Below are 72,089 nucleotides of genomic sequence, written 5' to 3'. Positions count from 1 at the left end.
ACACCTCTCCTACCAGGAGACAGAGAGCTGGAACTGTTCAGCCTGGAGAAGAGAAAGGCTCAGGGAATCTCATTGATGTATATAGATACCTGAAAGGAGGGTGCAAAGAGGACTCTTTCCAGTCGGATGGAGTCAATGAGCACAAACCAAAACCACTCTGACCCTCAGAAAACACATTTTCAAACTGAGGATGACCAGGAACTGGCACAGGTTGCACAAGGAGATGGTGGAGTCTCCATCCTTAAAGATATTCCAAAGCCTTCTGGACACAGCACTGGGCAACTGGCTCCAAATGGTCCTGACTGAGCAGGGGGTAGGACCAGGTGACCTCCAGATGCCCCTTTCCACATAAGTCATTCTATGATTCTGTAAATGTTGACAGAATTATGGACCTTTGCAAGGATTTTCATCAATTTTTCACCTATTATGTAGTAAATTAATAATTTTCCCTTTAATTTATAGGTTGGAAAACAGTGATCTATAATGATAAAATACTAGTCATCTTGCAGCAAAGTTGGGAATAGCATCCATCTCCTCTGTGTCCAAGGGCTGGTGTGAATACCAGTCAGAGCAATGGAGGATGGTGCTTGCCAACCATGCCTATCTATAGCGTGGATGATGAAAAAAGCCTCAGCCTAACAAGAGGTGAAGCTCAGTCTAAGAAGAGCTGACCTGTTTTCAAAGAGGACATTGTGCTCCCTATGTGTTCAAAAAATGCCTGTGCTGATATTTATGCACTGTAAAGCCACAAGAGCATGACTGAAAAGTAGTTCGGTTTTCAATTTAAGGTCATGTCATTTAAATGTCCCATTCCATTCCTGTGGGATCTACCAATTTAAAACACCACAAAGTGAAGAAATGGAACAGAAATGTGTGTTAATCACAGTAATCTAAATGTGTTGATAAAGCAAAACCTGAAATGCCCTAAGGTTGAAATTTTATAAAATTTTTTTCAGGTAAATCACTTCCTAAAATGAAGCAGTTAACTATAAATAATTATAAATATGTAGAAGTCTATGACAGGTAGCAACATCATGTAGCAGAAAAAATGTAAATTATTAGAAATTCCATTAAGTTATTTACTTCGATGCTTCTCAAGAAAATCATGGGACACTTATGATCCATTCATTGTGAAGTTCTTTGTGCTGACTTCATGCAAAAGCTGTGTTACTAACTGGCATGTCAGCTCCTAGATTTGGTACACAACATACAGCTGGACTGTTTGTTCTGAATGTTCTTTGTAAATTTAGCTTAATTTCATAGAAAACCACTTCTGAATTGACATCGGCTTTCTCTGAAGGTATCTTCCTGGTTTCTGAATGGTTACAACTATAACTGAGACCCCCAGTCTTCTCACCAGGCCCCTATCAGAACCAGATTTTGGATAAGAACTTCTGGTCAAATGACCCATAATTCCTGACTGATAATTCCCCACTATAATCACTGAAAAAAATCTGTGCCTGCATCCAGCTGTCTGATCCTAGCAGCTTGCTTCCATCTGATATGGAAATTGTGCCTATATTACAAGAGGGGGCGGATGGCAGCATGGCCAGACATACCTGGTGCAGTTTAAATTTCACTAGTTCGGGTAACCTGGAAGCCAAGTTCAAGAAAATTGCGCTGCTCTGAGATTTATGGGCTCTCCTTAAGGATCTGAACTGCTGCACCTTTATTTCTGTTGGTGCTGGATTGGCTTGATCAAAAGTGGTTATCAGAAAACCCTCTGTGCTACATATCTGACCACAAAGTGTTCAGAGTTTCTTTACAAATACTATGGTAAGCAGAAGAGGTAACTCTAATTCATGAGAGGCCTAGTTCAGGCCTGTTTCTGGATTTAAGTGGTCAGGTCTGATTGTATGGCTTGCAGTCAGTACCTGATTTCTGCAGAGAAGAAGCAATAAGTTCTCGTTTAAGCCAATATGTCCTTTTTAAATCACCGTAGCAATTGAAATCTTTCACCAGGGAGAAAACAGGCAACAAATTGTCCCATTCTTTTTCCTGGTCCTTATGGAAAGTGAGTTGCCTGATCTTTAGCAGAGATGTTGCTGGAGTATATCACGGTGTGGAAAGGTGAAATGTGTCTAGCACAAGGCAGGGTAATCCATTCCAGACTCATGTGTAATGCAGGGGAAACAGGTGCAAACAATTGAGCTGGCTGTCAGTAAGCCACGGTGATCGCTTTTGATATCTTAATCGTTGGTTGATCCATGTGCAACATTGGCAACATCACTGTCATAGCTGACTGCCTTCTGCACATCTGTAAACCTTTTCTGGGTGCTTCTTGATGTGTGTGTGAGTCCATGAAGTCCTGACATCATGAGAAACTAAATTGGGCATGATTGCTGTCATTTCCGTTTTCCTGCTAGAAAACCAGGGAGTTGACAAATGTCAATAACTGCTAATAGCTCACTACTGTTTGTCAAATGCCACACAGGACAGGTGTGAAGAGAAAGCAGTGTGTTTCTCTGAGCACCATTCAGCAGCCAAGTCATTTGTGAGACTGCTATCTAATTGCTTTTGCAGATAAAGAAGTTGCTGTTTCTTCACTTCATGACCCCCCGGTAAACAGTCAGCATTAAACATGTTCCCACTATATCTACTGACCTGCAGCAAACCGTGCTGCAGATTTCCTTACAGGTAATAACAATCATTTGAAAATAAGTTTAGCCCATAGAATAGCTTTAGGTGTAATGCTATCAGCCAACAAATTAGCCACTTCCTCTCTATTTTCCTGCAGAAAACATTAACGCAACTATATATACCTAATTTATGATCTTCCCACAAAACATGACACTGAAACTACGGACACAGGCTGCTGTGGTGGGTCCTCCTGTTTCTACCTCCATGGGGTTATGCTACCTTGAGGACAGAAGGCTTTTACAGAGTTCAATAAGATCTATGTATTCTGCCTTTTTAAAAATTCAATTTAATTTTGAAACAATAAAATGAGGTTTGTATCTCTACACAGGGGTTTTTAATCTCTTGTTTGTGTTCACAGAAGGTTTTCACGTGAAAATTGTGTTGCCTCGGAAGGAAGGCTTGTTCATGCAAAAATATAGCCAATGCTGTATATTTTTCATTAATTTCATCAAGAATTGTTTTGGATTCCTATTTTACATTATGAGAGTGAATATTTTGCCTAGTTATGAGATATATTTCAGTCACCATTCAGTCAATTAGTTCTTAAATTATTTTAAAGCATTTCTTAAGAATAATACCATTTCAGGTCTGACATGCAATCTTTTATTTCATACTATTATATGACTGCAACATGTTTAGCCAAGCTTCTCCTACATTCACTGTATATTTCTTCTGACATACTTATTAACTCCTCCAAGAAACCAGACCAAAGAAGTCACTTGAAGCATTTGATTTTTCCCACTGTTTGATCCTCTGTGACTCACTGATTTACCTGAGGTAGACAATCCCAGCACCTATCTTCTAAACAACACCACAGTGAAGGCTTCCATGAAGATTCTGTATTTTCATAAAATGTCTAGAGAGTTTCTGTGTCCTGGAAATTATAACAAACTTATGGGGAATACGGTTGGTACATTAGATCAGATTTAAAAAAAAAAATTCCTTCTATATCTATTCACCAACAAAAGAAGCAGATGGGCAGATAAAATCTACGGTGATTTTCTCCTGTTATCAAAAGTAATCAGAAAATACAGAGAAATAGTCCAGTCCAATTCCTTGTTAAAACTGTCAAAAATCAAAAAAGAATTCATTCATGTTGCCAGGCCTTTGCTCATCTCAATACCCACTGCATCCTCATTTCAAAGGTGTCACACAAATTGGTTCTGTTTATGATTACATAGGATATTTAATTTCAGTTGTTTCAGGACCAATGTACAGTGATGATAAGGAACACGTTTGCTTCACATAGGAATTAATAACAGAACAAACTTAATTCTAATAATGTTGTGAGAAAGAGCCTCTGTCCATGTAATACCATAGCAAAGAATGACAAAAATTCCCATGGCCCTACATAACCTATCTATTGCATTCTCCATACTGTTACATCAGTTTTGGGGAAGAGCAGCCAGACTTTATGGAAGAATATCCAACAGAGTACTGGTGTTCTTCTTGTAGAGTTTGAAATCAGAGCTGAATATTACTATAAGCCATTATTTTGTCTGCCCTTTTTCTCCTGCTCTAGGGAGGATCATCTAAACAAGGTTTGAACCGTGTTTTCTAGATTGTCCTAAAACCTTCCCATAAGGAAAATGTTTCCCATTTCTTTTCCTGCCAGAGACTGATTAGAAAGAGATAGAATCAAGAGATTATATCTCTTCCCAACTTATAAAACCAGATGGGATACCTTTGAGTTTTAGAATTGATAACCCTTAGGATTTTAGGCTGAAAGAGGTGAGTATTTAAGTTTCCATTTTTGTTATAAGGCTTACTTTTATACATATGTATAAAACATAATATATAGACATAATACATATACTCATTTAATATATGGGTGTTTACAGGTATGTATAGTCAAATTAAGTTACATGTGATTGGAAGTAGCATCCAACACCTTTCTGAAGTCACTCTCCCTGCAAATACCTAGTTAGTGCTTCTATTTCTTCCATCTTACCTTAAATAGATAACTTATTAGGACTGAGGATGTATGTAGTGTTTATGATTGATAAGTGACTAGCTCCTTTCATATGCCAAAAACAAGCAAGTTATATCTCTGGGATAAGGAATTACAGCACCTTCTTCATCCAGCTTTCACCATCAACCAAACGTGGGAATGTTTTAGGAGAACATGGCTGCACCCTCATTAATACACACAGTGGTCAAATAATTTCAGTAATTAATTAAATTTTACTACTTTTCTTTGAAAATAAGCTCTTCCATTTCTAGTTTTTTCTATTTTCTATTCAGGAATTTTTCAGAGATCCTGTCTTGACTAGGAATCTGCAAAGTGACCTCTGTGGTTCCAGGAAGCTCAGAGCTTACAGTTTGAATGAAAAGCTTTAACTCTGGTTTTGTTTGACAGGTTTTCAAAGGCACAAAGCTCGACACACTCTCTCTTTTTGCAAGTTATATGTTTTTATGTACTGCTATTTTTTCCCTTTGGAAAGATTTAACTCCTAGTGGTAACCCTTTGGAGCACCTGGCTCAGGAGAGTAGAAGAAAGGAAAGCTTGATTTATAGAGGATGCCAGTGATTTTCATCTCACTGTGAAACTTGGCTCTGTCCATCTGATGCCTTTTAAAGCACAACCATGTGTGAAAAATAATGAATCTTTATAACTTCCTTTACCTTTTAAAACAAAAAGGTAATGTATTTCTTTCAAAAGCTGATTGCTTTTCTCAGTCTTATGTTTCCTTTTAAAATACATTGCTGTATACAGTATAAATCATTTAGGATGGATGTTGATAGGTAATCCAGTAGTACATCCTTCGTGGTTCTATAATATCATGATTAAATACTAAAGTATTAGAAAAACATATCTGGACAGCATGATTGACCTTCGAAAGTAAAGTCTTGTAAGACCAGAAAGAACTTATGTAATTATATGCAAAATTATGACCATGTAGTCAAGCCCAGCTGTTTGCAGTGACATAATGCCACGTGTGTATTCCACCTATCCGGTCACATCCGTCCTCTCCGAACCCTGCTGCAGTTTGCACCTAATCACATCTGCACTTTAGATTACCCACAGCTCCCAGCCTGCATCTGCCAGTAGCCCACTGGCTCTCACCAGACTCAGGAGGAGCCCCAAGGCAGCAGAGCTGAGGGAGCCCTGGCACAATAGGGGGCTTCTCCCCCTGGACACCTAGATAATGGATATTAATGGGTTTCTCCCAAGCATGTGGCCAGGGAAATGTTCCTGGAGCCTGTGCTCTCTGCCAGCCCAGGGGCCGCTAGGGCACAGCAGGAGAGAATTTGTATTCCACAGACAGGCAGTTGCAAAGTTCTGTTTGCTCATATTTTGGCTGAAAATGTGTGGCAGAGCGTATGAAGAAACTGCCAGCACAATGTGTATGACCATTAAGAGCCTGGTATAGAAGGAGCCAGCATGGGCTGCACTGCACTACTCTGCTGCTCTGGAGAAACTGGGAGCATTGCAGGCTTGAGGATGCACAGTCAGACCTACAAATCTGACCAATAAGTTTTTGGTTTGGCAGCCAGCTTTATCAGATAAACCAAATAATTCAAACTTACAGAGTAACATTTTTTGGCACATTCAGCTACATGTACCCATAATGAGACATAATGTCTATATTAGAAGTTGACATGGAAAGATGTAAATGATAGATCAGATGTCTTCAACATAGATTAAAATGCTTAGTCTGAAAAAGAGGCAATGAAGGCAGTAAAATAGCAATCTGCAAAATCTTGTGTGATATGGCATTGAATGGAAAGCAAATGTTTGCTGTTACACACGATAGTAAAATTCTGTGGCATCAATTAAAAATATCTGCAATTATACTCAAAATTAATAAAAGAAGCTTAGCCCTATCCCTAGTAAATCCCTAGAACATAATGGATGCTGAGAGGTTGCACAGGATTAAGCACTGACTGTACAACTTAGCAGAAAAAGCTCCATTGAGGGGTATCAGAAAGCCAAATAGTTTGTCTGAGAAACTCTGAGCTGCAAACAGGCACTGAACTATTTGCCCTATTCTTTTACATCTCTGTAAGCATCTACTGAAAACAGAAGAGTGGATTAAATTAGCCTCTGATCTCCTTGATACCTATATATCGATATATTATTTTAATTGCATTTCAGGGAAAATGGGGGGGACCAAGCAGTTTAGCAGTTAGGTGGCATTCCCACCATTCTAGATGATATCTGGCATGTACTCAGAACAAGAAAAGATTTTTCAACATAACCAAATGTGGAGAAATTAATTTCCAGTTCTTTCAGTCAAATCAAATCCTTTGGCTAACTTCTTGATCACAGCCTCAGCATTTGGCCTATTTATACAAAGAACTTCCTCTCTACTTTATCAGCTTGCTCAACCACAATTCTCCAGAAACTCCTGTGTAGACAGAAAATGCCAAATACTTCAAAATTAAGGAAGCTCCGCTGTTGAACCAATAGAAAGGGTACTCTTGAAATTTATATGCAGGCCGGGTTACCACAGCCAGCTAGGCTTCTGCAAGCACATGAGGAATAAGAAATTATCCAAAACCTGCAAAAAGGTTGTCCTTGACTGCTATAGCCAGGCTAGCTTTTACATCTGTAACTCACATCGAGGACTCTGGAAAGAATTAATTGTTCTGGAAGAAGCTGGATAAATCATGTTTTAAATTATTTTTGTGGGAAGGGAGCCCTTTAGTCTATTAACAAATGGCTTGCAAACTGACCCTGTATTCTATTTATGTATTAACTGAATAGTTTAATGCATTTCAGCTTTTTGTGAGTTGTTCCAAAACAGTCTGTCAATGGTTACATGAGTCATAGGTCATTGTCTCTGAGAGCTGATTGGATGACTGTAGATTTTAATAAGAAGACAAAATGTGAAAAACAGCACCCAGAGAATAAAGCACTTAAAAAGGTCTGTGCCAAAAGATTAATCAATTATGGTGAACTGCTTTAGTTTTGAGAGTTACAGCCTTTTATGCCATCTGAGCACTCAAAACACATGGGTGACATGACCTGCAAATAACAGCTAACTGGATTCATCACTTCAGCTTGGACTGTTTCATACTCGACAGACACATCTATTTTATGTGATTTGGGTCAACACAGAAAGCGTGTTTCTTACAAAACAAATTTTTCATTTGCTCTAAACTGTTAAAGGCAGACAGTAAATGCATGGCCTTGACCACAGTTGATGCAAGCTGTTTCTTCTTGCTTCTCATTCAATGAAGAGCAGCTGCACCAGCAGACTCAGTTTAAGAAACTCAGAAGTCCACTTGCAGAACCGCACTCCTGCATCCGCTGCCACGCCTCGGATTTCCCTCTGACGAGCCCCAGAGGTACTCACACACCACACAGCAGGTGACTTGGCTCGGGAATCTCCCTCCCAGGGCCTGCTTCATGACGTCAGTGCAACCCAAACTAGTCCTTTTCATCCCAGCAGGGACAAAATAGCTCTTCAGGAGCCTCATCTCCTTTGCATTACCACATCAAGCTTGTTGTTGCCATACTTTCCCCATTCTTGCCAGCTTTTGTTCTTCCTGCCCTTGATATAAGATACAGTTTTGCAATTTTAAAAGGGATTGCTCCTTGGAGCAGTTGGGATGTCATTCCAGGCAGTGAATTCCCTAGCCCATCTGCAAGCCCTGCCATGTGCTGCCCTCAGGACCACAGCCTCCCCAAACACACACACTTGCCACAGTTTGCCACCAGGACTCCCATGAGCCATGTGCCCACCTGGGTATTTGCAGTCCATGGTACCCAAGCCATTCTTCCTGTCAGCCCCTATTCCTTCAGCATCCCGCCTGAACTGCTTTCTGTCCTTGTGCCAGGGCTTCAGCTTGCAGGTGGCTGTTATGAATCTTTTCCTCTTGTACACGACGAGGACACTTTTCCAACAGGTCTTTGTCACCCTGCAGAAGGCTGCAGTCATTCAATAAGCATTCAGGTTGACAACTATAACAGGGACATCTATGTTACAAATAGACATCTATCTAATCACCAAAGTCAAATGAGATGAAACCCTTCTGAGTCTCCAAACTCTGGAGTAAAACTGTGTTTCCTGAAGGCCAAAGCAAGCACAGAGGATATACAGCCTCAGGGCCCAGGGCTTTGTTCAGCATGACCAAAGCAATCTTTCATAAATCATTATCTTAAAAGCAGCAGCAGTGGGGTTTAAATCATCATTCAAATGCTAAACATTCAGTTCCTTGGCTTAAATATTTGGTTCTTTGGCTTCTAAGCCATTAAAAAGCCTCTCTTTTAATGTTTCCTTCACAATTTTTGAGGACCTATAAATTTGTTGGGGTTCAGTTTAAATTTAAAGTAACTGGATTCTCATGAAACTCTCCCTGGGACTTTTAAGGAAAACACCAAACATCGCAACAGCAATCAGTCTTGAGAAGCAGTTGCTCTACCTTTCAGAGGCATTTAACTCTCACATAAATCATGGCATTTGAACTGATTCTTTGACTCACTATTAGTGATTCCAGAACAAAAACCAGAAATGTAGTTGAAATTTAGGCCAAATCCACCACAGACTGAAGGAAATGGTTGTGAGATCACTTGCACCACAGTGAGGATCCCTGGGGCAAGCAGTGGGAAGGATGCTTGTAAGTGCAGTTAGAAACCGCGTCAGTTACACTGACTGTCAAATTTATCACTTTATTTATAAGCATACCTAGACTAAATAGACTTTTTGTCTTTTAAGTTGATTTTTAGTACCTCTGTTGTCAGGAGTTTAATTTGAACACGGGGAAAGAAAATTGCCAGCACTTTCTGAAATAAGACTATTTTTTGTATAAAGGCATGAGTAAACAACCACATTGACCATTCATCTTGCACAAAATCCTAGATTCAGAGAACTATTGGGGTTGGAAGGGACCCTAAAGATCATCTAGTTCCAAACCCCCTGCCATGAGCAGTGACACTTTTCACTAGACCAGGCTGCCCAGAGTCCATACCACCTGGTGTTGAAGGGATGTGGCATCAATAAATTCTCTGGGCAACTTGTTCCAGTACCTCACCACCATCCCAATAAAGATTTTTTTCCTAATTTCTAATCTAAGCTACTCTCTTTTAGTCTGAATCCATTCCCTCTTGTCCTGTCACTACATGCTCTTGTAAAATGGCCCTCTCCATCTTTTCTTGCACACTACCCTTAGGTTCTAGAAGGCCACAATTAGGTCACACACAATTAGGTCACAATTAGGTCACACAATTAGGTCTAGGCTGAAAAATCCAGTTGTCTCAGCCTTTCCTCATGGGAGAGGTGATCCAACCCTGTAATAATTTTGGTGGCCCTCCTTTGGACTCCAACAGGTCAGTGTTCTTCCTGTGCTGGGAACCCCAGAATTGAACACTGAAAGATCCTGGGCTCTTGCCTGATTCTTGCCAGTTGTGCAAAAACCCTTAAGACTAACCTTACCTTATGATGTGGAAAAGAAAACAAACACTGAGGAGGACTCTCCTCCAATCTCTTCCCATTCTATTTCACACTGAAATACTTCATTTTGTTTACATAATCTGGGATGTGTGTGCGACAGATAATGCTGTGTGATTTTTTGTGTTCATTGCTTTCAGAATATTGAGTGAGTCTATGAAACACTGCAGCGAAGTGATTTTAACTTTTAAATGGCCTTTTTTTAACAGCCATTAAGTCACCCAGTGTCTGAATGAAAGAGCAGGCCACGTAGCCCTTCAAACAGTTGATATTTAGACAGTAGTTGTCCACATCCATTAGATTGAGGGACAATTTGTATCTCCATTTGTCCTGAAGGCATCTGATGGGTGCAAGAGCTGAAAGAGGGGCTGACCTGACTACGGTCTCTTCAGATCAAGAGTTACCAACAGGCCAAAAAGACAAAACTTCAGAGCAAGTTATTTGAAGGAAGCTGTAGCTGCTCCTTGGAGCAGTTTGCCAGTGGTTTTGCATTGGAAGAGAAAGATAAGGAAGCTACAGCTAACACCAGTGCAGATGCAATACTCAGATGAATAGGCATAGTAGACGTGCCTAAGGGTAATATCAGAGGGAAGTTATAGTACTCAGAGGATTCCTAGGCCAAATATATCATAGATCAGTGCTCCTTGAGATGGATGGGACACAGACCAAAAGAGCTGAGGATTATGCTTACAGCCACTTTGGACAACCAGAATGGCTTTACAAGGACTTGTGATCACATCACTGTCTACTTCACCTTTGCTCTATGCTTAAGTAGAAGAAATGTGTGGCTAAGTTTAGTGATCTTTGTAGGAATGCTTGGAAATTTCCACGTTTTCTCCTTAAATCTATTTTCCTATATTTCCTACCTTTGTACTCACTTTTATTTAGATTTTTGTTTTATTTTTTGAGTCAACAGATCATATCCCTGGAGGTAGATTGCATAATTGTGAAATCATAGAGACCAGAGAAACTATCCCATAAGTACTCCCCAGGGCATAACCAACATGGAAATGGAAAAAAATGTTCTCTCAAGGCTGGTGCCTCCCAGACAGTTATAGTCTTTAATGTTCTGTCAGCTTCTGTCTTGTACATAAACCATAAGACACATGGCCTCTTTGCATCATTATTTTGCAGCTGCTTTTATTGCTCCATCATTGACACTAGAACTCGAAAAGCAGGTTGGAAGTAAAAACATTCACAGTTGCTGGAAACATGGTTGACCTGCCTTTCTCAGGTTCATAATTTTTCTTTATTCTGTAACTGGTCTTCAAAATTGTAAAGAAGTAAAAACTTCTCTGCCATGACGCAAGGAGAGCAGCAACAACTTGAATCACGTGCCAAGGAGTTGGGTAATCTTTTGTTTTCATAGGGATTTCACCTTTTTTGCAGTGTGGTCCAAATACAGGCATGGAAAAGGGGAGCAGGTACCTGCCTAAAAAGATGGTTATACCTCACCTAAGTCTCTTTCTCCCCCTCAAGGCATTTTATTTATTATAAGAGTTTTCCACATACATAGCAGAAACCAGCAGAATGACTCTGTTGAGACTTCTTTGTCCTAAGCCTGTTGGTGGCAAACACACAGGGGGCAGTGAGAAGGCTGAGGTGATGCAGGACAAGTCAGGTCAGGTGAGCCATTAGAAATAAGTCTGTAGGTCAGGAGAGTCTCTCCAGGCCCAAACACTGCTGAGATCTTGCTGACTTTCTTCTCTGCAGCATCTTTCTGGCTGCTGTGTAAAAATCCTGAGACATAAACTCCTTTCTCCTAGCAGCAAAGCACCTTTCCAAATGAAGAAAAAGGAAAAAAAAAAGCCGTTTGCATAATTTTTGACAAGCTAATTTTTTTTAATAGTTCTACAAAGCATGATTTATTTCTTTTACTCCAGCTTTGGACTGAAATTGCACTTTTAGTTCATGTTTCTCTATGCTTCTAATGGCTTTTGGCCATGTACTCGGCAACTGAAGTTGTAATGGTGACTATAAATACTTTTACTAACAGAGAATAATTTGGCTTCTCATGCCAGAATCCAGAGTTTGCCCCTGAGGTACCTTTGCTAAGGTAAAACCCTTGTTCCCTTCCCACCCTGGGCTGATGGATTTCAAAACCTTCCCAAGCACAAGGAGGGGGAGTTCTTTGATACATCACATCTATTTGCCACAGTGATCTGTCTTGTGACAAAGTAAACACAAGAAGATGTCAAAATGTCCTGCTTTCTCTGGTTAACATTATTCACAGTAGATATAATGTTTATGTGAGGGGGTAATGAGACTTTAAAGCAAAAGGTAAAGTACAATCAAGGAAGGTTGGAAGGTTATTTAGATATATATCAGTTTAAGGCTTTTGATATAACATCATGATGTCAGCTTGGGTTAAACCCTTAAGATTGAGACTGAATATAAGAGGGATAGTCCATCATGGAGAATGGGGTTTCCAGAGATCTGTAAGGTTAATCTAAATTTTCCTGGAGATTAGCCCTGAGACAGCGAATGGTTCCACAAACATCACCACTGCTGTCCCAGGAAGCTATGTGATACCTTCAAACCTCAGTTAGCATTTTTAAGGAGACTAATCCGGAGCTCCCTAGTGAGGAGAGGACATAATTTTATAGGTGAGGCTGTCACTCTCTCCCGGGGTGAGTTATAGGGCTGGGCTGGCTGTGGAACAGGAGCATACAAGTTACAGGTCAAGCTCTTCAAAGGCTGTCAACTCGAGCAAATCCACTCTGCAAATTTAAAGCTCTTCATCCTGAATCATCAAGCAATTTACTCTATTTTAGAAGAGAAATAAGCTGTGACCCTCTTTCTTGTACTTCTAGCTACTATCTTTGACTTATTATAGTCATCATTCAATTACTTTGTGAGAGGTATGTAGCATCAGTAACATGGAAAAGTTCCCAGAAAGCTTTTGAGTACTTACTCTGCATGTTGAAGAGAAAGATGCTAAACTACCTGCACTTTTGACACCAGAAAGTGCAGATTGCTATCTGCAGAGATTTGCTACACAGATCTAATTCCAGGAGGCTTTCTTAAAATTAACTTCACGTGCAGCTGCTGAACACAGGTACCCAAGAAATGGCAGTGTCATGTCTATAAGTGACATCTGTGTATGTCATGGTCCCCCCAGCATGTGCCTACAATCCACCTGATACATATGGTTTTCTTAGTACAATATCAACATTGAGTTTTCACTTTTAATCCCTAACTTACTTCATAAATTACGTAAGGAAAACCTGCATAGACTTCGGATTCCAGTTGTGCAAATATTTACTTCAGTGCAATTTTAAGTGAACACAGTGGATTCCCATTGTTAAAAATAGATTTAAATGGAGCTGTGGACACAAATAGGCTTGTAATCAACTTAGAATACTTAGGACAACATGAAATCATACAATGACTACAGCTAGATTTTCATCAAACATTCAAATAATATCAGACTACCAGGTGCTTTCAAAATCATGTTTCATTGATTATGAGCACGATGATGGTAAGAAAAATAACAGAGTAAGAATTAAAGTAAAAATAACGTGTAGTTATGAAAGGATTATGAACATATGGACCTGTGCAGATGCTCTGATTATTTTTACTTAATTGTACTTTTATGTACAATTAGTTACAATTAATTATTATTAATTATGATTAATTACAATTTAGTTAAATGTACTTTTATGTGGTGGAAGAGGAATAAACTGCATTAAAAGTCAGGTAACTTTAAATAAATAAATAAAAACATTTAAAATGGCTCTGAAGTTCAAATGCCTAGAACAGCAGAAAACTAGAGGCACCTGTAACAGTTTTCTGTTTCATTTAACTTTCTTGTTCAAAATGGAAATTACGCGGGAATCAAGGAGTAGGAAAGTCTGTTTCTGACTGAAGCATCTATGGGGATGTGGTGTCTTAAGACTCTCTCCTCTAAAATATTTTTTCCTATAACAACATTTCACACTATTGGTATTCCGAGTCTAGGAAAGAAGGGAGGTGACAGCCATGCCCATTCAGGCAGGCTCACGTTTGCACCTCTTAATCCTTGTTACCAACCAACTCTAATTGTCAGCTGAAGTGCCCGAAGTTTTGAAACATGAAGATTTCATTTCTTGCTTCTGTTGAGAACTGAAATTGTCAAATACCACAATAGAGACAGTTGGTCACATTTTCAGCTCAGTTTTCCAGATTCAAAAAAACGTGGGCAAGTTGGACAATCTTCAAGTAAACACATAAACAGTTCAAAGCACAGAGGTAGATCCAAACCAAACTGAGAACCTGGATCTTAAAACTCCTGCATTTCATTGATGCTTGGATCCAGATCCAAAAATCTCAGTGGGCCCCATTGTGTACAAAGAGACGAACCAAACCCATGCCCAAATAACCTTTCTTTTCTTCCTCCTCAAGCTGTGGAGGTGTTTGACTCTGAAACCAAGCACTGAGCATCATTTCTCATGTTGCTCTCCAGTTGGGTGGTTGTTAACAGTTGAAGGTAAACACAGATCCTTTAGGGCTCAGCCAGTGAAAAACCAAAGGTTTGAATAAATACTGTTGACTTAGACACGATCTCATGAGACAGCAGATCTGTGTTTGCTCCAAAGACCAAAATATTTCAGATGGCAATATGAGCTACTTTATTTTTATCAGTGAATAGAGTGGCAGTAAGAGGTTCAGCATTTATAGGCTTAGTTTTTTAGAAGTAACCAGTAATTTGGGTTTCTCAGTATGAAACACCATATGCTTGATTTTTCAGAAAATGCTGAATATTTTAATTCTGAGAATTAGAATGTCTTAGAATTACCAAGCTTTTTTTTTTTTCTTTTCTTTAAAGTGTCAATTAACAACTTCCAGAAATATTAAAATGTTGCTGCTGTAGACGAGATTTCTGTAAAAAATAGGCACGGTGTCCTGCTTTCTCACGTCTGTGTAGTGAGCATTTTTGTAAGAGGCGTCTACACATCTCTTGAAAAACTCTTTGTTGATCAGTATTGCTAGATTCAGTCTGATGGGTGAGCATCTGCATCAAGTGCTAAAGTATAAAATATATTAATAAAAAATAATCTACTTCATAGGATCACAGACTTGTTTTGGTCGGAAGGGATGTTAAGGATCACCCCGTTCAAACCCTCTGCCTGGGCAGGGATACTTCCAGTAGAACACGTTGCCCAGAGTCCATCCAAGCTGGCCATGAACACTGCAAGGGATGGGGCATCCACAGCCGCTCTGGACAGCTCGTTCCCGTGTCTCCCCATGCTCAGAGTGCAGAATTTTCTCCCAATGTCCCGTTTCATCCCGGCCGGATTCCCCGGGAAGGGCGCGGGAAGGCGGCGGTTCCGCGGGGAGACAGCGCCATCTGCCGGCCGCGCTGGCCCGGGGCCTGAGGGGGAGCGCCCGGAGCCCGCGGTGAGCCCGTCCTTCCCTGGGGAATGTCCCCGTCCTTCCCTGGGGAATGTCCCCGTCCTTCCCTGGGGACTGTTCCTGTCCCTCCCTGGGGAGTGTCCCCGTCCCTCCCTGGGGAATGTCCCCGTCCCTCCCTGGGGACACGGCGGCCCCGGCATGCAGGGCACAGCGGGACTCTGCCCATTCCTGGCGCTGCCGCAGGGAATGCCAGCCGCCCCTTGTCGCTGGATCATGGAAACAAAGCCAGGGCAGCCCCTGGCCTCCGGGAGCAAATGTGTAAGAACAAATCGGCTGGACCAGGAGAAATTTAGGATAGTGCTGGTTTATGAACTCAGGGTCCCACTGACCAACAAGGTTTAATTTACAATTATAACCACAAAATGGGGTCAATACCTGGGTTTATAGGCTTTTGTCAATTATATGCTCTGCGTAATGTACTGAGGAGATATCTTTAACTTCAGTGTTGGTCAATTTACAGTTTTCATCTTCGTTATTTTATGCTCCCCTTATTTCAGTGCTGCCAGCAATTAGGCTGTCTTTTCTTATCAGTACTCCAAGAGGCCAGACAGTACCTTCAGAAATACAGAATAACCAAAAAAACAAGTGATTATTACACACTAAAAAGAAAAATATAAAAAGTTCCCCTATTTCTTCTGACATTATTCTCCAGCAAAAAGAATGCTGTGAGAAAGGCTTTCTGGTGCTTGAACAGGTGATTAACTAACTTGGATTCAGCATATAAGAATTGTAAACATTTGGGGTTAAAAGGGACCATAGAGATCATCTAGTTCCAAATCCCATGCTGTGGGCAGGAATACCTTCCACTAACAAGATGGCCAGGGCCCCATCCAACCTGGCCTTGAATACTTCCAGGGATGGGGCATCCACAACTTCTCTGGGCAACCTGAGCCAGTGCCTCACCATCTCGCAGTAAAGAAATTTTTTCTAACATCAGCCATTCTCCGTTTGTCCTGTCACTATATGCTCTTGCAAATGGTCTCTCTCAGAAATAAGAAGATACTTAGTGTAGACAATACTTAGTGATATTTAGAGCTAATGATCGCTGTATATTCATCAGAAAGCAATGCTGGGCCTCAACCACATATTTATCTGCAGTGGAGCCCTGTTGTTGTCTGTATCCATGTCACTCCTTTGGCAGCAGTGAACTACAGCTTTCTTCAGAAGGTGTTCATTTTCAAGTGTGGGAACAAACTGAATGCAGGGACTGACTCAGTCCTTGACGTTATGTGTGGGGATATTATAGATCTCAGTTAAACAGTTAACAAAGAATCAGATTTTGATGATTTTTTTTTTTTTTTTTTTTTTTTTTTTTTTTTTTTTTTTTTTTTGAGAGTTAACCATTGCAGCCTGCTCTTGGAATGCCTGCCTGGAATAAAGTCCTTCAGAAAAAAAAATAAGTGAATCTAGATAAGATTTTTAAATTATTTTTACCTTTCTTTTTCTTTTTTTCCACTCCATATTCTTAGCCTTAATTATCTGTGCTGGTTATCAATACATATGATAACCTATCCATGGACTAACCCAACCAGGAAATACTTTTGTGGATTCCTTGCAGCACCAGAAATGTACAGTATCATACCTGAAATAAATTCTGTGCAAAATACTTGGTTAAAAAGTTAGTTAGGGCTTTAAATATTATCTAGATTTGGCATAAAATCTAAACTGTTTTTTCCAGTTACAGCTGGTCTTACGGACTCTCCAGGGGATAACCAGTCACTGGGATCTGCTCTGCTAATAGTCATAGAAGGATGAGAAAAATGGTGTTTGTGTTTTCACTTGGCAGGATGGAATATAGCATTAATCTTTTTTGGTACTTCATATATTGTTGATATTGCACTGTCAGTCTATATTAAATAAGTCAGGCACAGTTTAAAGAGGGATGAATATTTTCATTGTTTGACTGGTTGGTAAAATTGTCAAGTGCACCAGGGCACTGGCAGGTAACGAGACTTTCCTTTTGTTCCTTTGCTGAAGAATAGCTTTTGGACACTGATCACAGAGAATTTCAGTAATAAAGTGATATTTGTTGTATTTTTCAGGTGAGAAAGGTTTTCCAGAAGTCCTTCTCCTTTCTTCCTTGCAGAACTTCATCTCTTCCCCTGTGAATTTCCTTGCTCCCTTGGACTCCTTCCAGCCAATTTAAGCCACCACCACCAAAACAGCTTTTTCCTGTGTGGCAGCACAAGCCATGACAGCAGATGCAGTGTCTGGGATATACTTACTCCTATTTGGCATGTTCCTCTTACCACCTCCTTGCTGTCTCTGCTAGACAACCTCCGATGCTGGTGTAAGGCAGAAACCTGAATTGTCCTCAGTCTATTATTCCCAGTTTCTCTGCCCAGCCCAACTCGTCCTGCTGGGGAATAGCAGTGCTGTGGCAGTCACCACAACCACTCCCTCCACAGCTCTGCACAGGGCACCTTCCAAGCCAGTCATAAATCTGGGGTCAGGCCAGAGGGATTGCCATTTGCTGCATGTGGAAGGTTAGGAAGATGCATAACATTTTGTAAGGCAGAAGCCTAGGAAGGAATTTGAAAGAAAAGAATGTGGGCAAGGGATCAGGAATTGCTATTTGAGATATTTTACAACTTGAAAACAAAGAAGCTTAGATAATAACCAGTGACAAGCTGAATGCCCTTTGTAAATGACAAGGATAGTGTAAATCCCCACTACTAGTACTGTCCTTTCAGCTCTCTTCCCCCCACTCCACATATGCACATATACATACCTCATATAAAATCATATACATACACATAAAACCTCACCTGGTTTCAACTATGGCCTCTGTTAAGAAGGATCTTACACAAAAATGCTGAAGACCTGGTGCTCTCTGTTTTTGGAAGAGTACAAGCCCCAAAGCTCTATGTTACAAGAGCAAGTCACTTTGCCCTGAAGTAATGTTATGAACTTGATAGCCTGTCCAGAAATGAGCCCACAGTGAAATGAGGTGATGCTTTGTTTATGTGAAAGAATATTTGTACTAGAGACCAAATTTTTATATGTATATAATCAGTCCTAATAGATCATTATCAAACTAAAGTAAACCTCTTAAGTGCTCAATTTGTGCGTGTGTAAATGAAGATCTGCAGAAAGGCCTCAGGATAGAATGAAGTTTATGAGATTGTAAATGAGCTCTATTTATAAAACTGTTTGGAAATGAAACAAAGAGTTGTTTATCACTTGTTGTACACAAACCATCATCCCTAGCAAGCATCCTGGGACACCATACATTTGGGATTCTTTAGTTCAGAAGGATGAAAATATGCAATTCCTGTGTTTCAATTGTCAAATTTTCTAGCAAATAGTCTGATTTTGAAATGTACTGGAATAGAATATGCTGAAAATGTAAAAAGCAGTGGATCAAGTTCAGTTTATGTCAGGAAGTAAAATGTTGGTGAAAAAAGATTGTTTTAACAGTCCTGATTTGTGCCCCTTTTTTTTTGAGGATATGCTTCACAGAGATCAGAAATAACTGAGACTATTTCGCTGTGTCCTTAAAATTTCCAGCCTTGACTCTGCCTTAGTTACCCTGCACTAAAATATTATATATTTATTACTCTTTGTCCTCGTGCATGTATGTAATTGCTTTATAGAGAATTTATGTCATAAGTTAACTTTCTGAAGACCAAAGATTCATTTTAGAATCATAATAGGTGTGTGCTATGGTCAGTGTTACCCTTGGGGTTTTTGTATAGAGTGAATTGTACAATACTCAAAAGAAAGTAATTGTACTGGACCTTTATTTGTGGTCTTAAGGAGCAGTGTGCCAGCCCTTCCAGGCACTCATCTTCCTTTTTGTGACCCATTTTTTTCAGCCTAGGAAATTGCTTTTTACTTTACTTCATATTCATAAGCTGAACCTCTCCACAGTGCCTCTAATACAGCAGGATCTATTGATGAAAACTATCAAAATAAGCCATTTAGGTGATTTGTTTTTAGGGTTTGCACCTGTTGAACCGTTGGAAAAAAATCAGTTAAGATTTAAAATAGAAAAAAGAGTATGGCACAGATGTAAGTTCTTGGGGTTGGAACAAAGAATACTGATCTTCACACTCCAGAAATCTTACCCCAGCCTAGATGGCGTATTCTTTAGCCTCCTATTTAATTTTTACAGATCTCTTTTTGTAAGAGCAATGGTCTATGGAAAGACCTTTAAAATACAAGTATACATCTATCTATATTAAAGCACATATATGTACATACAACTATGAAGAGCTTGAATCAGAGGTTACAATGGTTGAAAATATCTATTTTTCTTTCTCCTCAATGAACACACCACAGCTTATGGAGGGGAAATATTAATTTATCTATATTTACTACAAGGGAATCAAACAAAAATGTTCAACCAGTTTTAAATTCAGGAACTTCAAAGGAATGCAGATTTAACAGCAAGTGTTCAGCAAAAGTCATTGTAGAGAGCAGTCTTGCAGCCAGAGTTTAAAGCCTCATTTGTTAACACTGCCAGTGCTCAGGACTTCCCCTTCTGCCTCGACTAAAGTGTCAGGACTTTTCACATGGGATTTCTCCCACAAATGCTCAATAGCTGCCTGGATCCAGAAGCAAATTGTTTTATGGCAAGATCTTGCAGGCAGGAGTAATGTCCTGATAGTTCCTTGTGCATATAGTCTAAAATGTTCCTTCTGTACAAAAATGCAGACAAACTGAACAAAAAGCAAGGGATTTGTTGCAGGACAAATTCAGACTTCCATGTATCCTAAAAATGATCGTTTTTTTCACTTCAGTGAACAAAATGAAAGCCCTTTACAAGCTGAATTCATTTTCTTTCAAAAAATTAAAAGGTTTTCAGCTGAGTTGGTAAATTAGATCTCATGTCTGAAAAATGCATATTCTGGCTTAGGAAAGTAGATTTTTTTCCTTTCAATAGCTGGCATGTTCTGACATGCAAACAGCTTGAGCTAATATTTAATTAGGTAAATAGAACATTAGTGTTGGAGCAAGACAGGCTGGTCAAGCATTCTTGACTCAAGACAACCTCTTAGACACTCTGACCAGAAATGAAATATTTTTAAATGTGGGTAAATGCAATATGAGATGTTACATATGCAATTTATTGTTCCATTTGAAGTTTGGATAACAATTATAAAACGTGTGTGTGTACATATGCATGTACTTAAAATAAACAGTTGATGAAATCAGCATACAAATGCTGCTGCTGATCTCCATATATATATATATATATATATATAATGGGACAAGCCAGAGCACAATCCTCAGGTTTTCCAAACCTGGATCGAGGTCCAAATGCTGTGGCTCATGCCCATCCCTACTTCTTTGCAAGGAACTCATTCATCAGTGGTGTGGACATTTCCCTGGACTCTATTTTAGCTGCCAGAGGTTTTTTGGCATTTTGTAGTGAGACTAATTGCAGTGCATGTGAGCTCCAAGGAATGAGGACACTTCTCTGCTTTAAAATTAGTAGCTGTGTCTGCCAAAGTGACATGCAGAAATATTCTGGAGGGGCAGATAGAAAGCTCAATGAGAGTTTCCAAGGCCACACAACAGAGTGCTGACTTTTTCAACTTAGCAAATAGTGTTTTCCAAAATGCTTGTCTTCTTTTTATTCCTATGGGGTGCTGCAATAAAAAGTATTAGAGTGAGCAATTCTTGGACTTAACCACTTGATTTCCTAGAACCCTGATGAGCTTTCTTCTCTCTCTTACTGAACAGCACATCTTTTCTTCATTGTTTTGAATATTGGCTCCTTGGATAATAAAATTTTACAAGTGATTTTTGAAAACAAACAATACTATATTATCCCTTTTTTCCAACTCATGAAATAAATATTCCATCAAAGAGACTTTTATGTTTCACAGTGGCAGTTCTCAAATGACCAGCGTGGTATCATGTTCAAAACAGGGCACGGTCCATTTTTACAGTAGATTTACTCAATCACAGTTACTAATCGGATTAGTACTGCTTTTATGTCTGACAAATTTTTGAAAGTTGGGAGTCATTAAAGCCCTTGCACATATAGAGAGCCTGTGGTGCTGGGCTGTGTTTTTCCAGTTAACCATTTCTGCTTTGAAAGAAATCAAACCTTTTTTTTAAATGCATATAGAAGCTAAGTTGCTCTTTTAGACTGCAATGCCACTGAGCATTTAAATCCATTGCTCGACTTAGCAAAGCACATTCTTATGTATGGAGTTAAGAAAGAACATCAATTTGAAAGGTAGAAGAGGCTGAGTGCTAGGGAGGGACTCACCCATGCTACTACCCAAAAGAAAAACTTTTCCTTGTGCTTTGCTCGTCCAACTCAACTATACACAAGAATGAACCCTTACCATCTGAATCGCAGCTTTTGGTATTACTTCTTCACAGTTCCTGTCAAAAACTCAAAATAAAACTCAAATACTCAAAATAAAACTCAAATACTCAAAATAAAAATATTTGGGTGAACTCTCTAAGAAGTTAAGAAGGAACTACATGTACCACCAAAGGGCTAACTTTGCCACCAAAAGACTAGGTTTTTCTCAAGAGGCTGAATTGCAGTGACATCAGAGGGCTATTCCAGTCTTTGCACAAGGAATAATACAGACTTGTTTGGATGCTAGGTGTGCATCTCTCACTCACTCCAGCAGGTCCTACGAACTGCATAGGAAAACAACTACAAAACTTTTACTCATAAAACTATAGGTAAGTCTAATATCCTCTATCAGACAGTTGGCATAAACCCAAATAGGATTTGACCTGTGTCAAAAAAGGAAGCAGAGAAAGCACACAAAACCAGGTAGAAAATGAAGCCTGAACTTTCATTTCTTCTGCAAATTCCTCCCTGGAGCTCAAGACAGGAGCAGAGAGCATGTGCAATACCCTTTCCAATAGTTAGTGCAGCATTAAAATGGATGGAGTAGTTCTGACCAGCTCGTTGATGTACAGGCAAAAATAGAACGCAAAATTGTTAAAAAACATACTAAATATTCTAGGTGTCATACAGCACCAACAGCAATGAATAGTGCCTGTCTTTACTTGGAAGTCAAATCCATTTCAGTGTTAAAGACTACCAAAAGGCTACCACAGGAGCTGATATCTGCAAATACTTCCACTGCTGCCTCCCCCAAATGCATGCAAACAAATAGCTTTCATACAGTTATTGGAATAGCTTAGTAAGCCTTCAGGGTATAAGCAAAGATTAGATTTCTCAATGGAATTCTTTTCTTAAATAAAATAAGGTATTTAATTTTTTAACATTAATCAATTATGACAGAATGATTCCAGTAGAAACAGATGCACTAGAATAGAAAATAACTAAAACAAAAATTGTATGAACTAAAGTCTACGTTTACACATGTTCTCTATAAATATTAACATCATGAGAAAGTGAATGGGTTAGAATCAGTCAAGTTAAGTCAGGAAATGATCAAATTAAGTTTACACACCATAGCTTAGACTCTGTCCCCTGAGTACATGCATTGTTGTGAGATCTCTGATATGGTATCATATGTCATTTTCCAAACCATGAAGTGCAGTAGCATGCATTTTTTAAAAAAATATATAATTCTCATATCAAATATGTATATAACAGAGCCTTGCTGCCTGTATGTCAACTCTTCTTTGTAAGGGAAAAACAAAGTAAAGATAAAAACCTAAAAGCTGAGGTCTCCTTTGCAAGATTGCAAATCTCTGTGGATCTGTAGTGTAACAATAGTATATAAATATAAATATAAATCTAGTTTGCTATTCATTAACTGAGCTATTAGGTAGTCTGTGGAAGAAATTATTAATGTAATTATGTGTCCCTTTTATGGTCATGATTCGTGTCTTCTCAGTGGAAAGCAGGAGAAGGATTTTTCATTTGTTCTATCCCAAATCGTTAATTCCTCGAGAATTCAGAGCTGAGCACCATATGATACCAGCAGAGATTGTACAACTATTATTAATTCCTCAGCACTTCACAAATTAGTACAAATAAACTAAACAGAGCAAAAACACTGACAGAGTTATACCTTCAAAGGAGTAATAATATCTATTAACATGAGGCTGCTACTATGAAAACACTGCAAAATACTGCATAAATTTTGAATAATATATGACATCAGGTCATATCATAAGGCTTTTCAGCAAAATTAAGGCTCAACGATGTTTTGCCATTTATAAGCAAAGGTAATGATTGAATTAACAGTTAATCCCAATTAGAAAAAATTACTAACTTCTGGCAGTGGCACAAAAGGCCTTCCAAAGGCTATTATTGAGCAAGTTGACAAACACATGAACAAAACCTCCTGGATGAGTAAGATTGTTTTAAAGGAAAACTCACAAAATATTAAATTGATCTCTATTGTGTTTTGTTGGTACAAGTTCTTCCACATATTAAATCCCTTTTAAGGCCTCATGTGAGAACACCAGCACCACTGCATGCTGTGACTAAAGGGCAAACTGACCCAAATAAATAATAACTCCTTAAACCAGGATATGTTGAAAAATACTGATTGTAATCCTGAGGACTTGAGAGCTTTTATTTAGGGGCACAAGGAATAGGTTTCAGACAGAAAGCCACCAGAATTTAACTGTCTACTCTGAGCCAAAGTCACCTTAAACTTTCAAAGTAATCAATGGAGACCTAGCCAATACAGTCAATGAAGCCAGGAGAGAATTTCACCTTATCCCAAGATAAATAAACAAAAGAGGCATTCACCCTCCTAAAGATAGATATTGAGAACTGTTTGAGATGCTCTAGGATACCTGGGACAGAACAAAGGAAGGCTGGGCCCAAGACCTACAGAAAATCTTTGCCCTTCAAGAGCAACAAATGGTAGCCAGGTGAAATATTCTGGAACATCAAGAATGTCAGTAAATGCACATGATTAGGCAAGGGAATCCCATCTGTACTGGACAGTGAGTTGAAGAGCTCCCTATGGAGTTATGAGTTTGTGAACTAGAGAGCTAGTGTACATATGCATTCACTGGTAAGTTTAGGTAGACACCTAAAGCCCATGCATTGTGTCATTTCCATAGTTCCTAGGTAAAAGATGGATGTCCACATATTTCTGACTGCCTTAGTAAACTCGCTGAGAGCAGAGAAGAATGTAATCTTAGGAAAAGTTATTTGCCAAACACTGAACAATGAGGATCCTCAGAGAAGAAAAACACTGAAAGCATAAACTTAAGCATTTCATGTGTTGAAACTCTTGGCATGTTACTAGTTACACTGGCCCAGTTTATTTATTCTTCTCAAGAAAAAATAAAGAAATCTCTGGGTCTGATAAGAAAGCACTAACAGTATTATTCATCCATTTCCAGAAACATGTGGGGTAAAAGTATTGGCAGTAGAAATTTACTATGAAAATGGTCAAACAATTTGGGCATAAAGAATTACCCTGGGAAGGACTTCACTTCTGATTCATCTGTTCAGTAGTCTTTAACTCAGAGCAGCAAGCCCTACAGTAGCACAACATTTTCCATCAGCAGGAAAGGCACATTTCTGCACATCAGTGACCCAGACTTCTGGCCAAAAGGGACTGGTATTGATGCACTCTGGAGCAGGTTTATCTGATCTTGATCAGAAAGGCATTAGCCTGACACAGGGGTCAAAGTAGGGAGTATAAAATGCACTCATATAGGAGGGATGTCCGTGATTCCCAGAAAAGGCTTGGAAAAAGAGAGTCTGTGGCATTTCCTCTAATTATTTTTATTACCATGTTGGACTTCAAAACAACAGCTCAGGAAAAGAAACAGTGAGGTAAAGTCTTGACCCAACTGAAATCAACTGGAATTTTATTACTGACCTCAGCAGGACAAAACTTGACCTTTTTTAAGTTTAAAAGAGTGCCTGCTTGTTTTGAGCATATAAATACTATGAGATGGGCAAGGATTAGTCAGTGAGACTAAGAAAATTCCCTCTGACTTCCTGTACAAAGCAGAGGTTGTCAAACCAAACACACTGGCTGAGCTTGCTCCTGCTGGATGTTTCCCTAGACCCTGCCAGGGCCCTGGCTGCACAAAGTGGCTTCCATTGCCCTGAACAACCTCACCTGGGACACACACACCCCCTCTGACCAGGGGGGAGCCCATTTAAGTTTGGCTATGGGTTTTCCGAATAGATATCAGGTCTTTGTGGTAGGACTCTTTCTACAGCCCTAAGTGTTGCTCCTGCATGGACATCAAACCTGGGCAATAGCCTAGGTTTTGCTCTGGGCTGGTGTCACTGCCTGGACTTTGGCCCTAAAACATCATTTTAGCTTGTCAGAGACTATCTGAAAGCCAGAAGCAGGACCCTGTTCATGGCCGGTTTTCTAAGGAGAGCAAGAGTATTCATCATTTTTCATCTGCTGCTCTCTTTAATTCTGGTCTCCCTCGTAAGATACCAAGAAAGTTAGATTCAGTGATTGGAGCAGAAACAGTCAATCTCTGTGTTTCCCATTTGGTTTTTGTTTTGTGATTTTTACACTGGTAGGTGGTTACTCATCTGTCTTTAATGTAGCTAATGGATGTACCCTTAACGGATGCTTTTTAAAATGTGGATCTCTGAATATGCAGTTTCCTGTCACACTGCAATAATGACAACATTCCACAGATTCTGAAGAACAGCCTGAATGGCAGATTCCAGGGGTTTATAATCAGTGTCACAGCATCTACTTGGAGGCCTGTCACTAGTGGTGTGCTCCAAAGTTCAATACTGGGCCCAGTATTGCTTCACTTATTCCTCCATTACTTGGATAAAGGGGCAGATTCCTCTTCAGCAAGTTACCTGACCATACAAAGCTGGGAGGAGTGGCCAACACCCCAGAGTGCTGTGCAGCCCTTCAGAAGGACCTCGACCAGGAGGAGAGATGGGCAGAGAAGAACCACCTGAAATTCAACAAAGGCAAGTGCAGTGTCCTGCATCCAGGGAATAACAACCCCCTGTGCCAGCACAGGCTGATCTGCTGGGAAGCAGCTCTGCAGAGAGGAACCTGGGGGTCCTGGTGAAAAACAAGCTGGTGTGATGGCAAGCAACAAGCTGTCCAAGAGCCAGCAGAGAGTGTGCCTTTGTGGCCAAAAAAGGCCAACAGAATCCCCCTGTACGTTAGGAAGAGCATTCCCAACAGATCAAGGGAGGTGATCCTGCTCCTCTACTCAGCCCTGGTGAGGCTGCATGTGGAGTGGGCTTCCCAGTACTAGAGGGACATGGAGGTCCAGTGAAGGGCTACAAAGATAGTTAAGGGACTGGACCATCTCTGTTATGAGGAAAGTCTGCAAGGAATGGGCTTGTTCAGCCTCTAGAAGAGAAGGCTGAGAGGGAACTTCATCAATGTACACAGGTGTCTGAGGGGAGGGTGTCAAGAGGCTGGATCCAGGCTCTTCTTGGTGGTGCCAAGCAATAGCACAAGAGCTAATGGGAAGAAATTGATGCACAGGAAGTTCACTGTAACTTTGATTGCCCAGAGGGATTGTGGAGTTTCCCTCACTGGAGATATTCAACAATATCACTGGACACGATCCCATACCTTGTGTTCTAGGATGACCCTGCTTGAGCAGGGAGGGAGGTTAGACCAGATGGTGGTCCCTTCCAGCATTATACATTCTGTGATTCTGTAATGACAAATTTCAGTAGCCTCATTATGTGGAAAATTCAGTACTGGTGCTAGAGCTTCACCTCCAGGTCCTGTTCCTGCATGCCCAGTGCTTGCAATGGACTGGATGTAAGCACCTTTTAGACTTGTGGTGAAGAATTGGGAAAAGTTTGTGATAAAAATGTGCCTACATTTAATAACCCTCAAATAATTTATGTTCTCCGGGTTTTTGTTTGTTTCCCACCCCTCATCCCCGTCTCCACAGTGGCTGAGTAAACTCACATAATCTCTTAACATCTGTGATATCTATGGCAAGAGCTTTCACAGCATATGGGTGTTTCCTTTTGTTTTAGAAGCTGCACATCTCTTTTATTTGATGCTCCCTTCTTATATCACTACAGGTAAGTAAATAGGGAATGATTATTTCCTTTTCTTTTCTAATTTTGTAGGCCTGTAATATATCACCTTTCAGTTCCCTCTAGTTGGAAGAACTTTGATAGAACTTTTTATTTTCTGTGAAAGTTGTGAAATAGCTTTGATTATCCTTGTCTATCTATAGAATCTTTTGTAATCATTCTTTTTCTGAGATGGGGAAATAAGAACTGCATTCAGTATCTGAGGTCAGCACATTGTGAAATTTTAGAATAGCGTTGTACTGCTGCAAAAACAAGCCCTTCATGAAAGCACTGAGAAACAAAATTTTATCTCAGTCTGGAGTTCAGCTGCAGCTTTTCTAGCTCAAATAGAGGTCAGGCCTACTTAAATTATTATCCCATTCAATCAAACATCTGTTCAACCCTTGATCTGTTAGACCAAGTCTTGGGTAATAGGGGATTGAAAGATTTCTCTAATAATCCGGAGACTGCTGAATAATCCTAGGATAATTATAATTCTTCAGGTAAATCCAAACCCTCAAACCATGTTTATGTAGCTTACCTTCACTGCTTAGCTGCAGATGTGTTTAAGCCCATGAGTTAAATACCTCACTAGAATTTCTCTGGTAGTTTGCAAGGTCCATTGAAGTTCTTGTCTAGGGGAACTGAAACAATTTGACTACAGAATCAATACAAGAAAGCTAATAATTCCTTATCTCACACTCTAACTGACATAAGTGACACTGATGCCACTTTTTCCATATGGTAATTTTTTTTAAAAAAATTTAATGCTCAAGCTTCTGCTACCTGACCTTTTTTGGGCAGACATCACTTAAATGAACAGCCTGACTTGATAGGACACGGTGGTTTGAAAACATGCCATTACCTGTGTTGTAAATTTCTGTGGATAAAAAGAGAAATTCTACCGCTGGCACTGTTAACCTCCTATCTTTGTAAGCCAAGAGAAAAAGAAAACCCTGACAGTTAGAGGGGGAGTAGAGAGAGAATGGAGTCATACAAAAAGTTGCTAAAAAAATTTAGTATCTGAAATTATTTTTGTCCCTCTGTTACATTCCTTTCTTTATTAAACACTTAGGGAATTAAATATAAGAAATAGAGAATGCTTTCTTCACAAACCTAACTTCTGACATTATTACCATGCAAGGAAATCACCATACCAATGCCCTGATGCCGATTTGAAAAACTACAAAGTCTTTTTTAGCAATTCTGCTAAGAATATGTTTCTAATGTAAACTGTTTTCATATGAAAATACTACCTAGATAAAGACAATCAACTGCACTATTAATGCTAGAACTGCTGGTTAATAGTTTATGCATGAGGGAGATTAGTTGGCAGGCAACAGACCAAGGATGTCAAGGAAGGATTAGGAGAATGAAAAGCAGCCCCCACTCTTAAGGTTGCTTATACAATACTGCCCCTCCCAGCACAGCAACAACCATCTGTTTTCATTAGATATATGTATCTATAGGTAAATATTTTGTGTTGCTTTGTGCTATTTTTGTTGGTGTCATGTTTGCTCTGTTTGTTACACAAGAACACATCACTGGCAGAGGTGGTCTTTTAGCCTAGTGTACAAAAGGTAAAACGCTTAGGACAAAATAAATGCAGATTGTACAGATGTATATAAGCCAGGTTATAGGAACACAGAGTTAAGTTAAAAAGAAGAGAGGTCAGTGGCTCTGGAGTCCTGGACTTACTGACCAAAACCAGACCATGCATATGGATCAGTGAAACATTGTGAGAATACTTTGGCTGAAGCCCAGAAGCCTTTATTAACTCTTAGACAGCTCCACATCCACAATAAAAAACTCCGTGGGCCCACAGTGCCCACTAAGCAGCTCGCTGGAGTACACTAATGCCTCCCTCCCAAGGGGTTTAGAGGTGGTCCCCAGGCCCTGCCCTTGCAGCATGGTCAGTCTGCAGCTCCTGTGGACACCTGGAAGGTGTGACTATTCAACCTCACTCTGTGGGAAGTTAGGGGGAAAAGCAGTATCAGGAAAGGTTGTGTGATAGAGCAACAACATGTAGCTGAGATTTGTCACAAACCATTTAAATGAGGATGACTACATCAGGCTTTTCTATTGATACTTAGGTGTTGAAAGCCTTGTAAAAGATACAGTTCTTTCTGGCAATTGGATAACTTTCATGTCTCCCAGTTTTACCTGGAAATGCTAAGTACTGTGGCCTGCTCGTGTATCACAATGCTGCTTCAGGATCTGGGAGATTTTCTTGGTGTGTTTGTTTTTTCAAATTCTCACAGCCCAAAAATTCCAAGCCAGGAACATTGCTGAATGCTGTAACAATCACATGACTGCCTTTAGGGATCCCAAGTGCCTTCATATTTCCCTGCTTCAGTAGGAGGGTTGGACTACATGATTTTCAGAGGTCCCTTCCAACCTCAGCTGTTCCATGATTGTGACAGAGCTGGATAGAAAGAGAAGTAATAAGCGAGTAACAAAATTATATGGGGGCAGAAGTACAGCAGTGGCTTTGGCATAGGCATTGGAAGATGGAGAAATCACATAAAAGCATGAAGGGGCAGGAAAAAAATTGGGAAAATGAAGATGAGTGCACAGAAGCAGTAAAGTGGATGAAACGGGAGATTAAACGACTGACTTAGTTACGAAGGATGAGTGGAAAAGACACTGGCAATAAAGGTCATGGAAAAGGTATTACAGACCCTCAGGTGCAGAGAGAGTTGAGCTATCTAGCATTTCGCAGCTGAAAGAAGAGGGGAGTCTGCATGGCATCATAACATGTGGATGGGACACAGACACAGAAACAAAAAAGATGGGACAAGTAGGCCATGTATGTGCAATAATCAGGCCTGAAGAAGCAAGGGAACTATGCAACACTCAAATCATCTCTAGATGAGCAGCAGGGGTGAGGTGCAGTAGAAAAGCTGCACTTTGGGGCATTTGTCTGGTTGCATAGCCAGGCTGTGTCCCTCTCCTCCTTTGACCTCTCCACAGTAACAAGTGGGGGACTAGTGGAGAGCTGAAACAGGGACTTGATGCTGGAAGAGAGCAGGGACTAACCTGCCTTGTCTTCCTCTCTCTCCCCTACACCTCAGTTCCACTCAGGTGGTACACAAAATCCTATTGCCATATTGTCCTCCCCATGCACAGACTGTCTGTTTCCCAGTGAACAGCAGCAGGAGAGCTAACTCCTGAAAAAGCACCAGGTGAGCCTTCACAGAAAATGAAGGAGTGAAAGGGACAAGGTACAGGCAAGTCTTCTCTAAAATTATTTCTTAATGGCTTGGGATATTGTATGTTTTGACTTCTCAGGTTGTGCTCTGACTGCCAGAGGATAAAGCGATGGTGAATTGCACTTGCTGAAAAGCTGCTTCTGGAGCTCAGTAGGCAGTAGGAGAATCCAGAGAATCCAGTCTTCCAAAATTTATGAACTAGGCTTTTCTAGTTGTTATTTGTTTGGTTTTGTTGAGTTTTTTTGTTTTTTGTTTTTTGTTTTTTAGCATGGTGCTGTATTGAATAGATCAATTTATTCCCCTGGGCAACACTCATCAATTTCTGAGATTATCTACAGCAAACTGTATCAGAGTCTCTCCGATCTACTGCTCAGAAAGACCTTTTTTAAAACAAAAATTCAGATAGAGGTCTTAAATCACATAGAATTCTTGGCTTGGTGTATGACACACGTGTAAGATACCACTAACACAATATTGCTGGGACCTCTCTAAGCAGCAGATTTATCATTGCTTTGACAGTCACCCATTTGAAAATTTTATTGATAAATAGAAGCTGGAAGACCTAGTATTTTAGTGGGATTCAGTTATTTTCTTCCCAACTGGTTGAGCTGAGTACCTTTCTGAAAGCACACAAGGGTAATAGCCATTAACCAAACAAGGGCCACCCACCTCACATGTGTAGTTTGGTGACTGCTGAGCCTCAGAGGTCCAGCCCACTTTGGTGGGGGAAAAACAATTATTGCCCATGACAAGGCCTGCAAGTTATTAGTGTCTATTCTCCCATGAACAATCCCTCATTATTGAGAAAAACCCAAACCAAAAAAATAAACCTTGTGGGTTTGTGTTTTATTTTTCTTTCTGATTGAGGAAGGTCACACCCAGATGCTTTAATTACACTTCTAAATACATACATGTAAACATTATTTTTTTGGTCGGGTGAACATAAGTAAGAAAAGGCTTTTTAGGGTTTCATTTCTCTCTTCAAAAAAGGAATAAATTAGTTACTGATAGTTACAATTGTTGTCCACGTCTGATTATGATTATAGATGTCAAATCACTAATTATAATTTTATATTCATTTTTTTTCTACACAATAGTCATTCTTGTTTCAAACTGTCATGCTTATTTCTTTTATAAAAGTCCTCTGTTTAACACATCACAGTAGAAATGGACATTCAACTTGAAATATAACTTTGCTTATATTATGCTTTTTTTTAAATGCTGTTGATTACAATAACTGATTGCCAAAGCACAAACTCATTTGCTTATGCAAGTTCTGGTAGTGTCATTTAAGAAGTTGTTTGTAAGGAATTAGGCCATATTGTGGGTCCTAGCCTGTTTTCCTTGTGTGTATGTACTGTGCCATTCAGCTCTGCAGACTATGAGCTAAGACCATGTAGTCAAAGTCATGGTAGAGAACCCAGGGAGAGCTTTCCACAAGTAAATTGCTTCCTCTTTTCTTCTCAAGTGAGAAAATAGGTTCGTATCAGCAATTTGCACTGAAGCAATACCTAACATATAATACTACGCAAAAGGTCATAACATGGGAACCAGGTTAACAAAGTTTTACCTAACTAAACCTCATCCTGTTGACATTCTTGCTGTAATCCATGGGAAAGGGCAGCTGTAAAGGAATACTTACCACATCCTAAACAGGTGGCAGGACAGACAGGATGGCAGTACCTTGGGTGTGACATTTTTCTCTGTTGGTTGTAGAGAACTCTATAAACCTAACATACAATTTGAATTAATTGTCAGAAGTTTGTGGTAAATACCAACGTGCAAGTGAAGGTATCAATAACACTCAGATAACATTGCCACACACTAGTGAATGTGGCAAAGCAGCACAGAACTATATGAGGTATGGTTTTCTCCTTTGGAGAGGTGACAAAAGCAGCTCTCAGGTGACTAAGTCTTATTCTTTAAAATCTAAGTTTAGGAATGTTTATAGCCCAGCAAAATACAGCCCAAAACTGATGGAAGAAACTTGTAGTATGAAATCTTTCTGTGTCATTGTACATTTTCCATTTTTCAGAGTCCAGTTTACAAAAATACTCTGCTTTATCATTCAATTAAAACAGTATGACAAAGACCTGGTGGCTTACAAAACTGTCAACAGCACACAGCCTCCATCATGGCAGTGTATCTCCACACGACATAACTTTAATCAGACAAATGCATTTCTTTTCTCTCAATGTTCAGCAATGGTGCACATCTTCATGTAAGATGTAGTTTTTGGAAAACCCCAAATATAAGCACAGAAGAAATGCAAAAATCTAATGGTATTCTTCTGAAGTGCCTCAAACTTTTATGTGAACACCCAGACAAATCTGGTTGAATAGATACTTGCCATTGAAGAGGAAAAGATGTTTTTCATTCCTGAAAACAAATCTCTGAAGGAAGTCAAGCCTTTAAGAAAGCAGGAGCTGAACTTGGATCTCACAGTGGAAATCAAATGCCCAAAGAGCAAAGAACAGATGAGACAATGGTTCTGCACAGAAATATTTGTAGTACAGTGCACTGAACATGAGTCATTAAAAGTCATGACATCATAAAAAAATATTAAAACTTTATTTACCATACAAAAATAGGATTACAGCCTGTGGACACAAGAAATAGTCTATTGGATACATTCAGCAGTAGCTAGAGTACTGCATAACAATTTTGACCCTGAACTTCAAGGAGGACATGGCGAAAGGGAAGAGAAAGAAGCAGGAAGGACTGCCAGTTAGAAGAAAAGGCAAACAGGATTAAGTGGTTTCCTGTGTTTGGCATTTACAAAAGTCTGAGAACATGATCATGATCTTCAAATATGTAAAATTCTGCTTCACAGAAGAGGGAACCAGTCAGCTCTGCAAGGCAGGGAGGACAACAAGGGGCTGAGACTGCAGGAGAGAGTCTGAACATAAGAGGCTTCTGACTGGTAAGACTGTGTAGATCTTGATTGGATCTTGATTAAGATTGACTGGAACATTGTAATTTTCGGAACCTGATAGAAAATTTCTGCCAAGAATGGCACAAGTACAGTGATCCTGCTGTAGGACAAACTACAAAATTATGTTTGAGGTTTCTTTCTGTTCTATTACAGTATAACACTTCAAGTTAGATTGAATGTGTGGAGTACATTATGTGGAAAAATATCAGGTCCCTCTTTCTCTATCCACTCTATCTCTTCCTCTCTGTACCTTTCTGCAAGTGATCTGCAAACATGTAGCTTTGTCATTTACTTTCTCATAGCAGCCAGAAGTACCCAGTAACATTTAGCCCTTTATTTTCAGCAGTTTACCTATTGCCCACAGACCAGAAACTGTGTCTTTTCTAGGCTCCCATTTAAAAATACTTGTGCTACATCAGGAAGACTTAAGATTACTTGTCAGCGCTGAGCAGACAAAGCATTACAGAACTTTACCACTAACTTTTAGTTGCATTCCAGTTGCAACAGAGATATTCTTCTAAGGATTGTCATCCTCTTCACCTTGACAAAGAGCCACAAGTAGTAATGATAATGGCAATGATATTGACATAATTGTGTTGAGATTATCAAAATCACACCAGAGTTTCTGAGACATGAATGTGAACTTGGAAATCTTCCTATTCTTTCTCATTCTACTCTGTTATTTTCATCTGTGTTCATTGTCAGAAATATGAAGTATGCTAAAAATATGGAAACCAGAATATAGTCATAGGAAGGCTAGTGCAGTTTGTATTTTCAAGAGGTGCTAGCAAGCTACATTAATTTTGAAGCAACACCCCCATTACACCAAGGTCTACATTTTACTAAGCTAATAAACATTAAGATTTGCATAGTGGGAACATTCTGTGACTTGTATTTGTTAAATGTTAGCCAACTGGAGGTAAAATAACATTTTTTGTTGAAGGTGGACTCCAAGAGGTTAGCTGCACTCCATTCAAATATCAATTGTACAGCCCATCTACATTGCTTTTCTTCTACTAAAATTCTGTAAAATTGAAGTGCTAAGGAAATAGAGAAGAGTGCAAAGAGATAGAACATCCTTCAGTTTGAATGTATGACAAGTATGTGTACTACCTCAGGTTAAGACAAAATACATTGTTTAACCTCTCAAAGCTTACCTTTTTTTGGAAGAATGTACACATTGTGAAACCTGTAGGCAGAAAGTAGGTAAACCTAAAGAACTTTGAGCTGTGTACGTGCTTCTAGACTGCACAATAAAAATAAGAGATGTTAGTTTGGAAACAGTCTTAGAGATACAAGACTCAATAGTAGAAACAAGAGATGGTACTTTCACGTGTAAATATACAAAGCTTAATGTTTGGGCTTGAGGCTTTTAGTAAGAAATACATACAGTACCAAGCAAGAGGTGGAACTCAGCTCTTCGAAGGGTTAAAGTGAACTTTAGTCTTCCACCCATCACCCTCTGGTGCTGTATCTTCATAAATTTCCCCCATTTATGGAGTGTTTTTGATGGCAGGCAATTCTTTGTTGAAAGTTAAGTGCTCTTTTATATGAATAAATAAAGAAGGCTTTGGTTTGAATGAATACATTATTTTGACAAATGTTTATTGGAAACCCAATTATGGCTTCATAAATCAGTGCTATCTGTGGTACATCAGGTGAGCTCACCCATGCCATCAAATGGCACGTTGAATATTAGTAGGATAATTAAAACAATTCTGTTGGATGTTGTTCTTCTTACCCAGGTCTGACAGTAGTCAAAACAGGAAGAAATTGTTTATTAATTTTATTTAACTTATTAAAATACTTTTTGTAAGAGGTAATGGGCATACTTAACACAAGGAAAAATAAAGGAAAAAAACCCATTTGTTTTCAATTTGCTGTTAGAATAAAATGACAAGGTCAAGAGTAATGCCTGAACTGAGTGGCAGCTGAATTTTAAGGGTAGTTGGGAAGCAGAAAGAATATATATGAAGTCTATTGTTTCAACTTTACACCCAGGTGAAGTTGGGCTTTTTTTGTTTTGTCTGAAGTGGCCACTGGTGATATGAAATGTGTCTGGAGTCAATTCATGTTCTTCCTTATCCTCCCTCCTACAGTAATTCTGAGTTAGAACGACTAGATGAATGAGAAGGCATTTTCATAACCGTGAAAATGAAGGGAATCAAGTGAAAATCTTGAACTCAAGGTCAAAGTTAATTTTTTTTTTATTCTCATAATATTCCCCTGTAGATAAAAAATTTACTGGGAGCAAGTCACCAGGAATTCCCATCTCTTGAAGCCCCCTGACTGATGACAGCAAAATGGAGATATATTGGTGGAAGGACACCGAAGATCTTTAAGATTTATTAAAATAATCTAAATTATTCCCCAAATTCCATTTCCAGGTTTAGGATATGGCTAAATTTATATCCACTAGGACTTAAAAGCATAAGATAAAGATTGAAATTGAAGTAATTTGCTTTGGTGTGCATTTGAATTAGAGTGATATAAATAGCTACATAGATGTCTTTCTCACCAACTCAACTGCAGTGTAATATTCTTCTTATGGACATAGAAAAGGGAGTGAGGAGACAAGGAGAACAACAGAAGGCAGCACAATGTTCAGCTTTTCTCCCCTGAGAGAAAATGAGTGTTAGGAATTGGCCAGAGAGATGGCAATGAAAGGCTTCTCTTTGGAATTTGTCAGTTCATTGAAAGGAGAAAAAAAAGTCACCAAGACAAATTCTTTTGTTACACCAGAAACTAATTTTCCTCAGGAGCAACTCAGGCTCCAGATTTCTGGCAGTAGGCAGAGAGCTTGGAGGCCCCAGGGCTGAATTGCCCACACTAGGACTTCATATTTCCCCAGAGATCTGCTTCTCAGATCATGCATAAAGTATGAGGTCACCTTCTAAAAAATAGTTAGACAACATTTTGTCATTTTCTGCAAGATAGAGATAATTATTCTCCATTTTCAATCATCCCTTACCCTAGTCTCTTCTCAGGATTTTAGATTGACAAACAGTAAACGTGTGGGAAGCCATATAGGGATTGTCTTCACTATTTAGGATTCTATTTTTTTCCATAGCAAAATAAGAGTACATTCAGCCTAAAAGCAGGCTTGCATTGCCAAGGATACCAGTAATATATATTCTGCAATAAAGAAGACAGAACTTAGGATAAGCATCCTAAGTTCATGCCCTAAGGCATGAAAGCCTTGGGCTATTGGAAGATCTTCCAGGGCTAACAAATCTGGATATCTCTCTTCCAGAGTAAAAGAAGTGAAGGTACTGTTTTTTATAAAAATTTTAGTAAAACTATTAGCTTGTCTCATGGATTGTGCTTTTCTGTCTTAACTTCTGGACCACATTTTCTTACCCCTAAGCAGGAATGAGGGTTTTTAGAAGTAAACTCTTCCTCACTACACCAATTTCTCATGTGTAGCCTCATAAAAGCAGACTTTTCAGTCTAAGCTATGCATATAGAAATTAATTTCCTTGTATAAGATCAAGGAGATGTACGTGGTTGGCCTGGTAAAGAGAAGTGTGGACATGGAACAGAAAAGAAACATGCCTAGAAACTTCCCTTGAGCTCTGGTAAGGCTGGAAAAGTAAAAAGAAAAAAGCAGTCTGCAGTCCTTATACCTGACATAAAAGACACGAGACACAGCTCTTAAGCACCCTAATTATCAACCCAAGCATCAGCCCTTCCCCCAGAGTTTGTCCATATAAGTTTGTTATCAACAAATAATATTAACAGCTTTGGTTCCTGGCAAAGTTTATCAGTTTTTCTTATCTCTAGCCTCCTTTCTCAAACGTAGTACCCTACCTTTGCCTGTGGCCAATCTAACTGCAATTGTGACTTAATGGAAGGAGAAAGGAGGTGAGAGAAAGAGCCCCAGGTTTTCATAATACAGATTTAAAGCACAGCAGCTCTGAAATGCTCCCCCTGAAATTTTATTTCTGAAGAAACTATGGCTATCAACCTTATTTCATTGTTGTTGATTTAGCATAGAACACAGAACTGAAATGCTGTCTAGTTTCACTCTGCCTTCTGCCCAAAATTTTTGATGGACAAGCTAGTTTTATCTTTTGTCAGCCCCTGTGAGTTAAAGTTATCAGAACGGTTGCTCCTCTTTTCTGCTGTTCATATTTCAGTGGAAATCAGTATTTAAAGAGTTACCTCTTAGAGCTCAAAGGAGAAGAAAGCTTCATGGAAGATAGTTCTTAATTTGTATACAAGACTCCTGTTGCCATCCATAAATCACTCAGGCTGCTATTATAACCCAGAACAAGCTGGCATTACCCCTAAATACAAAAGATTGTGTGAAAGATTAACAGAACAAAAACAACAAACAAGTCATTAAAACACCTAGATGATAAAATGCTTGAAAATATTTCCCCAAAATTTCCTTGTGGCAAGACAGTGATTGAGCCATAAATCAAAGCTATTCTTCTGGATGGGATGTTCAGGAGAAGGCAGTACAGTGTGTTAACATGAAGCACTGCAGCTCTTACAGTAATGGGGAGAAGCAGAAAACTGATCACTGCCCTCAGTTATTTTAAAAGCCCTCTTCTTTCCTTCCAGCAAGAAAAAATAAACAATAAAAAACCCCCAAAATCCAAACAAGTCTTGTTTTTAACAGAATCAACCTAAGTTCATAGAATGTGGGTTTAGTGCTAAATTTTATTTAATTAACTCTCAGCTTTTCCTATGTTACATTTGCATTGCAAAAAAATGAAACCTGTGAATTGTGTTGGATGAATAGATTAAATCGTTTCTTTGCCAAAAGTAAGTTTTACCAGTACATAATTGTTCATGTTACAGTCTTTGTACCGTGGAAAACAAATAGTTATTCAAAGGAAAAAACTCTGGTCCACTATGTACTCCTCAGTGATAACATAGGTAACAATGACAGAGAAACACACTGTCCAGCAAGAATTTGCTTTTAAGGCCATAAAAATAACCAAAACAAAACAAAAAACAAACAAAAACAAAAACAAAAAAACCCTGTGATGTTCATTGCATTAAGAAATTCTGAAATCTACCAGTTTTTGTTCTATCTTTTTGCCCTGCCACTCCATCAATTTCATCTGAACATGCTTGACTTGTGCAATAAGTAGTGGGATGAAAACGTCTGTAATAAACAACAAGAAAAATAATACCTAACACCAGACTCGAAATAGTTAAGATGCTTACAATTGTAAAACACATTTCTTTGATAATGGAAGGTTTCCAAAACACATATACAAACAAAATACTGAGAGTCACTACAGTGTGAGTAGCATAATAAATAGAAATGCAAACTTTTGTTCTTCTCCCCTTTATGTTAAAAAATGAAAAAATGAGAATTATTCCAACTACAGTTCTGTACAGATATTCCATCTTCTTAGATTTGCAAAATGTTGTATGCTGTTTCAAAGTCCAAGTGAAGCCACAGATCCAAAGAAATATCAGTAGAATTACAGAAATTCTGACACTTAGTAGAGTGATCAATGAAATACTGAGTATCCAAGAAGTGATGGTAAGCAATTTATAGAAGAGATACATGAACTTGGAAAGCACATGAAATTCATCTTTGTCAGGCAGAGATTTTCGTAGTGATATCTGATAATCAACCATTGATAAGGAGACACCACAAAAAGACATAATAATGGCAGCATCTAAACAAAACACAAGGAAAAAATGTTAAATCAGAGAATGATATATATTTTACACTGTAATTTCTGAATAAAGTTTTAGAAAATGTCATGCTTTCCTAACACTTTCTTTAGCCCCATTTTATGTTTACTTTCTGCTCCAAAGCAAGTCATCCTAATTTTGAGGTATATTTTATTTACTTCAATCTAGGCATCTGATGCTGTTTGGTAGTCTTATGTTATCCTGCCCAGACCCTGGTCCTTAATGGCCTTGCCTAAGTTGCCTGTCATATTTTCCATCTCCATACACAGGTGACTTAGAAATTCCCAAACTATTGCAAATAGACCATAAAAATTTAAGTTTCAGCAACCAATATATGTGAGTCTGCTGTGTCTAAAATATAGAAATCTATAACTAAGACTTGATCCTTCACATGGTCATATCCAAGATGAGATTTGCCTGATCTTTTTCCCTGAGTAAATTTTGACTCCATGGACTTTGAAGGAACACTAGACATCAATGCAGGTATCCCCATTTGATTAGATAAATTCCAACACTGCATAAGTCAATGCCCTGTCAATAATTCTGCTAGTTTTAGAGCTGGAAATGGTACAGCTGCTGTCTTGCTTCTGAGAGTTGAACCAGTATCTCTTCACCATGTTGCATTCTACAATACTGGCGTATCCTTATATTTAGACTGTCCCTCATCTGTATCATGGGTGACAGTAGTGACTGCTCACAGGACTGCTTTAATTGTTACTGATTTCCAAATGCCTTGATAGAAGTTTTAAAAGAATCTGTAAGCAAAACCCCACATATCAAACTGCTCTGCAAATTACATGCTAATTGCATTTAAGAGCTTATTTTCAATTGATGCATCATTATGTTTCTATTAGATATTATGACTTTTTATATTTATGATCTACTGTAGTCACATACGACTTTCCATTTTTATAGTGAAATCTTCCTTCTCATCGATTTAGTAGAATGAACCATCTACTAGACAGAAATTCTAATTAAATGCAGAGTAATAATACAATGGAACATGTTTTCCAAGGTATGTTTAAAATGTTACGCAGTCATGAGTTATATTTTTAGGTAAGATACTCAACTTGCAACAGAAGGAAAAAGACAGACTTACATTGATAGAAATTAGTTTTGCCATGTCCCATGAGAATGTAAATCTGAAGAAAAAGTTGTGGTGTGGTCTCAAGAAAAGTCTTGAACACCCTGAGCATGTTAATATCAGTCACTGCATCAATAGCTTGCTTTTGAATGAAGTTGGAAGGGTCTGCTTCTGATGCACCTCTGCTACTTGTTTGTTTAAATGCAACTTGACAGCCATATTTCAAAGCAAACCAATACCTGTTTAAAAAAGGACACTTGATTAGACAGCCATTAGACAGCATTTAGAAGCCCAACTCAATAAAATTATATGGTCTTACAACAACTGCTTCCATCTTCTACTCAGGTAAAATTTTATCTGATATCTGTCTGGTATCCGGGATATCAGAGAACCATTTAAGCCCACCAATACCATGCAATAAGAAAACTAATAAAACAGAATGAGACTTGTCTGAATAAACATTACAAGCTTTATTTTTTTCAATTCTTTCTTTAAATTACTGCATTTCTGAAAATTCACTTAGCATCTTTCCTCAGTCTCTCTTTGAGATACTCATTCACTTTCTTTGTATCCTTTTCAGGGTATTAATGAATATCCAGCTGTGAACAACAACATCTATATAAGTAGAATATAGATCCATAAGTTCCAAGTATTATATAATACCTGATGAATTGCAAATACAAACCAGACTTTTAAAAAAACTACTACATTATTACTTTCTAAATAATTCACAAGACTTATATTTCAAAAAATAGTTTTCAAGACACATGGATTCCTGGGGGTTGAAAGATTCTGTTAACAATCTGAGTGTTTTTACATAAAGAAGCCATTTGCCTTGGCAAATGAGTGCACCTGAATGACTTTTTTAACAGTTCTGGTTTATTTTCAATTAAGCCTAAATTAACACTTTCTTTTAGAGAGCAGTAAATGCAAAGATACATGGAATTAGTTATGAGTGCTGTAGATTCTGTGTTGTATAGAACCTATTCTGTTCAGGATATTCCCTAATGCTTTGCTTGGAGATAAACCCAGCTCTCATTTCCATTTTAGGGAGCTTTGCTTCAGGCTTGGAAGTGTGAGAGGGGAAAGAAGACTTAATCAAAAACTCATTTGATAATTAATGGATGAACTAGCTGTTGTACTTCGTAATCTGTGCATCTGAGTTTGGGAAAACAGAATGGTGGCTATTACTTGATGTAGGATCCAAACTCCAGATGCTGGAAATTAAAGTATTTCTACTGCCTCTAATGGACTCTCATACAGAGCCACACAGCCCTGGGGGTGACCTGACTCACTGCATTACTGCTTTGGAAGTTAAGAAAGGTAGGAAATATTTTTTCTGTAATTAATTGCAGAAGTGGGTTTCATAGCTAAACACTTCTTTCCAGTGTACTGTTCAGCAGCAAACAAAAAGGCAAACAAGTAAGCAAGTGAAAGCAAGAAGTATCCTCGTTAGTATGCAGATAAAAGCTGCCTTGAAGGAAATCAATGCTTGCTTTCTTCTGCTGGTAACTTGACTTCAAGTGGTCATTAACACTGACTGGGCAGATTTTAGACTGTCTTTAACTCTGCAGCACTGCAGTAGACACTGTCATTGCTGGTAACCTGGAATGAGCCTTGCAAGGCCTCAGAACTGAGGCTTGTCAGGCCTGCTCTGTTTGAAATTTTCTTGACTTGTCTGTGACTTTTTATAACTTGATTTAGCTTGGGTTTTCTGCAGAAAAATCAATTATTTCTTCCAATTGACCAGGTGGCTGATTTGTTTTACTTCTTTTTTTCCATTTTTGTGCCATAGTCATAGTTTTATATAGTAACATGAACAGGCAGATATGCATCAAATGAGATATTTATTACTATACAGGATGATGTAGGATAGAGAAATCTAGTCTTGCTCTGGTCCTGAGATGTGGAGAGATAGGACACAGTGTAGAAAAGCACATGCACAGGATTATATGGGATGGCTTGAAAAAAGGGATAGGAATGAAAAAATATGGTGTAGCTATTTTAGCTGTATTATTATTAATTATTATTATTATTATTATTACTACTATTATTATTATTACTGAAGATTTTTATGCATGGTAGTATTCTTTCTTTTTCTGTAATAAATAATAATGATTCCTGGAATCAACTGTTAGACTTTCACTTATACTAAGTTCTTGGCTTTATACGTATATAAATCCATGTGTTTGTCCATAAACAGGATTTTGACCATAGCAGCACTTCAGACATCACTTCCAAGCCTATTTCTGTCTACTTAGTTCACAGATGTTTTGAGCTTCTAACATTCTTCTCCAATGAACCCATTTTGACTATAACCAGCAGGCAAGGACAGCATAAATAGTCCCTTTTAAAGAAAACTCACTGTTATTCAGCCAATTTTTCTAGCCTTGTAAAGACTACTAGAGCCTTTCCTCATCAAAAGAAAAAGTAATTTAGTAAATGAATTATGACAGTTGCATCATTCATTTGGATCTATTTTCTTGCGAATTAAAGCAGAACACCACGCGGCAAACACACTTGTTTATCTTAGACAGTTGTACAAGTCTGAGAAAAGCAAGGTGCTATGCCTTAACTTGCCTCCTACTTACATTCCCTAAGACAGCACCTGAGATAACTTCAAGATCCATGCTAAAGTGCAGCCTTCTAATTCCCTGACCATCCCCAGGATCATGCACCCCACGGACCTGGTGAAACCCAGGCCGTTGCATTTACCACATGCAGAGAACAGAGGGCAGCGCATCATCAGCCAGCCAGATCTCACAGGATCAGCTATTCCCACTGGAGCACACTACTCCTTACTAAAGGAGCTAGGAAGAACCCCTGCCTCCTGCAGAGGTTAAAAGTTTAACACCTTTGCCGCCTTTAAAGACCAAATGCTTTGACCACAGGGAAGGCAGTGTAGGGGTCTCTTCCACAGATACAAGCAGGACAGCAAGAATTGTCAGTTCCTGGGTTAAGGGCATTCTAGAGGTTTCATGACTTATTCCCTGGTATGTTAAGGCATGTTGACCATACAAGTGAGAATTGAAACATGGAAACAACAACAGGAGTAGGTGTGCAGCAGCTTTGTTACTACTCAAGAGCCTCAGGGGATGAGCCTTTGCTTTTCTCCTTGCAGAGATTCATAGACAGCATCCCTGCCACTCAGTCCATGAGCTGGCGCTAGATCCATTATTTCCTCCCAAAGGAAACTCACTTTTATTTTTATGATTTTGTGTATTTATCTTATTTTTCCCTGAATAATCACTCATAAACAAAGAACTGAACTGTTTGGCAAGGCATCTAAACATTTTTTCTGTTTATAAAATAATTAGCATTCCAAAACATCTGGTTCTTGCATCTGAGATGTAAAAATCTGGAAAGTTTGCAATGTTTTCAAGAAAAAACAATTGGGTAGACTGATGTGCTAGTTGTCCATGGACTCACTCACCAGAGCCTGTGTTTGTCCAAGCAGCACGAAGTGGAAACCAGCTGCACAAATTTCAAGCTGCAGAGCTCACAGCTGAAATGGGAGGTGATATGCAAGGCAAGAAATGTCCTTCAGCTGGATGCATACCTGAAATCACTTGTCAGTTTTCAAAGCACATTCCTTCTGAGCATTGTATATTAGGTTTACATTGTTAAAAGATGGTATGGTATGCTATATATTTGTCACTAGTTATAGCGGTTTTGGTTAGTCCACTTCTGACTTTAAAGAATACATTATTTTTTCTACTAATGTCCAAAGACTTCTACTGCTCTTTGATTATGTATTAAGCAGGGTGGTCTTCTGAGCTCCACATGCTTATGTCACTTACTGTAAGTTCTCTGTGACGAATTTTCATATTTTAAGAGTATTTTGTAGTTACACTCTCATTCTCATCTGTCCCTTTGGCATGTAATATGACCTTTAAGGAAGGGCTCATAGCCAACTTTTAGACCTAGTGTTGAACTACATCCCTAGCCTAGGGCAAAGTTCAGTCCATAATAAAGGATAGGTCAGGTTTACATTTTCTCCTTTATCATACTCACAGCTCAGTTAAACCCTGTGCCTGCTCTGAAACTATTATAGCTATACTCCTCTAACCTATTTTCCTATAATATATCTATTGCTATAGAAGTTCTGTGCTTCAATATTCATAAACTGTAAAAAGTCTTTTTAAAAGGTACAACTGTAAAAAAACACATTAATGAAAAGTGTTGTTTTAGTTATGTATTTTAGGTAGAGGTACATCGTAAATGGAATGTGAAATGATTATTTCAATAATAGAGACAAATGCAGGTTTACCATTTGCTTTTTCTCCCTATCAATTAGTTAAAGAGAATATGGTTTACGTTATTTCAAGGTATATAAGCTACTTGGAAGTCAACAGAGTAAAAAACCTACAATTTCTTTACAACTGAAATTGTCACATGTGAATGGTAAAGAATTACCAGTGTTTCTAAATATCATTCACTTTGACAGGAGGAAAAAAAAGGTTTCTGCCTTTGTAGTGTTGCTTTGTGGAGAACACAGATGACAGGGCTCCTCCTTGTTATAAACACTCATGGAAACAGCTTCACTGTCTCTCTGCTCTTGAGATGTTTCTATTCATCATCATTTCACAAGTGATGAAGTTTGATCCTGTAAAATTAGGAAGGCTTTGTCTCTGGCTTGGAATTCACAGAGGTGACAGCTATTTTGTTTTGTTGCTTCACAGCCTTCACACGTGACAAGCAAGCTGCCTTGCCAATGTTTCCATACCACATGCTTCCCCTCAGATGTCCACTGACTTTGCAACACAATCCCAGTATTATACTACGCATCCCATCTCATCAAACTACATCGATAAATATTTGAGTGCCATTTTTATTGCCAGTGGCCTGGCAATAATGGTTGTCCTGTCAAAACTATGCAGTCATGCAGTCACAGCTTTCAGCATTGTATAAATCTTTATCAAAGGAAAATTACTCTCTGCCACATGTTAAATTTCACCTTCTAAATATCAAAATACTTGGATTAAACCCATGAAACTGATGCAACTAAGTCAATACTTAGGTCAGTAAATTTATATTATGAAAATGTGATCAAACACATAGAATCACAGAATCATTTAGTTTGGAAAAGATCTTTAGTATCATTGAGAACAACTACTGCTCTAGCACTATCAAGTCCACCATTGAACCATGTCCCTAAGTGCCACATCTACATATCTTTTAAATATCTCCAGAGATGGAGACTCACCCACTTCCTTGGGCACCTGTACCAATGCTTGTCAACCTTTTCAGTGAAGAAAATTTTCTTAATCCAAACTTTCCCAGTGCAAGTTGGGGCCATTTCCTCTCATCCTGTCCCTTGTTGCTTGAGAGAAGAGACTGACCCCCACCTGACAGCAACCTGTTTTCATTTGTAGAGAGCAGTAAGAGTTTGACACAGGATGTAGGGTAACTTAAACTCAGTGATATCTCCAAGCCAGATGACCAACATCCTCATTATTGTTCAGTTCCACTTGCAGAGCCTCATACCTGTTATGCCAGGGCACCTGTGAAGGTGGGGTAGTCACAGGGGAGACACACCTGCTGCACTGGGCAGGAACTTGTTGCCATTGCCCCCTAGCCTTAAGTTACTGTGCTCAGCCAGGTGAAGAGTGGATAGGGAATCATCCATCTCATGGATCCTGCCTGCCTGCTGGGGAGCAGTCTCAGGAAAGGCAAAGTGTGATTCTAGCAGTCTGTGTGTCTCTCTCTCTATCCCTGATACTCCTCAACCTACTCACCTCCTCACAGAGCTTTGTCACTAAGCAGAGGACTTACTTTTCCAGAGTGCATCTCCCACAGGTGTGCTCACTGCTGACAGCTTCAGAACAGGGCCCACCCTGCAGCCCATCACTTGTGCTGGCTCTGAATTTTTCTCACTGCCTTTTAGAAAAATATAATGAAATAACCCCAGGTTCAGCAAAGCACTCACATTTACTCTGATGCCTCATAGATCTAGAATTAATTTTTACAATATGCAAAAAAATCTTTTTCATCTGCTTCTATTCAAAGTTGCAGAGCATTCTGGGCTACCTTTAAGCATCAACAAGCACAACAGCAGCTGCCAGTATCACAGTGGCTGCAGCCTATGTGACCTTCTATTTTGACAGCAAAGGTTAAAAATTGCTAATGTTTAGTCTCTCACAGGTGTGTCCTTGGCTGATGAAGCACACTGCTACACAACAGACACCTCCAGAATTCATATGGTGCCCTAAGAAAATGTCCCATTTCCCCACATTCCCTGACTGTGTTATTGTCTTAATGTTGTCTGTTATGTCAGTGTTCTCAATTCTACAAACATTTGTGTGAGCCATTTAGATGGGTCAGGCTGAATATCATTTTAGTCAGCATAGTTAACATGTATGTTTTTAACTTAATTTTGTCTCTTTGCAGAACATACCATTTCACACAAAATATAATTGCAGGTATGCACTCTTTCCAATAAAAGATACTAAAGCCTTCTTAGATAAGAAATATTTTAAATTTTGTTTTCCTCTGATTTTATATATAGCAGTATGATTTTCATATTCATTACTTAGCATTGTCAGTGTGTTAGCAAAACCAAACTGAGTCCCAGTGTTCTGTGCACTGCACAAACCTCCAGTACCCAAAGGGTACTAATTTTTAAGTCACCAGTTCCAGTACCTAAAGAGAGCATAGAAGAAAGCTGAAGAGGGACTTTGTACAAGAGCATGGAGTGATATGACAAGGGGGAATGGTTTCAAACTGAAAGACAGTAGGCTAAGACAAGATATCAGGATGAAACTCTTTTCTTGTTAGGGTGGCAATGCACAGGTTGCCCAGAAAAGCTGTGGATGCCCCATCCCAGGAAGTGTTCAAGGCCATATTGAGTGGGGCCTTGATCAACCTGGTCAAGTGGAAGATATCTCTGCCCATGGCAGGGGGGACGGAATCAGTTGATTTTTAAGGTCCCTTCCAAACAAAAACATTCTAGGAGTCTGAGCTCAAAGATGGAGCAGGAGATGTAAAGGGAGATGAAAGAGGGAAGAAGGAAAGACAGAAAGTAAAAAATGAAAAAAAGATAATTTGATAAGGTTTATTCACATCTTATAATTGCAAGCATCCAGAGTTCACTGACCAAATTTTATTTACTGGTTAGGCCTTCATTTTCCTCTTTGAATGAAGAATACAGGTTTCTGCCCCAAATGACCTTCTGGAGAATCTCACCTTAACAAGTGTGACCTGACTTGACAGAATCTATTTTTATGTATTTACTGCAAAGATAAACCTGAGAGACTCATTGTCTAAATTTACTGCATAAATCAGATGACTAAGAAGGAGGACAGGAGGAAGTTGTACCTTGATATACCCAAGGAAAATACATATAATAAAAGTATCTAATAGTTAATCATGAAAGTACAAGCACAGATGCCAGCTCGGTGTTACCAGCTTATACTTTACAGTATGCATTACCACACTGTTGAATTGTGAGGAGTGGCTGAAAGAACTTTGTAACTTATACATAATACCTTGGAAATTTTCCAAGCATAAGTAGCAGCACTGGAGAAAATATCATTTGTGCAATAAAGAACAAGTGACCAAGCTGACAACACTGTCAAAGTAAAAGGACAAAATAATGTTTACTAGATAATAAGCCAGTCAGAAAATATGGAGCTTATTCTGGGAAAGAAGATTCAAAATTATAGAAATTCATGGTAAGAGATATTCGTTGGAAAGGGTATGAGTTCAGGTAAATCCAAGAGTTTGGTGGATTGCTTTCGAGTTAAGGTAATCCACTAAGCAAACAAAGTCAACAAAAATTAAGTCAGTCCCTGTGGGAAGACTGCTGCAAGTATCCTTAATATTTAGCTGTTCATTTCTCTTCTGAATCTTGTGGGTTTTCTACATATGGTTAGACACTCAGGTTCAAACGTTACTTCTTCAGCTGTCTCAGATGCTTAGTGTGCATAACATCACCTTGAAAACTCATTTTTATCAGTTATGACAGTAGTACATTTCAAATCAATCATTTTTCTTAGGTATGGCTTATCAAATGGCTGATTAATCAAACAGAGCAGGGTTGTGAATGATAAAAATCATTACCTACAGTATATGGAAGACGAACTACATGTCCATCAAAACCTGACAAAATTTACAACTGGCATAACCAGACAAAAATTCATTTGCTTTCATGAAGCAGTAACTGTTAAGGCCAGAATTGGTCTTGTCCCTGAAGCCATACTAAGCACTTCTTAATAACTGTCCTAAAGCACCAAAATTTCTCATTTTAAAATAAATGTTTAAATGTGCTTACCTTATAAAAATTCCACAATGAAAGAGATGAACTAGAAAAAACAATTTCAGCTTCCCAGTATCAGTACCTTCCCAGTCATTTTTAAACCACTCATAACTGAATATCTGAGTTATTATTGATGAAAGACCTCTAAAACACAGTATCAATATACTCCAAGAATATTGTCCTTGACAGAAATATCTACTAGCTACCCAGAAGTCGAGTCCAATATCAAATACATAAATTATCATTCCACCAACTAAAAAAAAGAAATTCTGCTTAGTAAATTTCATCATATGTGAAACTGCCACTGTTGGCATTCTCTCCTCACTTAATGTAAAGAAATCTAAATGCTTTCCTACAATGGAGTCTTTTTCCTGACAATACTACCTGCTCATATTGCTTCATACAAAGGAAAGTTGGGTTATCCATTTTTATTGTGGCAAAGAGACTTGCTTTTTTCCATGCTCTTGATTTAAATATTAAATGAACTCCTAAAATACACATCTATTCTGGAAAAGATAAATGTCAACTGTCTTTTTAATTGATGCGGTCATTCTTCATTACTGATTCCTAGAAAGAAGAAGAAAAAAAGGAAGATTAGCAGTAACAATATCTTCATCATTTAAAATATCCTGCAGCAATTCTCATGACCATTTGAACAGGCAAGTACAAAATGCAGAATATGCTGAGATACCAGTGAACAATCAGCCCAAGAGAGCTGCATTTCTGAACCTGCTGAGGTCACCCACTCTCCCAAATAATGACTCTCCATTCAAGCAGCTCTTGAGATCATTCCTAAGAGTGGCAAAACACTAAGAAACAAGCAAGTTTATAAAAGCAGCTTATGGAAAAAAGATTGATTCCTTCCCAGAATTTTCTTCATTTCTGAACTCTTCTCCTTTACTGTGCACAGTGCAAAATGTTGAGAAAACTTTTGTCTTGAGCAGACACCATGGTATCAGAATAAACAATTTGGCAGTTTCCAATTGCATTACTGCATTTCTGTGCGTACTTCCAGTGTTTTAATGATTCCTGCTTGGTTTTCCATATGCAGTAGGAAAGTGCTAAATAGGATTGCAGGTCTCCTCTTAAAGAGGCTTGTAGGGAGCAAGACCAACACCAGTCTATACCTCTTTGAGAAATGTCTTCTAAGCTGTGTATAGCTACACACAGATGATTTAACCACATAACTTAATGCAAATATAATTAATTTATAGTCAGAACTATATTTTACATTGCCCAACACTTTAAGGATTCTTGTGACCTCTTGGATAATTCTTACATGCCTTTTCTCTGTAGATCTGTGGTATTTGGCAGGTGAAACAGAAAAGCTATAAGGCGCTACATTCTTTTTGTCATTCACCTCTGCAAAGCTATCAAGTTAAAATTACAAAGTTCCTCTACTTCATTTACGTATCTTAGCAAAAAGCTGCTGGCAGCAAATGCAAAGGATGGGATGCCAGCTCTGGGCTGGTGCCAGTGCCAAACAACTGCAGACAATACATGGGGAACAGCTGCACCAGGGAACTTGAAGCAGGGAAAGGGCATGTGGAGGCAGATCCCTTTCAATTTTGTGAATTCAGGCACACTGCCACAGAGGAATGAAATGAGAGAATTGCTTAAAAATCCATAAACAACAGTAATGACTGTTCTTTGCTTGGGTTGACTGGGCTCATCTTCACTGTTGACCTAGGTATAAACCCTAAAAAGAGAACTTCTTAATTTCCTACTGAAGACAAGCAGGAACATAACAGCCTGAAAAGGTGCTGAGTGTATGGATTATTTTTTTGGATCTAGGCCTTAGCTATTTCTAGCTTCTCATTCTATCTCTTACTTAGGTTTCATGTCCTGGCTCAGAAGAGGTCAGAAAGATCAGGCAAACTTGCAGCTGGGATAGTTGGGATCCTTTCACTGTTCTTTCCTATTCTGTCCAACAAAATACCACTAATCTCTTGCAAATCACTAATGCAATTTATAACCAATTCACAGTTAGATTCTGGGAAGTGGACTTCAAGACAAAGTCCAGCATAAATTCACAGAAAAACTCTGTGTTTACAAACACAAAAAGACAAGTTAACCATGAGCCAGCAATGTCTCTGTGTGGCCAAGAAGGCAAAAGGCATTGTGGAGTGCACTATGAACAGTGTGGCCAACAGGTCAAGGGTGGTTATTCCTCCCCCTCTACTCTGCCCTGGTGAGGCTGCATCTGGAGTTCTGTGTCCAATTCTGAGATCCCCAGTTCAATAAAGAGAAAGAACTACTGAAGAGGGTCTGGCAGAGGGTTACAATGATGTCTGGGAGACTGGAATATTTCTCTCAGGAGGACAGGCTGAGGGAATTGGTTCTGTTCAAACTGAAGATGAGACTATTGAGGGGGGATCTTATGAATGAACACAAATATCTTAAGGCCAGGTGTCAGGAAGATGGGGACAAACTCTTTTCAGTGATGCCCAGCAATGGGAAAATGGGCAATGGGCACAAACTTAAACACAAGGAGTTCCATCTGACTATGAGAAAAAACTTTACTTTGAGGGTGACAGAGCACTGGAACGACCTGCCCAGTCGTTGTGGAGTCTTCTTTTCTGGAGATATTCAAAACCTGCCTGGATGCAATCCTGTGCAACCTGTTACAGGTGAACCTGCTTTAGCAGGGGGTTTGAATTAGATGATCTTCAGAGGTCCCTTCCAACCCCAATTGTTTTGTGACACTGAATTTTTTATGTCTGAAAATTTGTGTATGAACCAACTTAAGAGTTTATTACTAGGGTTCATTCAAGAAAATTCCAAAGGAAACAGTATTTACTCTATATAAAAACATATCTTTCTGCAACTTGAGTACCACCTATGTCAAGCTGTATCTATGGTTTTTAGAACAGATTAAAACCAAAACCAAACATTAAACAAAACAAGCAAGTTCACTATTTGACTGTTACAGGAAGCACAACAGTAACAGGTTAGTCAATAACTGGATTCAAACAGAAAATTCTTTGGAAGACGATTTATGGCCAAATTAGGCAAGATACCAAGGTTCACATTTAATAACTAATACTCTACCAGGCATTCAAGTGGCAAGGAGTAGCCTTTAACCTTGAACCTGAAATGAGTAAAAAAGGTAACAGGATTCCTCCCTCTTTACAGCCTCCCTATCCTTTTTGTATGTGAGCACCTCACAAAGAGGAATATGAGAAAGGAAGTTTTATAGGCAGACTCCTCTGAACTAACAGCATGAAGAGTAGCTGTGAGCCAGGGGATTTCTACTCCTGACAGGCCTACTGTCCAAACTACTGTCATGTCAGGAGTCTGCAGACCTGTCTGGACATCTTGGTGCTATTTGAAGCCATCAGGTTAGCCGAGATAAATGAAGAGCCACACATTATCAAGCATGTCAGTTTGCTCACTGTCTCACAATTATTTTGAATAAGGATTCTAGTCCTTAAAGAGCCTTGGAACAGCTGAGCAGACACAAGGTTTATATTTTGCTCGTGGCAACCTAAAAAAGTTCTACCCAAGACTCACAAATCTGAAGTCACAAATGTCCATTATCTTAATTCCAAATTCAAGCACCAACACCTTCTCACAGGTGCACATGAAATCACTGTCGAAGATCCCAGCTTTTAATGCCCTACATTTTATGCAGGATAGCACTCCAAAAAGCAGCATGGTCTCAGTACCAGGTGGGGTTCAATTAAGTGCCACAGGAGAGAGTGTCTTGTATCAATCAGAAATAAATTGCCCCCGATCTTATTAAACATATGAGATCTAACATGACAGGAGCAGAAAGAGTAAACTGTCAGTAAACATAAATATAAGCCCCCTCTAAAAACTAACATACTGAATCATTTTGTGATAAAGCAGAAACAATAAAATTGGATTAGCAAGGCTTCAGTTCTCACTATATATTTAAAATTCTATTTTTAAATGCAGTTACCTTAATACTGGCCATGGATAGAGGTTTTTTTCAGTTCCAAAACTGTAGGTTTCCATATCCATGGGTTTCCCATCCATACCTTTACAAGACTTGCAATCCAAAGAAATTAAAGGACTTGCTGATATAACACAAAGTGAAACTCAAATCATATGGAAACCATGTGACACAGTTAATGATTTGCTACCTGCAAAGAACTTTCCTTCTTATGATTGTATTACAAAAATTGTATTCTAAGAATTTGGTATAGAAGTCCCTGTTAATAATAAATACCATGTTTAACAGATTATAAATTTCTCTTCAATAAAATAATTTAACAATTTTCTTAATTAAAGTAAAAAAAAAATCACTTTGCCTCTATGTTTCTGTGTCTGTATATTCATTTTAAAATTTAGACTTTAGTTCGTTAGACTTACAGAGCAAAAGCCAATAAATATTTCTGGAAGCACCAGTGTATGTGTGTGTGATTATATGCATATGTTTGCTTATATATATTCATTCATTTATTTATATACTCACCTATATATCCCAAAGATTTATGCAAAAAGAACAAAAGAATAAGCTTATTGTCTATAATTAAAAACTGTAATACAATGCACTTTAAAAAAATCCTTTCTGTGTAATGATGCATGAAGAGATCACACGTGGCCAAGGACAGGTGATTAAAATCATTTTCCGCTGGTAAAATTACAGGTGTTTACAAGAGTCTGCTCCAGCTGAGCTGTTGGTACTCAACATGAAATTTTTATGCATGTTTAAAACAGCTGCAGGGTACAAGGCACAGGTGTGATTCTGCCTCTGTGACTGCACTGCACAGGATGATGCTCACTCAGCCTGTAGCTTTTCTAGCTCTTAGGACAGGAGGTACAATCCTCAGTGTCTTCACAACAAACGTGCTATCAACCTTTGTCTTTTTTTTGTGTGCCTTCCTGCTTCTCCCTTACACTTTAGAAACATCCTAGTCCTAAGCAGTCCTTGCAGTGCTTGAAAGACCATTAAGTCAGCCAAGTCACAAACTCACTGCTATGACCTTTGTTATACTTTTAAAAAATTACAAAGACTCTGTGGCACAGAGAGAGGGGAAAGGTTTGTGAACCTGATTCTTGGAGTGTAAATCAAGCAACCCACAAGATAAATTAGTGGCTGGATGATTTATTTGCTTTTTGGTTTGACCTGGCATCAAAGCAAGCACAATTCTCAATTGTGACAAATCTCCTATAGTATTCAGTACATATCCTTTTATTTGCTTCCAAATGTGGTAGGAAGGACACTTCAAGTATTTATAGGCATTAATGAGCCTTCTCCTCTCCAGACTGGACAGTACCAGGTCTTTCAGCATTTCCATATAAGAGAAATATCCCAGGCCCTTCATCATCCCCCCTAATCATCTCCCACAAACCTGCTGATCTGACTATTTTTCATTTTCTATACAATGTTGCCCCTCCATGCAGGAATCTTGAAGCCCATGACCTTTCTGCAAAATCTGCTTCACTTCTTTTTGGTTTAAGGTCCTTTTACTTATCTCTGTACCAGATAAAAAGAAAAAAAATACAATGAAACAGAAAGAAAAACTCTGCAACTAAAAAGTCATCTCAACAATATATTAATGTGCCAATGGCTATGAAGATTAAGTCTCTCAAGACATTTTCTATCAATTGATTCTGACTAATTACTGCAGAACTACATGCTTGTGCTTAGTTCTATTAGGCTATCACACAACCACAGTGGAGGCATTTATCCTCAACATTTACGCTTAAAATGTGAAAAAAAGCCAAATGCCAGTACTCAAAGATTTCTTGCGTGCTAAAACTTCGAACATTGTGGGATTTTCGAAAACACCACTCTGTGTCTCATGTATCTCATAGCTGTTACAAAATTAATCATTGTATATAACCAACAATCTAATTTTAGGTTTGTTTATTTATTTATTATTTAGAAAACTCAGCTGTTTTGTTTTTTTGTTGTTGTTTTTTTTTTTACTTATAGCCTACCTGCTTCAGAACATTTTTCCCCTCAAAAATTTAACAATGCAAAACAGTCAGAGAACCAAAAGAACTTGAAGGTATACATTCATCTTTTCTTGTACCACATCAGAGCATAATAGCAGGACTTTCACTACATGCCTATTAACCTCTGTATTATAAGAGAAACAACAGATTTTTTAAACAGATGGGCTTGTGCAGGAAATGAAAATGATCAGAGAACCTGTATTTTGTTCTCCAAAGGCATCATTGCTGCCACCTACAGCTGAAACAAATTCACAGCTCTTGCCTGACATCAGAAAATGCTTCAATACAGAACAGCAAAAGTAGTAACAAGTATTCCCTGGAGAACAAGTCTACAGCTCCGCAGACAATTCTTAATTTGGGGGGAAAAAAAGCCTTGCGATGTCAAAAATAATGGCATCTTATTGAGTTATCAATGACATATAAGATTCAAATACATAATTTTTGGAAATCCTATCTACACATTCATAGTTTTCTTAAAAATAGAAAACCACTTAAATACACAACTTGCCTTGGCTTAGGTAGTAGCTTCTTCTAATGACTAAACTAAACTTTACCTGAAGATTGAAAATGGGTTGAATGTACCAATATCTATACAAATATGCTACAAAATAAGCATAAGAAGGTACCTCACGATTACGTAAATTCAGGTCTAGTCACAGTTTCTTACAAAAGAGCATACAGGCAAATGATATGAGGAGAGACTAAAATATTGTGTATGGGATTTTCTTGATTATTTCAGCATCATACCTGCACACATAAAAGCTTCTTTCCTTTAACCTGAAACATCCCTTCTGACGTCTGTAGTTCATGTTTTAATGAGCATGAAAATAAAATGTAATGGTTTTATAACTCAAATAAGTAAATGGGTATCTCAAATAAGTAAAGATTTATCAGATAAATCAAGACAATTGGCTTGAAGGCCTAAATATAGGGATTGTCAGCATCAGTGGTAACGTTTCTGGCTGTGGCCTTGTATTGCTGTGATCACCTTATTACCGGTACCATATGAGATTTTATGTAAGTATAAAACAATCAGACAATATTTGAAATTGTAATTTCAATTACAATTAGTAAAGTTACTCACAGCAATATTACCTGCTTTTATTTCAGGTTAAATTATGTTTATTCTTCATTTACATGTAGTTTAAGGAGAGAACAAGTCTGCCCTATTTCCTTTAACAACGTCACTTGTAAGGCAATTAATCAGGTGTTTCAGAGGAGATGCTGCAAAGCCAAACAGGCAAAATTCAGCACCTTCCAGGATCTACAATGAATGCTGCTTGCAAACACGTTATTTCTATTTGGATGACAGTGACATAATTTCACAAAATCGCAGAATGGCTGAACCACTGGAGTTCGTGTTTGCATCCCCCGACTCAAGCAGGGCCACCTAGAGCCAGTTGCCCCGGACCGTGTCCAGATGAGTTCTGAGCATCGCCAAGGATGCAAACTCCACGACCTCCCTGGGGCCATTGTGCCAACTCTTGGTCATCCACACAGTGAAGAAGTGTTTCCTGATGTTCAGAGTGAACATCCTGTGTTCCAGCTTGTGCCCATTGCCTCTGGCTCGGCACTGGGCACCGTGACAGGACCTGAGGCAATTGCCCTGTGACAGAGCCTGGCTCTGTCCACTGCACACCCTCTCTCCAGCTTTTTACACACGTATATGAGATTTTCCTGAGCCTGTTCTTCTCCAGGCTGGACAGCTGGAAAAGCTCTCTCAGCTTTTCCTCACAAAAGGGATGCTCCAGTCCCTTCATCACCTTCGTGGCCCTTTGCTGGACACCCTCCAGTAGCTCTCCAATTTTATTAAAAACTGAATCCTACTTAGCTCCTATGTGCCGTGCGGGAGCACACGCAGCTCCTACACACGCTGTAAGTGGGCGTGTTCCTGCGATACAGAGAAGGCGCATCTGTCTCTTTACAACTAATTTCTCTGGAAGAAGCCGGCAGAGCACGGGCATTCCTCTCACTGGGCAGCAGCCAGGCACCATCCCGCACGGAGAGCTGCACTCCACCGAGAACTGGCCTCCTCCACGAAGGAGAACTTTATCCGACGGGATCACCGCAGTGTCTATGTTAGCAGCGGGGCCCTCCCCGCCCATCCCCGGCCGGCCCGCCCGCCGTGCAGCGGAAGGAGCCGCCTCACGGGCGGGCGGAGTCGCGGCGGCCGGCACCGGCAGGCGGAGCACGGGCAGGCGGAGCACGGGCAGTTGAGGCTTCCGTCCTCCCGTCCCGGGTCCGTCGTGAGGGGAGCGGAGCCGGCAGCCCTGGAGCGCTCGCTGCAGAGATGGTGTCGCTGCTGCCGCGCATCGAACGGCTCTCGTCGCGGGTGGTGCGGGTGCTGGGCTGCAACCCGGGGCCCATGACCCTACAGGGCACCAACACCTACCTGGTGGGCACCGGGCACAGGTACCGACCCTGCTGGCAGAACGGGGCAGGGCAGGGCACGGCGGGCGAGGCTCCGCTGCCCCGGCCCCGCTTGGGCACCGTGCGCTGCCTCCAGCTGGAGAGGCCGCTACCGGCCTCTTCCCAAATCCCTTAGTCAGGGTTTAAAAGAGGAAACAAACCGTACCGCCTTAAATTTTAGGAGCTAGTTCCCGGAAGCGGTTTGGGCGGGCGGGCTGTGGAGTCTCGGCCCGGGCTGAGGCCGGGAATTCAGGCGGTGGCTTCTGCCACTTGTCGCGGAGCTGTAAATGTGTGGCCTGCATTGTTTACTTATCCCACACTTGAAATTGTTACGCCACGGGGGTGGAGTATCAGGAGACAAAAAGTGGCGTCTGGATATGGAGACATCCATTATTGCTAAATTTTCATCCGTTGGCTTATTTTGTTAATATTACTTGGCTGTCATATGAACACTCTTTATTCTCTGGTGTGTGTCTCTCCTTCTCTTTTTTGTGGTCCGTATGTAGAAGAGTCCTTATTGACACCGGGGAGCCAGCTATTCCTGAGTATATCAGCTGTTTAAAGCAGGCACTGTCAGAGTTCAACATCGCGATTCAAGAAATTTTAGTGACACACTGGCATCGTGATCATACTGGTGGAATACCTGATATCTGCAAAAATATCCCAAATGGTAGGCCAGAGATTTCAGATATTGTTGAAAATGTTAACTACACGGCAAGAAAGACATTAACTGAATGCTTCTGTGCAAGTCAACTGGATTGTTCTTCTGGAATTGCTGTATAAACTACATGCAATTTCATGATTCTGCTGCAGTATGTAGATTGAGAGCAATGAATAATCTGAATGTAATAGTTGTGGTACTACATGTTTTCTTCAATACCTGTGCATACCTTCATAGTGAATTTTTCTAATGAAAACCTAGATTACTATCAGCATAGTATTAAGAGATGTGAGAAAAACTTGATACTGCTTCTGTTTTACTTGGACAGCAATGATAAATTTATTGTTATTTTCACTTTTGTAAAAACGAATAGCTTGAATTTTGAAAAACTGTGCATAAATTTGGGATTCCTTACAGGAGTCCATTAGTACTTGTGGATAAATTCATAGGCCTCAGAACACGAGGGGAAAGCAGTAGGGCAGTGTGCAAGTAAAGTCTGATCAAAGAATGTGTATTCCATGTAGATAAACAGTAAAAGATGTTTCTGTGTTGGTATCTGAGAATAAGCAGTATGGATAACGTGATAATTCATAACAATGTTGGACTTTGTCATGAGCTTTGTCACAAGCTTAATTTTGTAAGGTTGCCAGGTGCTTATCTGCAACAAGGCCTGGGCACTACTGAAAACAATTGATGTCTTGGAGACATGGGTATATTGGTGTCTTAGTGAGGATTTTGGGCTTGCCAGCCTATCAGTGTGGTTGTGAAGAGTAGCAAGGGATATAAAAGCGTTTCTGGGTTGCTGTCTATATCTGTTCCAACCAAGATGTTCGTGTTTTATGCACTGTTTGGAATGATAAAAGCTGAGAGAAGTTGCAGGTCAAAAAGTCTTTATCCAGTTTTAGGCAAATGTTGAGTGATGCTTCTGTGAATCATAAAGCAAAATGTGAGTGCAGAAATCTTAGTGGCATTGTAAAAACTTGGGGGAATTTACTCATGAGTCAAGAAGGAACATTTGTAAAAGACAGTAATTACTGATCTTTAATAATTTAATTTGTGATTTTTTTCCAACTTTGAATTTGTTGCTGGTACAGAGTGCTGTACTCAGAATAAGTTGGCTTTCACTATTTAGTGTTTTTGGCTCTGGAATAAAGTTGCTCTACAGATATAAAGTTACTCTACAGAATTTGTTGTTTCTAGTTTTATATTCATACTGTGTGATAATTGATAGTATTTATTCAAAAAGTAGCCTGTCTGTCGAATTCCCTTTGTTAGTGACCAATTCAAAATATAATTTTCTTTGCTTCCCTTAAATTTCAGACTCGGAATATCGCATATGTAAGCTCCCTCGTGTCCCTCACTGTGAAGAAACAATAGAAGGGGGACATAAATATTTTTATCTTAAAGATGGAGATGTGATACAGACAGAGGGAGCCACACTCAGGTAACCTTGAATTTCTGCAAGTTCTTTTTTCTTCAGAATTCTGACATGTACATGTATCCTAATTTCTAATAATTGCCAATCCATACATCTAATCTTTTCCGCACTCATGTGTAGACTTCCTATCATGATCCAGCAAGATATGTTAATACAAAGACACTGTTTTTATGAATGAGAATTATCAGAAATTAGCCTTTAGATTTAGTCTTTGGACTCAGCAGAGAAATTAACAATATTTCCATAGAAAAACAGTTTCTCTAGGAAAATCAAATAGTATTTTACATGCTTTCTCATCACTCTTACATAATTAGTTACTATTAAAATTGTGGAAGCCTGTGGTAGTCTGGCTGGATTATTTAGCATGCCTTTCTTTTTACTTTAAAAATATTTCCCTAGGAGGCTCTAAAACATTTAATACTTAAAATGTCAAATTTTAGACCTTGAACCTTTGAGGTTCTTGTAGGGTGCCAGTTTTGGAGGACTTCTTTCTGTGGTCCATACTGCCTATAACGTTAGTGTGAATGAGTGTGAAATGGAAAGCTACTGTGCCTTATGGAAATACACAATAAAAAGGTCTGGCCATTCTGTTTTCATACTCCTTTCATTAACAAGGCATGATTCTTACGAGGAAAAAGTTTGCTTATTTTCCTCAGTTTAGATGAGAACTATATCCCACATGAATATGTCACTCGGTTGATTGGAAGGAAAAAAACATTTAAAAAGAAAAGTGATGTATTTTGTCCAAAAGTAAAAATATAAGTAGAAAGAGTATTATATTGCATACTGAAGACCTTTCACTACTCAAAGTGGCCCATGTTTGGACAAAAATTTGGAGATGGAAAATAATTTTTTTAGTTTTAATCCAAGACGGTCAAAGATTAGCACATTTTGAAATTTGGGGTGGTGGAGGGCCAGGCATAGGCATGTTTTGTCTCAGACATTCTGACGTGTGACAGGGAAGTCATTGGCAGGGAGAGTCCCCTGGAGGTGGGACAGTAGGGTCCTGAGCCAGCTTCCTTTTCTGCCTGCAGGTGCATGCCTTCATCAGTCCCCTACCCCAGCTCAGTGCCTCAGGCTATCTGCTGTTGTGGGAGTTGGGAGCTTATAGAAGGGTGTTTTAAAAATGCAGGCTTGTAGCCAGCACCTGTGAAAAGTTTGTTGTGACAATTGGAAGTCTTAGCCAACACTTCTGAGAGCAAATAGTGTGCCTGTTATACCAGAAAGCATGTGAGTTCCCAGGTACATAGTTTGGTGTCCTTGCTGATCCTGAAGAGAATTTATAACAAACATCACAGTCCTGCCGGTGGGTTGTGACGGGTAATCCAGCCAAACTTTATGGTTCATTAAAAGCAGGTATTCTCAGTTGGGTTAATTCAATGACCACTTTAAGGATACTCTTAGACCCACCACTGGTTCCTAAACAGCAGTATCTGTATGTTAAATTTTAGCTAGCAACCTTTAGGTTTTCAAGGTGTGCCAAGGCAAGGGGGCAAGGCACGTTGGCAGCACCTCTCCACACACTGTGTGGCATTCTCTGTCTGCTATTTTTTCATATTAGTGGTTTGGCTGCCTGGTAAAATTTCATCAAGAACCGAAGGATATCATTTCCCGAAGGTGAGCTACAGCCCATCAACTCGATTTTGATGTTGGCTCCACAGGGCGATGGCTCACCTGCTTTCTGCTGAGTTCAGTATTAAATAGGAGCTGGAAGTCATTGTGTCAGATGATGCAGCACCTGTGATCTCCCAGCCCTGTATCAACGTGGCTGGGAGCTGTTTAGCCTTGCCCTTAGACCACACTTGGCACCAGCTCTGTCAGTTCCTGATCACTGTTTTGATGCATCTGCCATTACCAAGATTCTAGTGAATATCAGCAGTGATGGTGGTTGGAGTTGTGTTACTTTCAGTCTGCATCAGCCTTGGTGTAAGGCCCTTCTGCCTTCAGAAATCCTCGTGAAAGGACACCCCAGTGCAGCTCCTAGGCAGCTCAGGTTACCATAACTGTATACACACCCACTGTCCCTTTGCTGCATGTGAATACAGTGCTCATCCAAGCTGTGGGTTCTTAATCCTTCCCATGCAGGTGTTTAATGACTTGCATGTAGAACAGCTGAAAGACCATGGTTTTTTGTATTTCACAGCTGTGCTCCACTGTGCTATGGGACTTTTAGGGAAAAATTAATTTTTGGAGACTGAACTTCATCTGGATCAGATTCAGAAGTTTGTAGTTAATTTCTAAAAGAATAGATATCCTTACCCTCCTTCCAAAGTACAGTGTGTATGTCAATAACTCCAAGTGTTTCAATCTGGAAATAACAGGTCAATTTTATTTTTTAAGCTTCAGAATAAAGCCCTCTATAACAGAAATTCTGCATGGCTAGTCAGCTCCTTTAATGCAACTTGTATTATGGTATGTCATGTAGGGTAAAAGCATGTTAGAGATGATTTGTGTTCTCTACATGGTGCAAGAAAATGGATTGGGATTAGGCAAAGTGATACCTGCTTTTCAGCCTTTTTTGGTCAGTTGTTTCTGTTTCTTGTTATGGGCTGTGCAAGTGTATTATTTTACCATTATTTGTTCTGGCTTCAAAAATGAAGTATATGTGCTGTATGAAAAACAAACGCTTTTTTTGTTCTTTAAACAGAGTTTTATATACACCAGGACACACTGATGATCATATGGTTTTACATCTAGAAGAAGAAAATGCTGTATTTTCTGGTGACTGTATTTTAGGGGAAGGAACAACAGTAATAGAAGACTTGTCTGATTACATGAAAACCTTGAAAAAATTGTTAGAAATGAAACCAGATTTGATTTATCCAGGTAAGTGTTTTTGGTTTTAACTGCTCTCTTTTACTGTGTAATTTTTAAATATCTTCTCTAAGAATTTGAGAACTATTATTACAATCAAACATCGTTCCTAATGTAACAATTCCATTTAATAAGCCGTAAGCTAAGCTGACTTTGTCGTGGTGGTTTGCAAAACTTGAAAATTTCTGAAATTTCTCCATTTTGGGGTGGGGCTTGTCTTTCTGTGCCCAAAGACTCCAAGGGGCCAAAATCTTTCACTGTTGGAATCATACCATTACCAGTTTTAATTTTCTTGTATTATTCTACCCCTGTGCTTCAATGTTATCTTGGAAAAAAAATAATAGTTGTTCTTTTGTTCCTTTTCATCCCCAAATATACTGTCAATGTGAGTAACTTAGTAAGATTTTGAGAGAGTTGTGCATCCTTTGCAGTATGGATTAATCACACGTTCATCTTGGAAAGCTGCAGAACTGTAAAGTGGTTGTCTTAGTTAATGACTTAGGTTAAATTTGAAAAATAGCCAAGGGGCCAAAAATGTTCTAGAAATAAGTTGCCTATTCATTCAGTCTATGGCTTTCCTTTAATTCTTTTCCTCTTTCTCCTCCAAACCTTGGGAATGCATTTACTTTTCATATATACCACATGTCTCTTTGACAAGACTATATTTTAAGAAGTCATTATGTAGCTAAGGTTTAAGCTTCTCATTTGCTTTTTCAGAGCTACATCTCAGGATTCTTTCTGACTTTTTCTGTTTCATCTTCAACCTGTCATTCCAAGCTACTGTATGTTCTCAGTTGTGCCTTGTTCCATTAGCTATGTTTAGCTTACTCTCTCGTGTTCACTCTTAAAATAGCCTTCTTTTAGGCTAAAAGATCTAGGCATAGAAATGCTGTTTAAGAAAAACATTCTTACGTATTCCATAGATGTGGAGGTTGGTGCAGACAGAATAATGACTTGGTCATATTTATTGACTTAAGTACTGTGAGAGCTAACAATTTTTTAGCCTCTGGAATCTCAATCAATTTCTTTCTTTCTTAATACCTGCAAAACAAAGTCTGTTCCTCTAACTGAATTTCTGCCTTCCAAAATCCCATATATGCCAAATTCTGTTTGGTTTATCAGTTTTATCTGTTGTATTTCACTCTGTTCTTAATGGTTATGTATCCAGATTACACATTCACCAAGGCTGAACATCTGTGCTGTTATTTGTGTTTGTTACTGTTTTAACTGTGTTCATACTGGACTTGCAATTAGGAAGCCAATCTGACATGGTGCATTTCCAGTGATGATAGCTAAGTATTGAGATGGTTTGGAGCTAACTTCTTTCATCCATGCACCTCATGGATGTACATGCAGCTGTGCTATTGCCCAATCAGAGCAATTGTTGTTCCTGTTGGGTATAACTGCAGCAGAAATTTGCTTTACTAACATCTTCTATATAAGCCAAGCACACTGTGCTGCAGTGTTAGGTCTTAATTCTTGAACTCTTTTCCTTTCCCCCACCCTTGCTTTAGCACTCATGTGGTAGCCTCAGAATAGCATGAATTTTTGTAACAAACTGACTGCTGGCTACATGAGAGTAGGTGAATTTTGTCAATCTTAAACATTAAACATGTTCCTTTTTAAATTTAATGTGGGAATGACTTGAGCACAACAATCATGATATCTAATTACAGGTAATATTTGATGAGAATCCTTGGGACAAGAAAAGGGCATTTTAGTCAGCAGAGGGCTCCCCATCCTGTAGTAATAAACAATGTTTCTTGGTAATACAGAAAAAAATGCTGCTGGAATTAGAAATCTTTGTTAAGATTTCATAAACCAATTGTTTTCTTCACTTCTGTCCTTTGTGCTGTAATTTAAAGTAATAGAATCTCTCACTCCACAGTGTGTTATGAGGAAATAATATTGATCTGTCTGATATTAAAGCTGAATTCATGGAAAGACAGTCATATTTTGAGACTGCTTTTCATATGCTCGGAAACTTTTTAATATGTATTCAGATATTAATCCACTTATTTATTAATAAATAATTAAATAACTGTCCCTGAAAAAAATTATGGATGGGAAAATTCCACATCTGGTTTTGGTTCCAAGCTTTCTGAGATCATTTTAATGTACATATATGCATACACAACAGCTACAGATCAGATGATGTAATGGATATGAAGTCCCTTTTGCAAAATGTGGATTCCATTCCAGCTTCTGACATTGGTCTTGTAGTCTAAGTCAAATCACTTGGAAGAGTAGGGCCAGGTTTTAAGAATGCCTTGTGATTCCATGTGCAACCCTTAATTTTGATTACTTTAGTGAGACTTCTGTCATTAGAGAATGCAAGAGAATGACAGCTAACATTACAGTCTCTGCTTTGTATATCTTACTATGTTTTTTCTAAATTCTAAGTTTTGGGTGTATTGTACTGTTACCATTTGGTAACAGTAGAGATACTGCTATACTTTTAATTTATTTTGTAAGGAAAAATAGCTTCATATTAAATATGTTTGAAATCATTAAATGTGCCAGTATAGTTTTCTATTTACACATTACATATCTTGTATTTATAATACTTACTTAAACAAGGAAGGTTTCAATGTATACTTAGTAATTTCAAGCTTGCTGAAGTGAGTGTGTAAGTTGAGATATTTATAAATATTTTGACTTACAAAGGATAGATTCCTTTGACACTTCAGTTCAAAACATGAAAAATCAGTTGCTCTTTTTCTATAAACTGCCTGTCCTCAGGCAAAATAAGTTTTTATTTTAAAAGCTTGAAAACTAAAAACCCATTTAATCAGTAAACCCAAAAGTACAAGTAAAGAATATGGCGATTTTTTTAAAATAGTCAGAGAACCTCAAAAGAAACTGATTCCGATGATACCAAATAAGTTCTAAAAGTTATGGTTTTTAGAGTAATTTCTTTTCTGCTAATTTTATAAATTACTTAGAGTTTACACTCAGAGGGCAGAGCTGGAAGTTGCTGCTGCTACTTCAGGGGAGTTTTACAAGCAAAGAAATAGGAAACCTTCCTATAAAAAGCATGTGATGAATATTTGTGCAAGTCAACTCCTCTATAGCTAACACAGTAAGTTTAATTTCTATTCACGTACCTCTCATGGCTAAACAATATTTTCTCTGTCATTTTAATGTACCATGAGACAGTATTTGATTTTTCATAAAGGTTAGTGCTTTACCAATTAAGCCTTTTCATAATGTGATTCAAAGACCTATCAGTAAGTTGAACATTTCTGGTCTGCCACAATTAGTCCAGGAAAAAATGTGTTTTGGTTATTAACCACGCAGACATAAACTGATCCACTTCTAACTTTCCCTGTGCCTTCCATTTTTCTTGCCCTGACACATTCTGACTGTCTCACTTACTTGTCTTCTATTAATTTTTTTATCATACTCACGACACTGTTTTTAAAGGCATAAAATACAATATATGAATCAGTTTTGAAGACTTGTTTGGGAAAATTACCTGTCACAATTTAAGAGGTCACCTTGGTGTTTGCCCCAACAGGACAGTGAGTCCTTTGCATCAGCCATTATTGTTCAAAGGCCAGTATCAATTTAAATCATTAGTATCAATATCCTTTGGAGAGGGGAAGACAGGCAAACAGAGATAATACAATAATCTGAATCTCATCTTTTGAATATGTTCAGCAGTGAGCTCCTTTTTTCTAATGGCCTAAAGTAGTCTTCCCTTGCTTTCCTTATTCCATCTGAAGTATTCCCTTTTCCCTGTTCAGACTTTTAGTATCCTAATTCTTACTTTCCATCTTAATGCTTTGCAGATGCAGACTGTAGTGCAGACATTCAAACCTTTCTCTTATGACTTTTAAATCTACTGGAGTTTACATAAGAATGTTTCAATTATTCAGTAGGGTACTTAATTACAAATGTAAGTAATAGTGCTCTGGTACATGTGTTTTGATTTTTAGGTCATGGCCCAGTAGTACGTGATGCAAATACTAGAATTCAGAACTACATTTCTCACCGACTTGCACGTGAACAGCAAATTCTAAATGTTTTCCAGAAGAATACTGGGAAATCATATACATCCTCGGAGCTTGTAAAGCTAGTATACAAGGTAATTGCTGATTAAAAGCTTTTAGTTCAAACTAAAGAAAATTGAGGTTAGGTTCATAAAACTTGTATGTAACAGTGTTGGTCTTTGAGTGAAAATCATGGTGGTTTTTTAAAAGGGATAAAAAGTATTTCTGGCTGTTCAGGGTTTACTTATGACTGTGCCTTTAAATTGTCCTGTTTAAGCACTTAATTGGAGTGAGGCCCACATGGTTCTTACAAGCTTATTTAACTATCCAGGTCTTAGGCATGGTTTCATAAGACTAAGCAAAAATAAAATTGTAATTCTTGGTTCAAAGTGAAAAGTACAGCATGATCAGTGTGCAGGAGGTTACAGGTGAGCTGCAGTTCCACAGAGAAGGATATTTCAAAATACTCAGCTACACTGACAACCCAGGACAGACCAAGCTCAGAAGAGGAGTCTTCTTAGTGCTGGCCAAAGTTTTCATCGTACAAATGGATAATGCAAAGTAAACAAAAATGCGTTGCTAGACTACTCATTTAACTGGTGTAAAATTGATTGACTCATCTTGGTTTCCTGTTTCCTGAATGTTCCCATACTGATTCAGAAGAGGAAATTCTGTGGTAATAAACCATGGGTTCCGTATATTGAAAAAATAATTGATGGATATTTAAACAAATACAAAATGCATATTTTTTTGTTCCCATTAGGAAATCCCTGAAAATTTACTTCTAGCAGCAGAACATAACCTCCTAGTCCACTTGAAGAAGCTGGAAAAAGAAGGACAAGTGTGTAAGTAGTGGATGGAGTGTGGAAAGAGGGTCATTTTCATTTTGATGTTTTATGCACTAATTCTCGTGTTATTTTAGTTCATTATTTTCTTGGGGGGGAAAAATGCAATTTTTTGCGGTAGCTTTAAAGCTACTTCAGACAAATTGGAGTAATATACAGAATGGTTGTACAGTATTTCCAAACTTTTAGAAAGTATTTTGCTAAGTATTTGAGTGCTTAGAGCTCAGATTACTGCAATGCATATACCTTTAAATTTTTATATAAAACATACCACAGAATACATTCCATTTATACCTTCCTGTATTTTCTGAAATTCATACCTAAATAGGCATGTACACAGCATTTTATGGGTCTACATTTAAGTTTCTGCCCATGCTAAATATTTTGCATATTTTTGTATGTATGTGTTATAAAGACAGTTATAATCATGCAGTGTAAATTTTTACAATTTCTGATTAGCACAGTACCTAAGGAGAGCTGCTGCATTTAGTTTCTGTTTTTACGTTGGGCCTTTACTCTTAGTGAACAAGGTGAAGTGTTCTATTTCTGTAATGCCATGTGCACATGGAAACGTTATGCAGCCAAAGCTTAGGAAAATATTTCTTCCTGTACAATATATACCTGCACTCAGGACTGTCTATTTATAAGTAAATAATTACATGAATTTACAGCTGTTGGAGATTTTCAGCGTTTACCAACCTGAATAACAACATGAAATTAGTGTATTTTTTTCAACTTTGACCTTTTGTTTATCTTGCTGATAGAATGGCTACTTGGTACTAACTGAACAATTAAGACTGAATTTTTGTAATAATAATAACAACCTGCTTTTTATTCAAAGAAAATAGACTAGAGTCACATGAATAGAGTCATTCCTGAAGTTCAGAAAATGTCTCTTTGGGCTTATTTTGTGCAGAATGCCATAGAAACTTTACCAGCATGGTACTTATTGCACTAGCTTTTAAATATTATCTCAATTCTTGGTTATTAACATACATCATTGACCTATACATTTCTCCAGTTTTGTGCAACCAGATTCATCAAGGGCGTGAGGTGCTGTTTTCTGTTTATCACTTCTTTTCATTCTCAAAGTAGTTCAAGCAACAGCATTTCTGTTGAGATCAAGTAGTGGATAAATTAACTTTCTCTTTAAAGGTAGTCTTCCCTACAAGGGAGTCTGCATCTTGAATGCCCAGGAAATAATTTGGTTGAGTGAGCTACTGCCTTGAGAGTTTGCTTTCTCAAAACCACCCTTTTCATGTTTACTGAACAAAAAACTTCAGTTTTTCTCAGAAATCGCATTTTAGTTTTGAAGAGAGAGCAGATACAGTCATGTATCTGTTCATGAAATTATTAGAAAGGTTAAATAACTAGAGCAGATGCTAGTCAGAATAATTGTTGGGACTCTTCTACTCAGTTGGAGGCCCTAGATTCAGATGTGTGTCTTGCTTTCCTGGAAGGGAGATGTGCCCTTTGAAGTCTGTTTTGCTTTTTCAACTTGAATTTGTGCTCACAGAGAAGGTGAGAAGCAATCCCATCAGAGCACTTGGGGTTGCTGAATTTTTAAATACAAACTTAGGCCCAAACCTATGGTAAATTCTGAACATCACGTGACCTTTGCCCATTTTTCAGTTCAAATGAAGGGCGTCTGTTAAGAGGACTGATTCTGTTGATTCTGAGCATGTAGCATCCAAATGATCATTTGATTTTAATATTCTTTGATGCCTTTTCCGAGACCTTGCAGCATCTCAAGTTTTGTTCTCATTATGGAAGACTCGAGCTGTAGACATAACACTGTCTGCTTAATTTTCTCAAAACGTTTTTCCAAAGGACTATCTTGTCAGTATCAATAATGAATGTGACAGGCATATTACAACCTTACAAGTGATGCAAATGATGGCCATATGCTGCCTGCTGCAGTCATTAATTAACCACTTCATACTAGGGATTGTGGATTTTGTTGGTACATCACTTTTATAACTGCACTTGGGAGCGACACTGTCTCTTACAGATGTGCTCTTCTTACTTAAAACGGAAATAATGTTTTATAAGCAGGAGTGTAGCACAATGTGCATGTGTAGGCTTTATCCCATGGTTGGATATAAATAATTTGGTCATTGTTTCACATCATAGCTGATGAAGAGATGAAAATAATTCGTCTGTTCTTAATTTAGCACCACAGATTTTTTTTCTGTCTAAAGGTTATAAATTTCAGAAATTGCAACAAGCTCTCTGCTCCCTCAGATTTCTTAGTATCTAGAAAGTTTAATATACCAAAATTTAAGTAACTAGAGGATTATTAAAACCTTTTTATTAATCACTTTTTATACTGCTAGTTACACTGTGAAACAGTTAATGTTTATCACCTTCAATTAAAACTGAACACTGGCATAAAGGAAAGTATTTAATTAGTTTTAACGAATGTAGACATACATGTGCATGTACAGATTAAGTCTGGGATAATCTAATGTGTATATATAAAATTTAAGTATTGGTTTGTGACTAATTCGTTTTTTTTTCTTAACAGTACGTGATGAAACTCCCAGCTTCAGATGGAAAAACAATTTATAAATTAGGCAAGATTGTTCAGGAATGTATTTAATCTGCATGGTCGCTGTATGAAAAATCATAACGATAAGCTGGGACTATATGTAAAATAAAAACGAACTTTTACTTATTTTTTTAAAAAGTGGTAACGATTTTAAAGCAATGTTACAGTAAGTTAACATGTTTTTCACATTCTACTTCACTGAAATTTTTAAAATACTCTGAGTACTGAGTTAATAATATGGAATGATTGCGAAGAACTGAATCTTACCTTTGTTATAAAATGCTGAGTATTACCATTGGTGGCAAAAGACAAATAGCAAGGTCTTATAAACTTAATATTATCTTAAACCAATATTATAAACCTAATAAATCACATACATAAAAGAACTCTCTAGTAAAAAAAAACAGAAAATATGTTATTCTAAATCTGGTTTCACCTGCTTGTGCTTCTCAAAAAGTGATTTTCTAGTAAGTTATCTGTACATTCTAAAAAAACAAGTTGTTTTTGCTAACAGGTGTAAATACTATGTTCCTTTTCTAATTCAACAGACTGTACTCATCTTTGCTGGTTGCTTAGTGCAATAGATCTTAACAAACACTGAAAGTAATTTCAGGCTTTTGTTTTTTTTCGTGGAAACACAATTTCTATGGAATTCATTCAAAGGATTCATTAATTTTAACTAATGAGTGTCAAAAAATGCACAGCGTTGGAGCAGACTCTTAAATTTTTTATAAGATTCTGCAAGAATGTGATTAAAAAGCTGTATAAATTGAGATATGTATTACATGCCATATGAAGTTAACCTTGTCTGTGACATCATGACTAACAATTAAGTTCTGCTGTTAATCCATTTAAAGTAGGAATATTTTAACTAAAAGGTTGTATTTGGTTGTAAGATACTGTATAGTGTATTAAAATACATTTGGAGATTAAATTAAAGTGCAAGTTAATTTCTCTGTGAACCTTATACTTGCAGAATAGAATATAAATATTTGCATTACTTTGTGTATTCAAAGTGTGTGACATTTGATGATATATACATTTCTAATCATATTACTCAGCCTTAAAAAAAAAAGCAGATCTGAGATGATGAAAATATCAAGGACAAATATATGTCCTTGAAAACTTTTCACCATTCAATCCTGTACCCTCATTTTTGAAACTTGCATATATGTTTGAGTACTTAAGGCACGTCTTAATAATTGACATTTCATGAACCTGATGGCATTTGTTCTGATAAGCTGAGACAAATCCAAAACCAAAACACTCACAGGAATAGCAACCTAAAACTGAAATCATATTCTGAAGTAGTAGGCAGACCCCTGAAGAAGGGAAATAATCACTTTCTGCTAAAATGATGCTTCTTGCAAACTTCATTGATCTAAAATTTGACCAAATCAGGACACAGGCTCACTTAATTTTTTCTGCAGTGGCATTTTGAGGTCTTTCTCAGGTCTCCTAGGTTTCCTTTCTATTGTATTTTCTATTTACTTATATTTTTCCAGACACTTTTTATCTCTTCTTCCCACAAACTTTTTTTCTTCAATTCCTTTTGGAATAATTACTCAGTTTTCAAATGGACTTCTTTCCATTAATAATTAGTTTTCCTGTAGCTATTCCATGAATTTATAGTTACCTTTTCCGTTGTTAGGGATAAAAATGTAATTATCACTGCTTTTTTGAAAAAGATAAAAAGATAATTCACATGCTCTGAATGGTGTCATTTTGCTTCAAGAAAACAGAAATATCAGTGAAACAACAGTTTTCTGTCATGAGGTCTGAGAACCTAAGACAGCAGGAAACTGTTATGAAGAGGTGATGTCTCTTTACCTTTCTGAGCTAAAGAAAAAATCTAATGTCATTTAACAACTTTCTTCTGTTTTACTATAATTTTTTTAATACATGGAAATGACTTTAGAATGGACTTAAAGAATTGTTGGAACTTGCAGGCAGTGAAGAAAGCAAGAGGATACACAAATAGAAAACTCCATGTTCGGTACTGTGCTGCAGCAACTGCCTGACATCTTTTTTAAAAATAACAAGCAAGGAAAAAGGCTGTTTAACCAGACAAGTCATTAATGATCGTGTATGGTGTCTTTGGAATATTAAGAGCAGAAATTGCACTGTTACTAACATGTATATATAATAAAGTATACTTTGCTATGGCATCTTGGGGAAAAGGCTCAAGGCTCCTTGTTGATTTTGTCAAATGCAGTGTTTATTTTTAAAAAGTGACAATGTAAGATAAGCCATGTATGTATAAAAAGGGGGATTAGCCCATTCACATCCCTCGTGTGAACGTGTTCATCTGCGCAGAATGCATTAAAAGTTACAAATAAAAAGAGGGAAGGGTGCTATTTCTGTCTTAACAGGTCAGAAGGGCTAATACCAGTTGCTGGGCTAACTTTCTAAGCAGCTGGGGACAGAAGGAAGCACAAACCGTGTTTCCAGCCTTCCTGCCAACTAATTTCAAGATCCTGTCCTGAGAGGTAACGTCGTTTATTACATATGAGACCTAGACATTTGATGGTAGGTATCGTCTTTCTGAAGTTTTCCATTCTGTTTCTTGCTAATTTGCTTATTTATATTTGTTTTAAAATACTGTTCTTGGTTTTATCTCTAAGCATGTTTGATGACACGTAAATTCAGGAAAGGTTCCCAAATAGAAAGCTGTTTGTGTTTTGTTACTGCAGGTGTCATAAAACACTTCCTGCTCAAGTCTCCACGATCTTGCCACCTGAAACGCTGTATTTGGTTTTGGGAGACACACACACATGATGATGGTTTCTGTGATAAGATGCCAGAAACTCCCTCTGACTCAGATTGTAGGGAACTTTCTTCCTAAATAATGTGATAATTTTGAAGCCTAGTGTTGGAAAATATGGATGTCTGGACAGAAACCTGGCAAACATAGACCAATCACCCATGGCATGCAGCAGACTGAGGACTGACCA

At 38.5% G+C, this 72,089-nt stretch overlaps 2 protein-coding genes across 5 annotated transcripts; one reads left to right on the top strand and one right to left on the bottom strand.

The window, feature by feature from the left end:
• Window positions 1-38,134: 38,134 nt before the first annotated feature.
• On the bottom strand, window positions 38,135-52,523 carry XKR9 (XK related 9). Of its 3 annotated transcripts, none has more exons than XM_088176138.1 (3): window positions 52,417-52,523; window positions 40,250-40,473; window positions 38,135-39,131 (listed from the first exon to the last, which is right to left on the bottom strand). In XM_088176138.1, the coding sequence occupies exons 1-3, from the start codon at window positions 52,491-52,493 to the stop codon at window positions 38,488-38,490; spliced, it is 945 nt and encodes a 314-aa protein (XP_088032264.1). In that variant the 5' UTR covers window positions 52,494-52,523; the 3' UTR covers window positions 38,135-38,487. The 3 variants fall into 3 exon arrangements, with proteins under 3 accessions (XP_088032264.1, XP_088032269.1, XP_014739028.2); XM_088176143.1 differs by lacking the exon at window positions 52,417-52,523 and adding an exon at window positions 48,876-49,058; XM_014883542.2 differs by lacking the exon at window positions 52,417-52,523 and adding an exon at window positions 48,507-48,866 and having other exon boundaries at window positions 38,399-39,131.
• Window positions 52,524-56,554: 4,031 nt separating this feature from the next.
• LACTB2 (lactamase beta 2) lies at window positions 56,555-71,315 on the top strand. Of its 2 annotated transcripts, none has more exons than XM_014883535.2 (7): window positions 56,555-56,834; window positions 57,338-57,501; window positions 58,813-58,936; window positions 61,578-61,756; window positions 65,686-65,834; window positions 66,503-66,584; window positions 69,112-71,315. In XM_014883535.2, the coding sequence occupies exons 1-7, from the start codon at window positions 56,713-56,715 to the stop codon at window positions 69,153-69,155; spliced, it is 864 nt and encodes a 287-aa protein (XP_014739021.1). In that variant the 5' UTR covers window positions 56,555-56,712; the 3' UTR covers window positions 69,156-71,315. The 2 variants fall into 2 exon arrangements, with proteins under 2 accessions (XP_014739021.1, XP_088032255.1); XM_088176129.1 differs by having other exon boundaries at window positions 56,586-56,834; window positions 66,503-66,580.
• The last annotated feature ends 774 nt before the right edge of the window (window positions 71,316-72,089 follow it).

The sequence above is a fragment of the Sturnus vulgaris genome, chromosome 1, assembly GCF_052056855.1.
Source record: "Sturnus vulgaris isolate bStuVul1 chromosome 1, bStuVul1.hap1, whole genome shotgun sequence".
NCBI lineage: Eukaryota > Metazoa > Chordata > Aves > Passeriformes > Sturnidae > Sturnus > Sturnus vulgaris.
The sequence above is the reverse complement of the archived record's forward strand: the minus strand, read 5'-3'. Positions and strand labels throughout refer to the sequence as shown.

Coding starts and splice junctions, on each gene's coding strand:
- XKR9 (XM_014883542.2), bottom strand. CDS start 48,805: ATGCCAACAGTGGCAGTTTCACATATGATGAAATTTACTAAGCAGAAT. Junction 40,474..48,506: donor CATTGTGGAATTTTTATAAG/GTAAGCACATTT, acceptor TTTTTTAAACAG/GTATTGGTTTGCTTTGAAAT. Junction 39,132..40,249: donor CAAAACTAATTTCTATCAAT/GTAAGTCTGTCT, acceptor TGTTTTGTTTAG/ATGCTGCCATTATTATGTCT.
- LACTB2 (XM_088176129.1), top strand. CDS start 56,713: ATGGTGTCGCTGCTGCCGCGCATCGAACGGCTCTCGTCGCGGGTGGTG. Junction 65,835..66,502: donor TTGTAAAGCTAGTATACAAG/GTAATTGCTGAT, acceptor TGTTCCCATTAG/GAAATCCCTGAAAATTTACT. Junction 66,581..69,111: donor AGCTGGAAAAAGAAGGACAA/GTGTGTAAGTAG, acceptor TTTTCTTAACAG/TACGTGATGAAACTCCCAGC.